Raw genomic sequence first — 72,089 nt, forward strand, 5'->3', positions numbered from 1 at the left:
AGCTGAGAAAATCAACAACAACAGTTGTCTAATTAATCCCTAGAGATCATGTTTGACATGGGTATTGCAGAAATGTAGGATTGTAAACCGTGACTAGCGCTTTTCAATTTGGAGTTTCCGAATGGGGAATAACTAGGAAATAACGAGTAAATGTGAATCCAAGAAGGCTTTTACAAATTCTCCTCTAGATGTGCTTTACGATCACTTTGTCTAACAGTGTACATTCTTTGACATAATCACGGCAAACTTGCCCCGTTCTTGTCCAAAGTCGACTGCATCACATCAGCTACCGAGAAATTCCCGGATATAACAAATCCCTGATATAGCAAAGTTATTCTGCCCCTTCAGTTTTGTTTGCTTGTTTGTTTGTAGCACAATATGACACGAACTTGGATGTTATAATGTTATTTTCATGGTACCCAAGGCCTGAAGTTAGTTCCATGCTCTGCATGTTATCATGTTCAACAGTCTGGTGATGCAATTGTACTTTACAATGTCCGGGGATTCGCTGGCACAGCATATTTGGCGCAAAGGTTGCGTCCCTTCTGTTTGACATTTATACAGTGGACTCCCGTTATAACGAAGTCCTCGGGACTAGCAGTTTTCTTTCATTATATCGAAATTTTGTTATAAACGAACAAATAATAAAAATACATAGAGCCGATAATGTTGCAGCCTGAATTTTTATTTCCTTGTAACCGGAATTTCGTTATAACCGTGTTATAACTACAGTGCATTGTATCAAACATCCTTCTGCGACAAAAGGGCAGCGAGTATTTTAAGCTCTGCCTAGAATCCTCCCATGTGTTTCATGTATCGCTTCATTTTTTTTTTTTCATTGTTATTTTACACAAAATAATTGCATCACCCTCTACCAAATAATGATTTTAAACTTTTGATTCGTGTGTGCATGATGATACAGGAACCAAGAAATGATCTCAAATCGAATCCTATCACTTTTATGCCTCCGCCACGAAGTGGTGTCGGAGGCCTTATGTTTTCGGGTTGTCTGTCCTTCCGTTCGTCCGTCCGTAATCAATTTTGTGGACTGCGTAGCGTAACTAAAAAACCTTTTGAGGTATCCCAATGAAACTTGGCATGTATGTGTATGAGGGGGTGAAGTTGTACCTAACAACTTTTGGGTGTACATGCTTAAGGTCAAAAGTCAAAAGTTCAAGGTCAAATGCTCAAAATTTCTCTATTTCCCCCATATCTATGCAATACCTGAAGACATTTTCTTGAAACTTAGTATATGTATATACATGTACTCCCTAATTGATATTCTCTGGTGAGCGTTTCGGGTCTTGAGGTCAAAGGTCAAGTGAAAATGTTAAAATTTCACTTATTTCTCCACATCTTGGAAATGGTTCAAGGTATCTTCATGGCACATATATAGTATGTATGCATGTACTGACTGGCAGTGATTATCTAAGGAATTTAGGGGTCAGTGGTCAAAGGTCAAGGTCAACTCTTCAAAATTTGACTATTTCCCTCATATTTATGCAGTGCCTGCAGGATCTTTTTTCTTAAACTTGATACATGTATTACCCGATAGATATTCTCTGGGAATTTTTTTTTTTTTTTTTTTTTTTTTTTGCCAAACAGGTCACAGGTCAAAAGGTCAGAGATCAAGTGAAAGTGCTGAACTTTACTTCCTCCTCCATATCTCAGAAGTGGCTCAAGTTGTCTTGAAACTTAACACATATTTACATGTGTTCTGCCTGACAGTGATTTTCCTATGAATTTTAGGGTCATAGGGTCAAAGGCCAGGTAAAATGGTAACAATTTACTATTCAATATAGAAATTGCACTTTTTCTCCATACCTTGAAAATTACTTAATGCATAAACTCATAAAAGGGTCAGAGTCAAGTAAAAAGTCCTCAAATCCCCAAATCCCCCAATACATAGGCCTACTCTCCCATTCATCCAATTAAAACTAGGTCAAGGAAGGTAAATATTGAACACATTTGTGACAAACATGTCATTTTGATATTTTGCCAATTATGTGAAACTGTCAAACACACTTTGTCCACATGTACTATAGACCTATTAGGAGAATTATGCATTACGGCGGAGGCATACAAGTTGCCGCCGCGACATTTCTCGTTAATTGTAAAACACCTTTCTATCGCGCGGAAACAGCCAAGTTAACAATGGTATGGATCGCGAGTGTTTACCGTGTCCAGAGACTATTAATGGAGCGAGCCATAAGCAAACAACTTGACCTGTCACTTGAAAGGCGATATGTGATACGCTCCTAGTTCGGCAAGCAGTGTTTAAAACACATCTTGACAGTTGCCAGATAATCATATTACCTCCTTACCGGAACTTCGAACACGATAATAGTACCTGCTTTTCTAACAAAACACCAATTAACAATGAACAGTTTGTGGTCGTAGGCAGTGCTGTCCCATCAAAAAAATTGTATATGAGAACTAACATGCAATCTCTTTCGGGCAAATGAATTTCCCTGCGCACATCAGGGTCCCATTTCATTTTTTTTTAAAGAAAAAAAAAGTTGATATGATAGCAACTCTTTGCTGGAATGGCAATTGTCATGGTAACAACAAAAATCCAGCTTCCTGATTGGCCGTTGCTATGGGAAGTTGCCTTTCCAGCAAGAGTGACTATCAAATCAACTTTTTAAGAACTGCCGCCCAGATTGAACGCACCCGTATACCGCTGTCTACACTTTTCAACATGCCGTCAATTCTTCGTTTGAGGCGAGTCCCCAACTGGGTTTACCCAAAGTGGGGTGCGTATATTTGTCGTTTGGGAGTTGGGAGTCGAAGTACTTGTCCATTGCAAATAAACTTTCTGCTCAGGCGTGACAAACCTGAAGGCCAAGCCAGGGTTTGATGACTCCAGCAGCTGTCGTATTACGTAAGAGCATGATAAGGATATCTGCCTGTGGCAGACCATTCAAAGTGAACTCAATTTTCTCTATCCTTTTTAAAGTTTTCAATTTTATATTCTATTGAGAAATTCTATGGTCATCCATTTTACATTTCGAACGAAAAAAATTGACCCGTAAATAACGAAAATGCAGGAATAAGAAGGAGAGCATTGCCAGTTTGCCGGTGCTGACAATGTGCTATTTGGCAGTGAGTTACAACGGGGAGGTGAGACTACTCCCTGGTTACAATCAGCCTGCTGACTGGATCGTTGAGAAAGCAGCTGTCGTATTACGTAAGAGCATGATAAGTATATCTGCCTGTGGCAGACCATTCAAAGTGAACTCAATTTTCTCTATCCTTTCTAAAGTTTTTAATTTTATATTCTATTGAGAAATTCTATGGTCATCCATTTTACATTTCGAACGAAAAAAATCGACCCGTAAATAACGAAAATACAGGAATAAGAAGGAGAGCATTGCCAGTTTGCCGGTGCTGACAATGTGCTATTTGGCAGTGAGTTACAACGGGGAGGTGAGACTACCTCCCTGGTTACAATCAGCCTGCTGACTGGATCATTGAGAAAGAGAGAGAGAGGGAGAGAGAGAGAGAGAGAGAGAGGGAGAGAGAGAGGGGGAGAGAGGGAGGGAGAGGGGGAGAGATGGGGGAGGGAGAAGGGGAGAGCAAAATGGAATGACAATAGTTCCGGTCACTACAGTACAGGCATGCTCTGTCTGCATACGCTGAATGTCTACACTCACACACACACACGTACACACACACACGCACCATGGAGCTACATTAGTTTGCAGGCACAAACCCTTGTTGGTCGTATAGGAGTCTGCATGCGCCAAGACTAATACACGCACCGCTACACTGCAGCAATTGGGAGAAGCTACAACACAGGGCCTATGGGACAGTGCCGAAGTGGTGCATATAGTAGTCTTGACGCAGACTCCTTTACGATCAACAAGGGTTTGTGCCTGCAAACTAGAGCTACATGGCCCATGCCAAAACCAAAACAATCTCCTCCTCTCGCGGTGCCCCCCCCCCCCCCTCCTGTGGCGCTGTGGCGATGACTGATGCTTAGATTAGGCCAGGGTCAAGAAACAGGTGTTTTATATCTTTGACTTTAAGTCATTGATTGCCAAGATATGCACTGGCATTATTTACTGGGGTGTAGCCTCTTCAAACGAGAGATTTGCGTCATGAGGTGACAGTCTGTGGGTGCAGTTCCAAAATTCAGCCAGCCAATCACAATCAGAGGTTTGTGTCTGGCACATCACGTGAAAAGCTTCGGATGATTAAAGCTGCCACTTTATTTCGACGTCACTCACTGAATTACTTTAGTAAGTACAAGCGGAGGTGATAGTTTTCTCGTCCAAGAAAGGTAAGAAGATTTTTTTTTTTCATAGATGTTGACACTTTTTGTGCTTCTGATGGAATTTACTCGCAATTTACTCTAAAGTAGAAAACATATTATTTTGCAGTTGTAAGCATACCCGATACTTGAAATGGTGAACACAAAGGGCGGAAATTCAGCAGAACTTAGCAAAGTTTTGTCCCAGTACTCTACAAAAGTGCTCCCATAGCACTATTTTATTTTAAACTGTCGCATTAATTCTTATAACTTTCCAATGTGTGAGTACCTAACAGAATAATGTTTTGCTTTCGTTTTGGTTGAAGAAAAAAAAAATCAAGTTTTCTGGAAAAGATATGGCCGTATATGTATACATCAGTCTTATGAATGTTGTGTGATTTTCATACTTTAAAGAGATGCAAGGAAGTCTATCGAAGTTGTCGATGTGAGACCTACAAGGTCTATTCGCCAGTTTAGAAATAAATTAGTAATGGAGGAGATATCTGATGGTGTTGTTTACCTCTAGGTCTTTTTGTTCAGATTCAACACTTGCACAGGGCTCGCTTTACAGAATGCTCATTCGTGTGTACTTTGTGGCCGTGGCACTGGCCATCATGATTGGAGGGTCGTTTGGAGGTAAGTTCAACTTCAACAAACCTTTCTACTAAACGAATGATTTGAATCCATTTAGCCAATATTGTAAATGCGCGTCACATGAGTGCCTTCAGCATGAAACGAGATCACATGCCCGTCGAATGATGCTTTTGTTATGTCTGTTTATTTTTCTTATTTTGTACGGAGGAAAATGTGCAGTATTTCTAAATGAAATGAACACAATGTGGAAATGAAACAGAGTACTAAAAATGTGCAGAACAACATTGAATTGAATATGTTCAATATTCAATATTGAACAATTGAATTACTGAATTAAAAAGAAATTATGTAAAAGTATGTAAATCTGTATTTTGATATGAAAAAGCATAAACTTCAAACGCCAATCATTTTTTGATTTCATCATATTTCACAGTTCCTGTCCGTATGAACTAAAGTATTTTGTTCTGTTATTCATTTACAAGCCTTGTGTTATTTATCTACTATGCATCACTGCACCTACTTTTTGTATTTTTCTAAGCTTTCGATTGCTTCGATTGTTTCGATTGTTCGATGTTGATACTCTTTTGTCCAGTATTGATGTGTATTGTATTTTGTTGTGAAATGTGAAAACTAGATGTTTAAGTTCATTCAATTCTCCAAAGCAACAACGACAAAGAACAACTTTGAATATCTATCGCAAAGACAATCGTACTGTTAAATTAACTTCTATCCTCCAAAACTTTGGTTGCTTTTCGAATCATTTTTCTTCTTCTTCTTCTTGTTTCTCTTTTCTTCTTTTTTTTCACTACAGTGTCATAGACATCTCGTAACCAATTCCTTTTTGTTCCTACAATATCGTTTTTTCCCTCCTGCATTATTATTTGGAAGTGTAAAACACTCCTTCCCTATCTTTCTTTAAATATATATTGTATATCCATAATACTCCTATGCCGCTGTAACAACACTCACCCTCCCTCTCCTCAACTCATGTATATAATACAAAATATATATATATATATATATATATATATATATATATATGTGTGTGTGTGGGTGTGTGTGTGTGTGTGTGTGTGTGTGAATGTGTGTGTGTTTGTGTCTGTCTGTCTGTCTGTCTATGTATTCATCTACTGCGTTCCGCGTGTTATCTATCTCTTTCTCGATTATTAATCTGATGATTTCACCATGTCTTGCCTGACACACAGGCCGACAGACTCAATTAAAAGACCTCCTCTTGAGTCTGTACGACAAGGAGAACCTGCCTTCATATGACTCGGTGAACAACGTCTCTTTTGCTCTAACCCTCCAGTTTATCACAAATGTGGTGAGTTTTGTTAACAAGGATTTATAAAATGGGTTCAAGAATGTAGCCAATTGGAAGCGCTGAAATGAGTCACGTGTGCGTGCATTATTTTCTTCAGGTAAGCACTAAGAAGAGTCTCTCTTCCACCTCCCTGGTTGACGTACGTCACAATGTTTTACACTAGCAATGCGCACTCAATCAGTTGTTACAAGTGCGTCACGCGCTACTATACGCGCTGTCAATCCTGTAAACAACTTCTAGTTCGGGCCGCGGGCTGCCACAACAGCCGGCGGCCTTTCTTGTGCATAACAGTACGTGGCGTACGTATACTCTTATACGTACGTACAGTACTAGGTGAGTGTGCGAGATTTCCGAGTGCGACGTGCGTAAATGTTTGGGACGAACATCTTCGGACATCTTGACTTTTGAGCGAGTGCTACATGTAGCTGACTGGTATTGACCCACAAAGGTACGTGAATAATGCTGTTAGTTTTCGACCCATTTTATAAAACTAATGATGCACAGGATTATTTCGTGGCGTTAGTGAAGGTGCGGCTCACTCTCGAGTATTGACAACGGTTGCAAACATGCACTCGGCGCACACTAACACACTCTATCCTGTGCATCATTAGTATAATATTATAGGCGTATCGTGATAGATTGATCGATTGACAGATATAATAGACTACATTATGTTATATATAGTAGTATGTGATACATACGTATACTGTATACATGTATATATATTTATATGTATATATATATGTTATATATCTGTGATATATACATAAACATATATATAAATGTATACTATATATATATATATATAGACAGATAGAGAGAGATATAGATACACTGCAAAAAGACCGGTGTTAAATAGTGAACACCGAGCTGGTGTTAAATTTTCGGTGCTCATTTATGGTGTTAAATTAACACCTCCGGGTGTCATTTCCAAATTTTAAACTGTTTTTTGAAGAGTTTCTTAGTAACTGCACTTCTTGTTGATTTTTAATTTAAACAAGACGATAAAGAATTTTGCATTAAAATACTAGATTTTTGAAAAAATGTGAAAATAAATTTACACCAAAGTAACACCAGCTGGTGTGGTCTCTTATTGAAGCTGGACGGGTGTTAAACCATTGATATTAACACCAACAAATATCAAATCAACACCATGTGGTGTCATTTTTGAATTAACACCAGTACAGTGTCAAAATAACACCAGGTACAGTGTCAAGGTCAGGTGAACACTTTTCAACACCATCACAGTGCATTTTTAATACCTGTGGGTGTGGTCCTTTATTGAAGTTTGATCGGTGTTAGATTTAACATCCGTGGTGTTAAATCTAACACCGACGTTTTTGCAGTGTAGATATACAGATAGATAGATAGACGGATAGTATATAGATGAATAGATAGATTGAGAGAGAGAGAGAGTGTGTGTGTGTGCGTTTGTGCGTTCGAGTTGAAACAATACGTGAAGTTATTTACTATTAAGTTTTTATGTAATATCATAAGCTATATAAAATCTACATCATACATGCATATTATGATATGCTCAAGTTTTCACTGACTTTGCGCTTGCCTGTGTAAATAATGCAGGGTGTGGCAAATTGTTGGTACGATTCCCGTATTACTATAATAGTCTTGACAAAAGACCACAACAAGAAACTAAAACTCAATAAAGCAATAATGATTTCCGCATTGAAAGAGGTGCACGTAAAACAGGCAGAACATGAAAAAAAAGGAAGAAGAGGAAGAAGATAAAGACGTATGGCGGAGATTCGTAAAACGAAAAGGAGTATATTCTGGAAGAATGAAAAATGATGCTTTTGGTGTTATCCTATGATCGCAACTTTTAAAATCAAAGCTTTAAAAGCAAACCATTACTATGAGTCCAGACAGCTGATTTGGCGTTTAATGGGATGGCTAGTATTCTCTAAAAAAAGTCGAGTGAAAATAATTACCCTTTAAGGAGTGAATACAAAAAAGAGTGAATTAAGAGTGAAATTGGAGTGAATTGTGAATGAAAATGTTAATTTTCACTCATTTTGGAGTGACCTCAGGGATCACTCGAAGATTTTGGAGTGATCCCTGAGGTCACTCTAAACGAGTGAAAATGAACATTTCACTCAAAATTCACTCCAATATTACTCTTAATTCACTCCTTTTTTTTGTATTCATTCACTCCTTAAAGAGTGAATATTTTCACTCGATTTTTTAGAGAGTAACTGATCAGTGGGAATCATTGGGAATGCTAGGGGATGATTGTTCCAATCCTTGTGGGATTCATTTAAGAGTACGATATAATATTGTTGTGTGAAAATTATTTGCTTCAGATTGGCCTCGTATTCAAGTAATGTATACAATCTAATGTTTCCAGGTTAGTATGCCTGTACAGTGACGGGCCGATCGTTAACGGAACGTTAATTTTCACACAACGATAGATATATTATAACGCACTCTTAACTGAATCCCACAAGGATTGGAACAATCATCCCCCAGCATTCCCCCTGATTCCCACTGATCAGTTACTAGCCATCCCCTTTAAACCTAAATGCTGTGGAAATGTTTGCCAGGTAAAGTGGGTGCATGTAGATGGCAATAGTCTCTCCATCGTCACAGAAAACGATAGAAACTTCTGTTTCTTTATCATTTTCTGTACCGAATGAATTCTGGCGCATATTATCACTATCGAAGACTTGTTTTACTTCGATGGTACATATCAATCTCCAGTTCAGGTTTCACATTCATATTCCATCACATTTGCATATTAAGTGAGTGTATATACAAAAACATAGGGCTGACAAGCAAAACAACACTATATTCGTTAGCAAGTAATTGAACAAGCATAAGATATCTTAGATCGCTTTACAGCTAGGGGGGGGGTCTATGTAAAACTGTGAATATGAAAGAGATTCACCTTACACGAACCTCTTTCATATCATAAACATAGATGATTCCTTTTGCCACCAACATTTGCAGGATTTGTTCGGGAATTCAATGGAAGTGTCCGCTTATCAGCAAATGGTAAGTAAACAGTAAAACACAGTCCTTTTTGTTTGTTTGTTTGTTTGATTGATTGATTTTTTATATCCTCTAGAATTCAATATCAGTAGCAACTCACTTGATGCCAACATTCAACCCGCGGTCTCGTATGTCGAAGATTCATCAAAATAGTGACTTATACGATGTTGAGCATTTTAAGCAAGTAAGAACACATTTCTGGAGATATATAATTTTTTCACTTAGAGAGTTATTTTAGAACAATCACAATACTTCTTGTGAAATCCACGGGGGGGGGGGATCATAAAGCTGTTCTTAAAATCAAGGACGACTTAAGAACGACTGGATTACGTTCTGATGAGCCATACCTATCAGAACTGATCACCAGTCATTCTTAAGAAGTTCGTAACTTTAAGAACAGCTTTATGAAATACCCCCCCTCCCTCATTCAGATCCATCAGTAAGGTCTCATCTTTCTCCCCATTTTTCGTGGCCATGTCTTCAAGTCGTGGGATGATTCACGTCTGGCTTGGAATCCTGAGGATTTCAACGTCTCCGAGGTGGATATTCCCGTCAAGAAACTATGGATTCCCGACATCGTGGTGTCAAACAGGTTCGTGAAAGCGAACACCAAGAGCATGGAAACTTTTTGACACCTCTTGCCGTCACTTTCATTGACATTGAAAGAGGAATAATGTTATCAATTTGTAAGACTTAGAAAACATCCTTTCTTATTTCTATAGCAAGACAAATTGAACTAGTTTTTCAGATTCCGCACGGGGGGGGGGGGGGGGGATGTACCACAACGGCATCCTTGTTGCCCCCTCAACTATGTCGACTGTCTTATGTACAGTGCACTCCCGTTATAAAGAACACATTTGTAACGAAATTATCGTTACAACAAAGTAGAAATCCTGGTCCCAAATAAAATTATAATCATAGTCTGTATGAACTAAAATTGTTAGCTATAACGAAATGCCGATATAACGAAAGTAAACCGTCGTTACCGGGGACTTCGTTATAACGGGGGTGCGCTGCATGACTGTATATTTTACATATTAATGAAATTAATGTATATAGTTTTCGCGAAAAGACATGTTTATCATTATCTCAACTATATAACAATGTCTCCAGTTTGACAAGTTTGAGCTGCATGGTCCTATATATGTAACAAGATTCCCTAATACAGTGCATATAAAATGAAGCTATATGAAAGAACTGGAGATGGAAGTACTGGGGATGCGAAATGCTTCGAACGGAACTATAAAATATATATGTTTGGTCAATAATTCACTTTCTAGAAACCATTCTTGCTCAAAATCAGATTAAATCAGAATAGATTATTGCAATTTAACAAACTTCGATAGGGGATGCAGGCTTATACTTTTGATTTCATTCTGTCAAGAAATCTAGCGAAATTTTGTGTTTTGGTCATTTATTTTGGTAGAATAGAGACGCCAGGACATGATTCCAGTGAATTCGGGTGATGTGCGCTATTCCGAAGGTTAGGTCATCCGAAAATGAAATAAGTTTCGTTTGTTCGAAAATAAGCAGGGATAAGGCTCGTTAATTCGAAAATGAAAAGAAGGTGCGTACTAACGAGCCTCCGGAATTACGAACCTCATTTCGTTTTCGGAATAACGAACATTCGGAACAACAAACCTTTTTCGTTTTTGGATAAGCGAACCTCCAGAATAACGAAGTGTAACCTCGGTATGCATTGTGGTTGTAATATATCACTGTTTCGTGAAATCAGCGTGAAAGTTTGTAGGAGTTAGTTGTTCGATTATTTTTCAACTATTTTCTACAGCTTGGGTTCTAAAGACTTAATACCTGACCTGAACGCACGAGTCTATTACACTGGACATGTGAGCATCTTCCCTGCCTCTATCCTCAAGACTACCTGTGTGTTTGATATCTCCATGTACCCTTACGACATGCAGGTATGGCGGAATCATCTCGTTCTTTGAATAACCGACACTTTAGATAGTTTTCATTGCGAAATGTATTCAGGTTAGTCAAATTCTGGTTTTAAACTGATTTATATGATGCACATGATAATAATTATTATTATTATTATCATTATTATGCACATAATTATTAAGAGGAACGAAACGTAAATAGACACGTGGATTGATGGATGCAGCAATACTAGTATTTATGTTAGCACACATCAATGAAAGTTTGAAGAAAATCGGACAATAAATTCATTGAAAGGTTACGAACTCTTAAAGTTTTGGATCCATCATCGCTGGATGAGAAGACTATTCAGACATCATTTTCTAACGTCATGCATGGAAACAACACAAAGTGTAAAAAGAATATAACTTAATTTCATATTTGTTAAAAGGTAAGCATTCCCTTGACTTGTTCCTGACATAAAAATGCTAAGGGTAATGATATTCCCTCTGCTCTCTAAACAGCTTAAAGAGGTACACAAATAAAGGGCTCTTCCAGAATGCTAGAAAGGAATAGAATATGTCAAATTGTCTTTGTTTTCTTAAAACCGTTTTTTCAGAAGTGACGTTACGAAATACTGTAGTCTTCTCATTCGGTGATGGTGGCACCTTAACTTTAAAATTCGTAACTTTTCAATGGCCTGTCCAGTTTTCTTCAAACTGTCACTGATGTGTTCTACTAATTACATTGCTGCATTCACTCAATCCAAATGTATATTTTGGTTTCATTCCCCTAAACTCAATTTACAACAGAAAATATGTGCCTGTCTGTATATAATGTGTGTTTCATTATTTTCGTCTGAGGAATATTAATGACTGAAGTTTGCCCATTCATAACAGAAGTTTACCGATTCGTGACACGCCATTTTTATATAAGACGTACATGGGTAATTAAAGCATCATAGCGTTGGTGCCAAGCATGATCGATATTCCAAAAATTAAATCACAATAATCTAATCAATCTAGAGATAATTATCAGAAATGTTACATTCCCATGCAGTGTCCCTGTAACAAGTAGTAATGCTTAGACTGAAAGGCTGGCCACATAATCATTATCTGCATTATATTTCTGAATCATAAACACAGATTTTTTTTTCTTTCGTCACTTCAATATCCAGAAATGCACCTTGACATGGCTATCCTGGACGCAGAGTACATACACCATCCGTCTGTCCCCTCTCTTTGACCATGTAGACGTCGCAAGCTACCTTCCGAACCCTACTTGGGAACTCGTCCGTGCTCCCGTCACGGTACGTCAGCAACTGTACGAGTGCTGCCCGGAAGAGTACGAAATGCTCGACTGCACGATCGTCATCAGACGCAGAAATGCCAGCGCCCTCGTTGGACCAGCCGTCATCAACGTCTGGCTCATCGTTGCCGTCTTCCTCATGACACCGGCGGCTTACGGAAAGCGAATCGTCTTCGCCGGGCTTGTGTCCGTCGCCCTGGTCGTGCAGGCAATGGCTCTCAGCGGAGAAGTGCCGGCTTACATGACCACGAGACTCGGACGGTATCTGCTGGCTGGTATGGTGCTCTCTGCCATCATCATCGTCATCAACGCCCTCCTGTTCGCCTGCAATGCCAGTACTAGTAGTCCCGCATCTCGGAGCCATGTCCGTGAACATCTAGTTCTACAGGAGAAGGTTCGTTTCACCTTATAATTTTGAACTTCGTCGTATTCTAAACTCGTGACCATTTGATCCGTCAACAAAAAAGTGTCACTCTTCTATTAAACCACCAAATAACAGCGTACATCTGCATACTGGGGGGGGGGGGGGAAGGGTGTTTCAATATAGTCAGCGCTGACAACTTGTCAGTCCTGACTATTTCAGTAAAATCATTGGTTTTGATTGGTTGAGACGCTCTTGTCACTGACTGTTATACTATGGTAATTGTCAGTGACTGACAACTTGTCAGCGCTGACAACTTTCGTGAAACGGTGCCCAGGAGTCATTTCTTCTATAGATGGCTGAAAGCATTAATGAATCTTATCTGAATCACATCTTCAACAAGGGTAATACAATGTATTTCCACAAGCAGAATAGGAAATTGATGTGTGCTGGTATGAAGATACAATGTATCTGCAGATTCAGCATGATAATCATCGTTTGAATTTAGGGGCATACATACCACGTAGAAGTTGGTCGACTTTACTGAAGAAGAATCGAAATATCCAATTCATGAAGAAAATTACAACACGAAAAGTAATAATGACTGCATGCAACGTATAATCAATTTAATTGAACACAAAAGTAACCATTCTTCTGATGTAGAACATGACATATTTCAGAATTTCTCTGTCTCTTCGTGTCATCAAGTTCTGCTCTGTAAGTGTCCAAATCCAAGTCCAAATCTCCTATCTACTCTGACAAAGTAGAATCACAAACTGCAACATTCGCATGCGCTCAATAGTGCTGCTACAAAATCGCGATTTGTTACTCATGCACATAATAGCAGTGTCTATAGGGTGCCGAGGAAAAGTAACTGCTTACTTTGTTCGGTAACTCAGTCGGCAGCAGCAGCGAAATGTATAGGTCCTATAGCAATATGATATTTTAATTTAGAGTACATCCGAGGAAGTTCTGCAACAAAATGTTTATGATGAGGTATTTGAATATGATTACAGCTGTGAGACTTCGTTCGAGATGCCCATCATTGGTACTGAAATAAGAAGCATTTTAATGTTGTTGTTTTCTCTGTCTGTCTGTCTGTCCGTCTGTCTGTCTGTCTCTCACAGGACGAGACACCTGCAAGCGACGACAGACGGCGTCGCACTTGTCTGTTTGTCGACATCGGACTCCTGGTCGTGACGATGCTGCTTCTGGCTGTGATCACTGCAGCTCTTTTCATCTAAACTATCTGAACAACGACGTCAGTGAAACTGTACATAATCATAATCAAGCACTGGAATATCGCGTTAAGTTCAGCAGCCGCATTGCTTGTTGATGTAAATTCTAGGGATTGATTTGGTAGAATTATGTCAGTATTATTTCCTCGATAAACAGATTCGCCATTCATTTTATACCAGTATTAGACATTTTGCTGAAGCAGATTTCAATCTTACTGCATGTAGACAAAAGAGATTTTTCCACTTTAAATTTATACTATACTCATTATACAATGTGATTAAAAGTATATTCTAAGATTTGCAATGTGTTGATATATGTACAGGGTATCATCTTTCCTAACAATTTTGTGGGTTTAACAGGAGCAAATGATTCAAGAGGAACTTGAGAAGGCATCACTTTGATTTGCTCTTTCAATTTCAAATCAGCTATTTTGTGAACAAGCAAGAATTGGATTGTATCGTGTTTCGAAATTTCGATGTCCGTGTATTGTAAAGGTAACAGCCGTCACAGTTGTATTGTTTTCGGATTAATGTCCTCTTTGAGAACTTAGCCTGCAGATAGGCAGTTTGACACAATATAGTTCTTTGACCTTTTAGAATCTCCCAGTGGCGTATCTAGGGGGGGGGGGGGGGGCAAGGGGGGCACGTGCCATGGGCGCCACTCCTTGGGGGCGCAAAAAACGGGGGGGGGGGGGGAAGAAGAAGAAGAAGAAAAAAAAAAAAAGAAGAAGAAGAAAAAAAAAAAGACTCGCCCGGACCGGGGAGGGGGGGGGGGGGGAGGGAGAAGGGGGCAGAAAACCAAATCAAAGAAGATAAAAACAAAACATGATGACGCGAACAAATAACAATGTTTATTGTGTTTACACAAGAATTCCGAATTCCATGTTTTGTAAGCTGAAATACAAAAAAATTCGGCTCGCTCGCTGCGCTCGTTCGCCACAAATCAATTAAAAAAAGATAATGTCAAAACCTCAAAGACATTGTTTGACATGGGTATTGCAGACATGTAGGATTATAAACTCTGACTAGCACTCTCCAATTTGGGAGTTTCCGAATGGGGAATAACTAGAAAATAACGAGCAAATGTGAATCCAAGAAAGCTTTGACAGATTGTCTTCTAGATGTGCTTCACGACCTGTCTGACGTGACTGAACTTGCAGTGTACATTCTTTGATCATAATCGCGGCAAACTTGCCCCATTCTTGTCCAATGTCAACGGTATTACGTCAGCTACCGAGAAATTCCCGGATATAACGAATCCCTGATATAGAAAAGTGATTCTGCCCCTTTCTGTTTTTCTTTGCTTGTTGCACAATATTGGTATAACACGAACCTGGATGTTATAATGTTATTTTCCTCTGCATGCTATCATGTTCAACAGTCTGGTGATGCAATTGTACTTTACAATGTCTGGGGATTCGCTGGCACAGCATATTTGGTGCAAAGGTTGCGTCCCTTCTGTTTGATATTACAGTGGACTCCCGTTATAACGAAGTTCTCGGGACCGGCAGTTGTCTTTCATTATATCGAAATTTCGTTATAACTGAACAAATAATAGAAATACATAGAGCCAATAATATTGCGGCCTTAATTTTTATTTCATTGAAACTAGAATTTCGTTATAACTGTTTGTTATAATTGGAGTGCACTGTATCAAACATTCTTCTGCGACACAAGGGCAGCGAGCACTTTAAGCTCTGTCTAGAGTCTTCCCGTGTGTTTCATGTATTGCTTCAGATTTTCTTTCATTGTTATTTTACACAAAAGAATTGCATCACCCACTGTACCAAATGATGACTTTAAACTTTTGATTCGTGTGTGCATGATGTATACAGGAACCACGAAATTTAGAGTATTTTATAAAGTCCTTAGTTTGTTGGTATAAATCGTTATCTATAAGGCCGTCACTATATCTAGATTAGAATTGTAAGATTTGATAAGAAAAAATGACATGAATTCCATGTTTTGTAAGCTGAAATACAAAAATTTCGGCTCGCTCGCTGCGCTCGCTCGCCAAAATTCATCAAAATTTATTTCATTTAAATCACCCTCAAAAGACCCCTCTTAGGTGCTTGAAAAAGCATATCATGTGGACCTTTTTTTAAAGTCCCTACCGGGATGGGGTTGGGGTTGAACACTTTTTCAGAAATTAGGGGCGCACTTTTCGCGCTTGCCCCGGGCGCCGTTTTCCCTAGATACGCCACTGGAATCTCCTCATGTATAATTATCAGTACAAGATAAATCATGTAACTTTCAGCCGTTTCAACTTGACAATGAAATCATTAAAGAGAGAAAAATTGAATTCAAAACTAATATGTCTCTGAGTTCGCAATCCTTTAGAAGAATTATCACAGCTAGTACATTTTTTTTTTTCTAATCTGTTGATTTCGTGGCAGGGAAAGGGTCGGTGATTAAGCCTTTTAGTTCCAGGCATCGGTATAGCAAGGGAGGGGCGATGGGGCGGTCGCCGTCCTATGATTGAGAAGGCGAAAAAAAAAAGGGGGGAGGGAATTGCGTGTGCGTGTGGTTAGGTCGCCGCCTTTCAACCTTTTCCAAAGTAAGATTAATTTGTATAATGATATGAATTCATGTGTATTATACGAGGAAAATACCGCGGAGTTCTTGTTAGTGGATAAGTACCGGACGTGCATTCCTCCTTTTTCTTCTCTGCAACAGATACTTTTCCTTTTTCTCTTCAGTAGATTTTGTTGTTGTTGTTGCTGTTGACGTCGTTGTCGTCGTTGTTGTCGTAGTTGGTAAGAAATATGTCGGCATTTTGTCATTCTATCTTAAGCGCATATTACGAGCCGAGATGTGCGGTAAATGCGATGTTGCGGAGCTAGAGAGAGCCGGCTAGCCGACAGAGACCGTACGGAGCAGCGCGTGATGATGTCACAATAAGTGCTTTGTGACATCATATCAAAAAATAGTGTAGGTCCCTACTACATGTATTTGGAAAATGTCATAAAAAGTGAAGTCATTTAAAACAAAAACAAAACAAAACAAAAACAAGAAGTTGGCTATCATGGAGAGTCAAACATCCGGGGTATTTTGACGGATTCCTTCTTTATAGAAACGAGGAAAATGAATCAAATCAAACATAGGCCTACATCAACACAAATTATCAACGTGACTGATAGCGCCTACATAACGAACTCGACTCCGCAAACGCGGTAAGTGAAGTGCCCACAATCAATACTGTCGAGTGTACTTATTTGACTCGAATAGAGCTCGTACCGTGTTACAGTTACACCTCTCCACAAAGGCACTGGTTGTTCTCGATCTTGCTATATAGTTGAGCACAAACATATCAGAATGATCAGGTTACTAGAAATATGGTGGTAGCAAAGATGATAGAGCGGCGTTCTATCATCTTACGGGAGATTTCAATTCAATTTGAACATAATACATACAGTGGCGTATCTAGGGAAAACGGCGCCCGGGGCAAGCGCGAAAATTGCGCCCCTAATTTCTGAAAAAGACTAGTGTTCAACCCCAACCCCATCCCGGTAGAAACTTTAAGCAAAGTTCACATGATATGCTTTTCAAGCCCTTAAAAGGGGTCTTTTGAGGGTGATTTAAATGTAATGAATTTTTTTATCAATTTTTTTGTATTTCAGCTGACAAAACATGGAATTCTTGTCATTTTTGCTTATCAAATCGTACAATTCTAATCAAGATAGTGACGGCCTTATAGATAACGATTTATCTATACCAACAAACTGAGTACTTTAAAAAATATTCTAAACCAGAGGGGCATTTCATGAAGCATTTTGTCCGACAACTTGTCGCACAAAATTAGTACTTTCAGCCAATCAGAAGCAAGGATTTCAGTAGCTTTTAACAGTTTGTCAGACGAAATATCTGACAAATTGCTTCATGAAATGCCCCCCCCCCCCCCATGTACGCGCGAGTGAGCCGAAATTTGTATATTTCCGCGTCATCATCACGTTTTGTACTTATCTCCTTTTTAATTTTGATAAATTTTGGCGAGTGAGAGCAGCGAGCGAGCCGAAAATTTTTGTATTTCAGCTTACAAAACATGGAACTCTTGTCATTTTTTGCTTATCAAATCTTACAATTCTAATCAAGATACAATGTATAGTGACGGCCTTATAGATAACTATTTTTACCAACAAACTGAAGACTTGAAAAAATACTCTGAATTAGTACGAGCGAGTGAGCAGAAATTTGTATATTTCCGCATCATCATCACGTTTTGTTCTTATCTCCTTTTTATTTTGATAAATTTTGGCGAGCGAGCGCAGCGAGCGAGCCGAAAATTTTTGTATTTCAGCTGACAAAACATGGAACTCTTATCATTTTTTGCTTATCAAATCTTACAATTCTAATCAAGACACAATGTATAGTGACGGCCTTATAGATAACGATTTTTACCAACAAACTAAGGAATTGAAGAAATACTCTAAATTAGTACGAGCGAGTGAGGCGAAATTTGTATATTTCCGCGTCATCATCATCACGTTTTGTTCTTATCTTGTTTGATTTTTTGATAAATTTTGGCGAGCGAGCGCAGCGAGCGAGCCGAAAATTTTGTATTTCAGCTTACAAAACATGGAACTCTTGTCATTTTTTGCTTATCAAATCTTACAATTCTAATCAAGACACAATGTATAGTGACGGCCTTATTTTTTGGCGCCCCCCCCCCCCCTCCCCGTATGTTCGGAACCGTTGGCGCCTTCTTTTGATCCAATTGGCGATCGCTTCAGAACGAAAGAAATTGCAGTCGCTGCTCAGTGAAACATTTTGTCTGCTAAATATAAAATGACATGTGTGAACACAATAGACATTGTCATTTTGTTGGCTTCATCATCAAATTTTGTTCTTACCTTCTTCTTCTATATAAAATTTAGAGAGCGAGCGCAGCGAGCGAGCCGAAAATTGTATTTCAGCTTACATAGAATTCTAGTGTGAACACAATAAACATTGTCATTTTGTCCGAGTCATCGTTATGTTTTGTTTTATCTTTTTTTGATTTGGTTTTCTGCCCCCCCCCCCCCCCATCCGGTGAGTTTCTTCTTCTTCTTCTTCTTCTTCTTCTTTTCTTTTTTTTTTCTTTTTTTTTCTTCTTCTTCGTTTTTTTTTTTGCGCCCCCAAGGAGTGGCGCCCGGGGCACGTGCCCCCCTTGCCCCCCCTAGATACGCCACTGAATACATATATCGTATATAGTCTAGGAAGGATATCTTTGGTGGTAACTCAGTACGATGAACAAGCAACAATTTCAAATGCGCGAAACGACTATGCGCATCATATCTTTTTGTTCGTGTGTGTGTGTGTGTGTGTGTGTGTGTGTGTGTGTGTGTGTGTGTTGTGTGTGCGTGTGGTTGCTGTATTTTTATTCCACTTCTTCATCAATTTGAACGCAACGATCAGCAGTCGGGAGCTGTTGAAGGATTCGGTGATGACAGGCCGCATTTCATTACAGAGGACATATACGTACGCGATCGGAAGTATACCATGTTCTACGTCACGATGATAGCAGCTCAATTTTTAATGAAGTATGAACACCCTGTGGTTAATTGTGGTACCTTTCTTGAATTCCATGTAGGCCCTACTTGATTTGTTGGTTGATTGTTCGTTCAGACCCTGATGGGAAGACTCCTGCATTTTACGAAAATGCAGGAAAAAAAATAGAAGAATATCAACCTTTAAAGGACAAGTTCACCTTCATAAACATAAGGATTGAGAGAATGTAGCAATATTAGTAGAACACATCATTGAAAGTTTGAGGAAAATCAGGCAATCCGTTCAAAAGTTTTGAATTTTTGTAGTTTTTGTGCAGTACCCCGCTGGATGAGAAGACTACTGCAGTGTATGAATAACTTAGATGTCACATGCGTACAACAATATAAGGAAAATATAAAGAGAATTTCACAAAATTCCATCTTTTGAAAAAAGTACACATTCCCCTGACTCGTTACCGACAAATGTTATGGGTAATATTATTTCCCCTGCCTTTAGAAAGAGGCAAGTCAAGTGCTCTTTTATTATGCGAAAAAAGTGAAAATATGTTGAATTTTCTTTTACATTTTCTTTATACTGTTGTACGCATATGACTCACAAGCTGGAGTAGTCTCCTCATCCAGCGGTTCCAACACAAAAATTTAAAAAATTCATAACTTCTGCATCGATTGTCCAATTTTCCTCAAACTTTCACTGATGTGTTCTACTAATATTGTTGCATTTTCTCAATCCTTATGTTTATGAAGGTGAACTTGTCCTTTAACATTCTTTAAATACGGGGGAGACTTACACTCAATTTGAACATATACTCTGAGCGTTAACACTTTAAAGATATCGCAGTCTAGTAACGAAATTGATACAGAGTACACTGGTACAGAACTCCGCAATTCGCTCGCAACGAAGCGCGCATGTAACTGGGTACCTCCTGCACTTTCTAACACCATCACTATCTTCTATCAATCAATGTACATGACCCTTCATATACAATTTTAATAAAGTTACTTGCCTTGGACAAAGAAAAAACCAAACAAACAAACCCAAGAACCGGCCTTAAACCCACTCTGCACATACGAGATAATATCTTGTAATGTATGTGTGCGAAGTTGCATTTGGTATTCAGTTTTCACCTACAAAAATATAATTCGATCAAGGAATGTGACATCAAAAGACCCACACGACAGCAAAGTGATAATATTGACTCTTCGTGAGAGATTTTTAATACATAATACAATCATCATTTTACACACAAGTTCTTGAAATATCAAAGTATACATACATGTACAATTCACTCATTTCCTTCCTTTGCTTCCATTTAATTCAAGCAGCATATCATAGAATTGTTCATCCTCTTTGACATGTAATATAATCATAACATCCCATGCATAGCATTGTTGATAAATATTATATTCACACCGCCATGGAATGGTGAGTTGTAGTAACAAAACCATTTATTTAGACATTGTCTGATATAGACCCTCGGCAGAAGTTATACTTACATCTGGTTGACTTACGCGGTGACAAATACATGTGAAAGGTGAAAACATTCCAGATTCTCCTGTCCTTAAATTGTTGCTTTGAACCAGAGCAATTACTATGTATTAACTTTGTCATATCATTATTTCCATAATAAACATCCTTCCAACAATAATCACTTTAGCTTTGCGAGGTCAAAATATTTTACATTGGGTCAATTTCGTCCATATACGAAAAACAAATTAATTATGTACCTGTACACAAGAGGCCATTGCAAATCTCCTTAAATCTGTTAGCAAATCTATACAAACAGTAAACTATTTCAGACCGATTGATTTTTTTAATCCATAAATGAAAATCAGAAGAAAACACCACAAACATCGCGAATACTGGTGGTACTTTCTTAATTCAAATTCTTTCAGCTGCGAATGACAAAGAAATAACAATTAATCTGCCTGAGAAGAAAGGCAGCAATGATTTCAGACTACTATTAATAAATAATACACTTAATCTGGACAAAAAAGAAGAACATACGATTGGTTGATTACTTCTTCGCAGATATATACAATCCAGAAAATGTAAAACGTGGGACTTTCTTTCAGCTTCATATACAATCTGATGGGTTAACAAAGATGTGCTCTACAGTGGAACAACTATTCACGATTGGATTGCCAACAACTAAATGAAAGAAAGCAAAAAATTTTACCTATGAACTGACAATGTCTGCTTAAGTGTTTATGTGTTTAAATTTTAATCATGTTATGTACAACTATTTATCTGAGGACAGGTTGTGTTAGTGAAGTAAATTTCAGTATAACATGAAAAATGAAAGCTATAACATTTATATCAATTTTCACAAACTACAGATACATGTATATTTGTGCAGGGATAATGGAAGAACGTGGTCAGTTTGTTTCAATTCGATGTCACCAAGTTGCTGCCAGTTGCTCTGTAGTTTCTCCAAAGTTGCCACCAGTCGGCTCCAAGACTTTGTCACAGAACTGGCTAAGTTTTGGGTCACACTTTCTCTTCACTATTAAACAATTCTTTTACTTAAAGGGACATTCCAGGCGATTTTTCATAATTTCACATCATGTAGTACATAAATCAACAACTCCATGTATAGATTTGAGGAATTTATTGTGGTTCTTCAGCGGAGAAACAATACTTTGAAATCTCTCAAACAAATTACACAGAACAAGGATGATGACGTAGGAAGTTCACATATTTCAGAAATGTAGCAGTGTAATTCCATTACAATACCGCTTGCTTGCGATTCACCTTTTTATAATCTATGCATGCCTTCTTCTTTTGTTCTGCTTCCTTGAGCCCCAACTCATGCATTCTTATGGTGACTCTGCCATGTCATCATCCTTGTTCATTGCAATTTGTTCTAAATTTTGAAAATATTCTTATTCTTCATCCCAATTATCACAAATTCTGAAACTCTGTCCTCAGTATAACTAATTTTTAGTTGTTCAAATGTAAAAATCTGAAAATCATCCGGAGGTCTCCTTTAATACTATTACTGCACAAGATGTCTATCAAAGTGACGGCGGTCTATGGAATGATCACACCAATTCTAGGCAAGAGTTCTAGCGTGAATGTGACGGTCACAGACAGGCTGATGAAAAAGTGAACCTACAACCTGGCAATTGTCGCCAATTGATACCACAGCAAAGGGCTAGAAACCATGATGACACCTTCAATCATGACTAAAAAAGAACAAGGAACAAACGCATCGTTATTCATTCTTCCTGTAGCACCTCATGAGCAGGAGCAGAATGAAAATCACTTGAAGCTGAAAATTGCCAAACAATGAGCAAGAATTCACTCAGAATTAAGTGGCTCATAAGATTTCCAGGAAGCATTCAGGAATTAAAGTATGAGACAACTGCAATCCACCTAGTATTGATTCCTCCAATATATGCATGTGAGCTACACTAATTCCACTATCCCTAAAGCTTTTGTTTGATACTGAGTATATCCTCATAGACTAGTCTCAGATGTTCTTGCAGTCTTTTAAACAAATTCAGTGATCCAATAATGAATATACATAGTGGAAGTCAGTTTTCACTTCAGAACTCCTAGATAAGTAAGATCTCATTGAATAATAAATCAGGTCACTTTTAAAATAAAATTAAAAATAAATGTGACCTGCCTTTACCCAATCAGAAGCAAGCGAAACAAACTTATGTTTATTATGATGCTTAATTTCAATCCTTGATTTTCTTGCTGTGGAGCCTAAAGAATCATTCTGGCAAGATAATAACAAAGTACTTTCAACATTGAAACATAGGACGGAACACTATTTTGTGTATTTCAAAGGTAAAATCAGTTGAAATAAGTGCAAATTGACTCGCTTCAAAATCTTATACTAGGTTGTGTACAGAAAGTGTTAAATATTCTGCTTAATAGCACACCTTTGTCAGTTTTACCCTATAGGAGGTGTACAGGTGTATGAAGTCTGGTTAGTTGAAGAAACAAAGTCAGTAGTAATTCAACTATTCAAAAACAAAACTTCTCTCACATACAGCATTTTGCCTACAGATGTAGAAAGGCAAATTTTCTGTGTGTATATCAAGTGGAATACAGTCCATACTGCTCCACTCCCACAGAAAAGTAAAACTTATAAAATTCTCAACAGCAAGTCATATGCATAGTATCCCTACAATAATTACATCAAAACTGAATGTGAGTTAAATCCTTTGTAAAGGGTTTATCATAGTGCAATAACATAGAGGAGCATTCTTCAATGTCACTGGTTCTTCCATACTAATTGCTCAAATGTGCCTTAGTAGTTAATAAGCAGAACATTGTCTTCTACAGAGAGACAATACTAAATTGATAATCAACAAGACTTGAAGTTGTATGTTAGTAGCACATGAAGTTCATTTACTATCTAAATATACAACATATACTTCACAGCTTTCACTGCATGCGAAATAGTGGGCTACAAAGCACTTCTATATCGTTTCCCTATCATGCTTCCTTATTACTGGAAGACAACCCTTATTTGAAGGCATGCAGCTTGCTTTGGAAATTTTGCGATAATACCTGTATGATCATACAAGAGATGACACTGCTGCCACATTTCAAGAGCTCCTATGAAATTCTTGTCAATGCTGATAACCTGTAAGAATCAATAAAGTTCCTGGCTTTTGGAAGTACATGTACTGCTTGCCAGAAATATTCGTTGGATATTGCAAGTTCAACCTTGCTCCTGTACAGACAATCTCAGTAGATTCGAAAGAGGTAAGTCTTAGTTAGACAGAAGAAATGCAGCAATATGTTGTTTGTTTCTATTCCATTGTTTCAGTGAGATCACATGGCAGAGGAGCCAAATGTTTAAATCTTGCAAACCAAAATAAACACATAGATATTCAATGTGCGATATTACACAACTATTCGCACATCAGCAGAGACTCCAACTCTCCCGCTTCTGACGGGAGATCTCCCGCCGAAAGCCCATTTTTGCAAAATCTCCTTTTCTCCCGCTTGAGGTTTAATTTCTCCCAACCTGGCTCTGTGTCTCCAGCTTGAAATGATTTCTTACTACGTGTCATCATATGTTGAAAAATAAGCGTTCAGATAGCATGAGAGAGCATCTAGAACCCTAGAGCTTCCAGGGTCCTTAAGCAGGCCCTGGACCCCGGCTGCAAGGAACTTTGCGCACATCAAGTTGGAGTCTCCCATTCGCTAGGGATTTCAGTTGGGAGAATCTCCAGATCAGAAGGTGCGTGGGTTTGGAGTCTCTGCATCAGATGTCCCAATTTCTTAACTGTCATTTTTAGTTTATGATGGTTTGATTTGTTTTGTAAAGCACTGAACTTTTCAGGGAAAGCATAACTTCACACATTTCCGAGGCACCTACTAAACCACACATACACTGTATTTTTGTATTTATCTTCCCAAAATGTTCAATGGAGAAACATAAGTATTGTTGAAAAGCAGTAATATTCTAAGTGAGATACTGCTTGAAATCTGTGAGACTACAAATTGTATGGCTAATGATAGCTGTTGGACATACAGTAGAGTTCAATATGATGAAGCAATAGTGCTTAAATTGGACAGACTGAGTCTAGTCACTGATAACTGTCAAGAAAACAGCTTGCACATAAGTGAACTCATTCAGACACTCAAATTCCACAAAAATTCACTTTTCTAGCATAATGAAACAGCACTTGACTAACCGCTTTCAGAAAGCAGGGGAGTAAGTGTTACCCTTAACATATTAGTATCAAGTTGATGGAATGTGTAATTTTCATGAAAAATTAATTTTTGTGGAATTCCCTTTACATTTTCTTTACATTGTTGTCCACACATGATGCCATAACTTCTAGTAGTCTCCTCATCCAGCGGTTCCAACACCAAAACTTGAGAAATTCATAACTTTGCATTGATTGTCCGATTTTCCTCAAACTTTCACTGATGTGTTTTACTAATGTTGCTGCTTTCACTCAATCCACATTTCTCTTTGGGTTTGGGTACCCTTTAAGCAAATGCACTCTGACAGATTTAACAGCACAACTCTTGCTGCCAGCATGGTAATGTGAAATTTGAAGGGTATAGATAGACAACTACATAAATACGACATTACATCCCCTGACATTGTCCTGGAAACATGAGCAACAGGGTTTTCTTTTCATCATGGGAATGTGTACAGACTGGTATTAGGTAACTTATCACACAGAGGAAACTTGGAGAAGACAAGATTGGTTTCCAGTCTTCAGTTTCCATGACAGCCATCAGGGGAATACTAGGCAGAATTTGGGAAAGGTATCACTTCAATTTACAATGTACGTGTCCAACAGTCCACTGCACACAAAATGACATCTGTAGTGTCTGCCAAATCACACACTGTATAGGCCATATAGTTAGCGAGACTAATTTTTCGTACATTGGGACTTCATGAAATTTTATGATTAGTTAAATTTGCGATTGTGGAATACAGGACTGAACGAAGAAATATATGTGTTCACATCACATCACATTCATGTTGGGGATCAGAATCAAAATTTTACATTTGCGAATAGCACCTGACTCGCAATACATGTATTCACGAAAATGAAAACCTCGTGAAATATTCAGCGTATAGTAAGTGCCTGTGGCACTCTTTGGGTTGTGGGAAGAACGGCCCACTAGACTTGTGGAGGACAAACTAGCAGCAGATCTCTGTGGACATTAGTAAGAGGAGTCTTTTGACATCAAATCTTTGCCAGCTACTGGTGGGCAAGACAAAACAATGGGGTTCTACTGGGGTACAACCAAACATGGTTCCCAATATCAATACCTTTCTTGCAAATACAGGTGGTTATGACAAAGCTAAATATCCCTCCTGGGCCTGAACCAGAAGTTCTAAAAAGTCCTAATGTGTGTTCCTCGCCAACAGTGAATGTCACACACCAGTGAGGCTCTATGGATTACTTCAAGACTAGCTTTTCCATGCAAATGCTTCCTAAACCAGCGCTGGACAAGACACAGCAGTGGGAGCCTTGGAGTTATGAACAAAATTTCTCTAAGTCCAGGCTCTCCCGCATAGTGGTGGAGAGGACGTAGCTGTAGGGCCCTAGGGGTGACGTCAGAGGCCTCTGGTGGCCATCCAGTGTAACAGCTGAAATGCAGCAGCAGTGGTCCATGGATTATGAGAAGAGCCTCTCAATGTCGATGTCCTCTTGGCTGGTGGCTGTCGTAGTGGCGGCCTGGGACACAGCCTGGGGGACAGTCTGAGGGACAGACCGGGGCATAGCCTGAGGTGCGACCTGGGATGCAGCGTGGGATGCTGTGTCTGGAGGCAGCTTGTGGGCTCGCTGCAGGTGGGTCTTGAGGTTTCCTACAGAAGAAATATGATATCATCAGTCATTACTCTAAAAAATTATCATAATTTAATCAAAAACTGCAGTGAAACCAGAAATTTCTGTGTGCATGAAACATTTGAGAATTTCACAAGGAGCCAAGATTCATGAAAGTAAAATGTCTGTGAAAGTATTCGTCCACACAATGCAGTGAGAGTCAGTGGCGATTCGTGAGTTTCATGCTGCAAAAAAGGCTGTCCGCTCCAATTTACGAAAGTCTCATGCCATGAATGTTTCTGGTTTTTACACTACAACTCCGTCTTAACCTTAACTAGGCTGGGGGGGGGGGGCCTCCGAGGCCCCCCCCCCTCGACGTTTCGCGCGATGTATCGCTATCGCAAGAGGCTATCGCCGCGACGTTTCATGGCTTTTTTCTTTCGACTCTCCCGCATCTTTTGACACCAAATTTGCGATGCCCGGGTGCGCGGTTGCGAAGTTGCGAATAAATATGCACGTGCATGTCAGACCAAAAATTGCTCAAAAACGTGAATTTGTGTACAATTTCAATGTAAACTGTGTTTACAGGCAAATTTCATGAAAGCATGATTATTTTGGGGGTTTATTGATTAAAATCAATTAATAACGCATTTTCTTGTTCGGAACAATGTCACGGACAAATTTCATCGAAAAAACACTGGAAAACATAAAGTCGAAAAAACAAGGAAATACATAAGAAATTAAAAAACAATAAAATACTTAGGAAATTTTTTCTGATTGTGCAATTTTTTCACTTACATTTGCTAAGGACACTAAAGAGAATATTTACACCAAAAATGTGCCTGTTTTGAGCTTTATTTCGTGATTTACACCAAATTCTGATTTCATGCATCATTATGCATAAATTAGCATAATTTAGTGTAAATGATAATTTTTGAAAAAAATTAACTTCATGGTACTTTAGATTACATCATAGGCAATGCGTGTGCCAATTTTCGTCGCGATCACGCGGTCGACGGCCGAGATCCTGAGGGGGGGGGGGGCCGGGGGCCTTGGAGGCCCCCGCCTCTATCATTTACCTAAATAGCCCAGCCTAGTTAGGGTTCATTATGGCAACATTTTATATCTGTGTAATGACTGAAATGGGGAATCTCCCCATTTTTACCTTTCTTGTGTCAGAGAAGTGAAAAAGCTGCAAGTTTAACAAGGGTATTGTGAGCAAGTTTCTTTCACTGACATGATCTTTAGATATTAGAGCTTTCTGGTGCACACATTACATAACTTACATAACAAGCAAATCAAAGGATCTTGGGCAGATAAGAATGAGAAGTCCAGGGCCCCATTTCATAAAAGATGATAGGATAGCAACTCTTGCTGGAATGGCAACTTCCCAAAGCAACAGCCCATCAGGAAGCTAGATTTTTGTCATTACCATGGCAATTGCCATTCCAGAAGGAGTTGCTATCATATCAACTTTTTTAATGAAATGGGGCCCAGGTAGTGATGAGAAAGATATTAGAATAAGAGCCGAGTACACAGGGGGGCAATGTGTGGGAGGTGGATACAGTGGACTACCATTATAACGAAATCCTCGGGACTGGCAGTTTTATTTCATTAAATCAAAATTTCGTGAAAACCAAAAAGATAAGCAACACAAACACATAGAGTGGATAATGTTACGGCCTGAATTTTTACTTTGTTGTAACCTGAATTTCGTTATAACCATGTTCGTTATTGTAGTATCCTGAAGTTTATTCATACTCACTCATGTGTAATTGCTGTATAGCGCCATCTACTGGCGGGAAATAACAGACCTGTACTGCTGATTGCTATAGATGCATGTCATTCTGGCTGCACTGTGCAGCTAGCTACCACTTGTATAACAACATTGTATAAGTACCACACCGTTCATGGGGAACCCTGTGTATACAGAGACGAATAAATAAATGGCTGTAGAACAGAGATCAATGAATCTTAGTTATCTGTGAGTCTACGTCGTTTATGAGAATACGTCAGTTATAACGGGAGTGCACTGTAATGGGAAAGTGATGCAAGTGACTGATGAATGGGAAAGTGATGCTGTACATAGCAGATAGGAAGCAATCAATTACAATACTCACCTTTCTGTGAGAAGGACAGTTCGCAGTACTGACATCTGTGGGGGCGCTCTTTGGTGTGGACGTTCATGTGGATCTGCAGAGAGTTCTTCTGGCTGAAGCCCCTGTTGCATTCTGGGCAGCAAAATGGCTTCTCACCTGGAAAATGAGTCAAAGAGACAGGAAAATGAAGTTTATTCATGCAAAGGAAAACAAAGCACGGGCACATGGAGAGAAAAAGGGCCTATCAAGGATGACAGAAACTCAAAGGCATTATTTGCCATTTGCAGATGAAACAGAAACTTAATTTTCATGCTTCAAAATACCCCTGTAGTTCTTAAATGTGAGTAAGAGATAGAAACAACCAATGTCAAAAGGTTAATCAGTATAATCAATGTTAAGTATTGCTACAAAGTGTGAACAACAGTTATAATAAAATTGTTTTTAGAATAAACCACATCAACAGTAATGGTCTATTGAGAAAAATAGTGATATCTCCTTATATTCTAGGCTTTATTACAAAATCTTTATATGGTAGGATGTTTTGTGATATAACTGACCAACACATATGCATCAAATGTGATTACTCAAACATTTTTAAAATCACTGCTCCAACTGGTAAACAGTACCTCTAAACTCACAGCCAAATTGGAAGTGGTTGGATTTGGAATACCATTGGTCACTCACCAGTGTGTGTCCGCATGTGTCTGCTGAGCTGGCTGGGCTTGGCGAAGGCCTTGTGGCAGGTGGGACAGACATGGCCAGGATTGGCCTTCTTGTCGGCCTTGGAGCGGAGGCTACTGTCATGGGTGGTCATGTGGTCCTTGAGGTGTCCGGGTCGCTTGAAGGATTTGCCGCAGATCTCGCAGGTGTGTGGCCGCAAAGACTTGTGCTTCTCCTGCTGGTGTTGGCTTAGCTGCTGCATCTTGGTGAACACCTGAGAGGGTGCCAAGGTAAAAACATTACATAATATCATTGTCATTATTGAACACAACGAAAGACACGATTCATCAAGCTGTCTTTTTGATAGCTTCCAGTGCTTACATTACTTAAGAGTCACTACAGTTTGTATCAATTAACAGGAATGTTTCCTGTATCTGATTTACATTATATTGTACGAGAGAAACCTTTTTTTCAATTCAGATTTCATCATAAATAGTTATCTCATTTGTGCATTTGTGGCCAACATTTTCATTTTTTTCATTTTTTTAAAAACAAATAATCAGTTAACATTTTTTTTACCAAGTGTATTTTGTTACGTCCATTTAATAATATCAGTTGACAGTACATTACGAGTGTTGTGTACACTGTGTGTGTGTGTGTGTGTGTGTGTGTGCTGTAATAAGCAGAGGGGTAACTGCAGTTTTTCTTTGTATTATGTTTTGTTTTTGTTTATGTGAACGTGAATTTTGTGATATGAAATTAAACGAAATTTGAATAAAGAATTAAAAAAAATCCTGCACTTTTTAAAGTCATCTTGAACCACTAAATGCCAATTAGAAAAGCAAACTCTTCAGGTGTACTCTAACAACTTCATGTTTTCAACATTTTTCACTACAAACTGTCAAAGTGCTAATCATAGCTATTCTTTGCAAATGTCTTAAAAATGTTGCTGTTTGAAATATGGGAAATAAGCTGTTTAGTTGCCAGTGCTAATTCAAGTTATTGATAAAATGATAGGGTCATTACCTCATTGCAGCCTTCAACAGTGCATGGATACAGGGAACCGATTGCTGCTGCAGCTGCTGCCGCTGACATGGTGGGCTTATCCCTTGAGACCATCTCCCTTCCCGCTGCTCCTGTTGTATCTTCCTCATCATCATCATCATCCTCTTCACTATCATCATCCTCATCTTCATCATCTTCCTCGTCCTCATCATCTTCCTCTTCTTCCTCACTCTCCTGTTCAATTTGGTTCTGTCCAGAGTCCTTTGAGACAATCTGTATGGGCACTGATTCCTTCTGCAGGACTTCCATAGGAACAGGGTCTGTTGCTGTGGGTACAGATGTCTGCATGTGTTCACCTGAAGCCAGATGAGCAAGATCAACCACATTCACTGTGACAGTTTCCTGGGCATCTCCACCACTCACAAAATTGCCTGCAGAGATAGTTACTTGCTCCTGGGTCTGGCTTGCCACTGGCCCTACTTCCACACCACCTTGGATGTTTGGCTGCTGAAGGATGATGCCAGGCTGATCCAGACGAAGTTGATCCCCAGACAAGGACAGCTGGAAGGCTGCCCCTAGATTGGAAGTATCTGTGGTTGAGGTGGTTGCCTCAGCTTCAACAAAGTGTGTACCACGGTCACTCGTTTGGATAGTGTACATCTGGTTGCGCATCATAGGGTCACCCGTTGACACATTCTGATTAAGTGAGTCTTGAATTGCTATTTGGATGTCTGATGTTTGAAGGTATGGGACAACTCGGTTTGGGGGTGCACCGGTCTGTTGAGGAGCTAACCCAACACTACCAGTCAATAGACCACCTTGATTCTGAACGGCTGGAATGATACCCTGAAGTCCCGAATTTTGCATTAGGATCTGTGGCTGGTTTTGGCTGGGATTCCCAGCAGAGGTAGTTTGCACCTGAATAGTCTGCTGTTGGTTGCCAGGACCTGTATCAATCCTGATCATCTGTGGGACTTGTTGGAGAGTCGACGGATCCATCTGCACCAAGAGTCCAGTCTGTGGGTCGATCCCTTGTATTCCCTGAGGCATGGTTATTTCCTGACCATTGACAACTGCAGCCAAATCAGACTGGGAAAGTTGTAGACTGGCTTGACCCAAACTGAGGTCTCCTGTCTGGAGTGTGATGGCATTCGGTTGTTGCAGCTGCTGCAACTGCTGAAGAAGGCTTGGATCTATCTGGACGGTGATGTTATTGGCATCCAGTCCTTGAATCTGTACATTCTGTCCAATGTTGGATCCAGTCAACTGGAGTTCTAGACCAGTTAAGACTGCTGATGAGTTGACATCGTTCCCAGTGGCGTCTGGGTTGCCAATGGTAATGGGCAAAGCTTGTTGCTGGTTGGTTATTGCTTGCATGACGGGCTGTTCAGCAGCAACGGGCACTTGTGAAACTTGGAGGACTTGTGGCACTGCCTCAGAATGTGAGGTTTCAATGACAACTTGTTCAGAGTTGGCATTTTCCTTGTCACTGGCCACCTTGTCGTTAACCTTTCTCTTCCTTGTACTCGCAGGCTTGAAGTGGTTCTCCATGTGTTGCTTTCTGGAGCCAGATGTTCGGAATCGCTCATCACAGTATGAGCACTTGAATGGCTTGGCACCTGTGTGCAACCGCATATGCACTTTTAAGCTACCTACAGTGGCAAAAGTAGTTTTACATATGTGACAAGTTTCTGGTTTCCCTCCTTTGTGTGTTCTGAGATGGCAAACAAGAGTGGACTTCACAGCAAATGTCCTGCCACATTCACTGCATTTGAATGGCTTTTCCCCTGTATGAGTTCTGATGTGTCGTACAAGGTCACAAGGTTTCTTGAAGCTCTTTGAGCAATGCTCACATTTATTGGCAAACTGTGGTCGTCTTTGCAGTTCATCTTCCTTGGACAGAACTTCACTCACCCTATTCTTATCATTCACCATCTGCACAAGTATTCGCTCTGAAACGGATGCATTACGCGCTAAAGGTTTCTTTGCTATCTGTTGTGCCTCCTCTTCATTAAACCTGATGACATTCCGTGGGCGCTTTCCCTCCTCCAACTGCTGGTCTGCATCATCACTCTCACAGGCATGCTCTTTCATGTGGCGCTTCAGGTCTAGAGGTTTGCGGAATGCCTCACCACACTGACTACATCGATGAGGACGTAGATCAGTGTGAATATTCATGTGGCGAACAAGGGATCCATTGGTTGTAAAGGAAGTATCACACAAGTTACACTTGAAGGCTTTGACACCTGTGTGTACCCTCATATGATTTTTCAGCACAGTAGCAGAAATGAACGACCTTCCACATGTCATGCACTTGCACGGTTTCTCTCCAGTGTGGGTTCTAATATGCTGCTTAAGGTGGCTAGACTTCTTGAAGGTCTTTTCACAGAAATTGCAGCGATACGTCCGCTTCTCTGCATCGGTCACACTGTATCCTGACCCTGTGCTGGTTTGTATTCGGTTGGTGACATCTATTGTATTCAGGTCCTCCTGTACAGGTTGGATTTGGCTCGGCTGGGAGAAGAGAGATGCTGACTGTCCAGTGATGGCCTCCAGCTGCTGCTGGATTTGCTGGGTCTGAAGACTGATCTGATTCTCAGCTGGAATGTCTGCCTGACTGTTGGTGATGCTGTCAAGGGTCTGCTGCCCAAAAGGATGTGCATAATTCTGCCCCAGGCCTGTCTGCGAGAGAGCATCTGAAGTAAGTCCATCTGTTATTAGGTTCCCCTGTGTCAGGTTGCCCTGTGATAAGGCTTGTGATGCCAAGTTTGCCTCAGTGAGAGTTGTTGTAGCACCAAGAGCATCCTGGGTCACAGTGAGCTGGCCCTGTGCCATGGCAAGAATGGAGCTAGAAGCTTGCTCCAATGTAAGCTGTTCTGCAAGGTTGCTGGCTTGCTCTGTAATGGACTGGATTTCCTGTACGTGGTTGGCCTGCTCAGCAGACTCTTGTTGCTTGGCCTGCATGGCAAGTTCCCGCTTATGCATCTTCATGTGTTTCTTGCAGTTCACCGAGGTCTTGAAGGTCTTCTGACAATATGGACACATGAACGGTCGCACATCTGTGTGTGTGGACATGTGGCGCTTTAAGCTCCCATTGGTTGTGAACATGCTGTCACAAATAAGGCACTTGTATGATTTGATACCAATATGAGTTCTCTCATGTGCCTTGAGCACCCCTGAAGAGATGAATGACCTCATGCAAGTCATGCACTGGTACGGTCTCTCACCGGTGTGTGATCGTACATGCTGTTTGAGGTGACTGGATTTCTTGAAGCATTTTTGACAGTACGAACAGCGGTACGGCCTGTCTGATGATGTCCCTACTGGTTGGAGTCCATCTGCCAAGTAGTTGCTGTACATCGAGCTGTTTCTTGGTGGCTGTTGAATGAGACCAGTGTCAGTGATGAGGATGGGTTCTTGAAGGGGAATGTCTGGAAGATCACTGTCTGAATCTTGTTTGGAACGATTCTGAGACATCCGCGCTCTCTTCTCCATGGGCTCCTTGAAATGAGATGCCATGTGAACCTTTCGCTGTCCTGAAGTTCTGAATTTCTTTTCACAGTGCTGGCATTCAAAAGGTTTGGCCCCCGTGTGCAATCTCAGATGAATTTTCAAACTTCCGTGGGTTGAAAACATCTTGTGGCACACATTACACTTGTACTCTTTGATTCCAGCATGTGTCTTCATGTGGCTCATCAGTGTGCTCTTCACAGTGAATGTCTTGTCACACTGTGTACAACTGTAGGGTTTCTCATTTGTGTGTATCCGAATGTGTCGTACCAGATCACTGGGTTTCTTGAAAGTTTTTGTGCAGTAATTGCACGTGTGCACACGCACACCAGCGGGAACATTCTTCTTAATTTCCACCTTCCGCTGAAGAACCTCAGACACAAATGTGAACAACTGGCCGAGTTGAGGGTTGGCAGGGGTGGCTGCCTCAGTAGGAGGTGCCTTGGGTGCCTCTGGAGCAGTGGCAGCCACCCCACTGTTCTCCAAGGCTTGCTGCAGAATATCAGTGTTGATTGCATTCCCCAACATCAGTTCCTGGATCTGCTCCAGAGTGTCCCCTTCGCCGGCGTTCTGTTCAAGCATTGAGATTAATTGTTCCAGGGCACTGGCTAAGGCTGGTGTGTCGACACTGCTGTCCAAACAGTCAGCCCCTTCCTGGATGGCTGAGAGAGCAGCTTTGAGGGATAGCAGCGGATTTGATACCTCGTCGTTGTTGTGGAAGCGACTAATGTGTGCATTCACACTGCTCATCTTTCGGAAGTAGCAGGGACATTGTGGACACTCGTATCGCTGCTCCAATTCACTATTGATCTCATGCACACGAACAATGTGCGCTCTCAGGTTGCCTCGCTGAGCAAACTTCTGGCCACAGAACTCACAAGAATAGGGTTTGGTCCCTGTGTGCTTTGTCATGTGAACTTGGAGAGCTCCATTCTGGTTGAAGGCCTTGTCACAGTGGGGACATTTGTATGGCTTTTCACCTGGGAGGGAAACAACCATGTATTTAACATGTGAGGGCAATATTCAACAATTTTGTCCACTGAATGGTGGTAGAGTCATCAGGCTACTTAGAACAACTCTGACAATTCACATGTTACCAATTAATAACACACAAGATTTACCAAGTTGTAATACTGAAACTGACAAGAGGCAATACAAGAAATAAAAAAAACATAGTCTTGATAACATGGTAGCCAAAAAAATTGTTACAGCTGGTTGAAAAGCAAGGCAAAAGATGAAGTTACATGTTTACGATCAAGTCTAAGCACAAAGGAAACTCTTTAAAAAATTGTTTACCACTACATTGTACGACCAATGAACAAGTTTCAAAGGGATACATAAACCTACATATGTTGTTTTAATGTCACACACTTACTACGATTTAACCCTACATATTGGGGGACCAAAGATCTCAGCCATTGATCACGCGATCATGGTGACATGGTGAATTATGCTAATCTATGCAATGCATTTTATGTGCATCAGATTCTAAGATCAAAATCCCTAAATAAAGCTTCAAATGGGCCAATTTTTTGTCAAAATATTCTTTGTAGTGCAGTGTAATATAAATTTATGCGAAAACAAAAATTGCAGTATCACAATGAATTTCTTATGCATTTTTATTTCTTACATACAGTTTCTTTGTTTTCTATTCCTGTTTTCATTGTTTCTTATTATCTAGAATAGTAAATGATAAAGTGACGTTATCTGAGAAAAACCAAGGAAAAAATTCATCTGACAACACTTCGTGTACATTGTACACACAAAAGTCATTGGAAACTGCCATATTCTATGACATTGGTCATGATATGTTTCAGCAAGCATACCCCTGATTTTCATAAAAAGAGTCTCGATGGAAACAAAGAAACAAAGAAAAAGTGTGAAAGATGTTACAGCAAAAAGTCATTAAATTTCAGAAAGAAAAAAAAAACACACTTCAAAATTATTGCAAAAAATGTCAAGGGACTTGAAATGTCATTCATCCCCCTCCATTTTCCAGCTGGGAAGATGGCTGAATAGCTCACATTCAACTACACTAGCTGGTCTTTCAACTACACTAGCTGGATGTGAGGTGGGACCACTTCAACAGGTTATGCACCTTGCTCTTCGTGCTGAATGAGCAAAGCGGGATTTTTATGTGCATGAGTTGTGACTCGCTCACACCTCTATTTCATGTCCTTTCCCAGGAACAGAGTTTTGCCTCTTACTAGAAGGGATGGCATGATTACACACAACATTGCTCAGTTAGACTGGGGAATCGAACCCACGTCCTTTGGATCTGGAGGCAGACGCGATACCGACCGAGCCAAATCACTGCCCTCACCTGTGTGAATGCGAACATGCCTCTCGAGCTGACTGGGCTTGGAGAAGAGCTTGTTGCAGAACTGGCACTTGTGTTGGAAGCGTGAACGGTCTAGGTTCCGACGCACAAATTTCCTGTGCATCAATGCCGATCTGAACAGGGAGAAACGGGACACATTCAAAATTGCAAGTACAAAGGCACAGCTTTGATGCAAGTGCTTATGTAGCGCCCTGGTTGTGGTATCAGCACTTGTGTTACACAGAAATCCTATTATACGGGAACTGGTAGTTATAGATAACAAACTTTCTACAATACACCAATCAACATGTAAATATGACGGAATATTAGGACATCTGTAAAATGGAAAAAAAAAGTCTAGTGGGCCAAATGACATCAATACGGGGGAGTCTAGCCATATGGCATTTGCAGTGATTGGTTACAGGCTTTATGTTATCATTGGTTTCATTGATAAAATTCAGTGTAAAGAATGTCTAGAATTCTCAAATTAACTATATACCAAATGTTACATGTTTACCAGCAGCTTTTATGTTACTGCTATTGTACTCTATTCTCATTGCCTCACAAAATAGGGTTGGGAGTACTGATTTGATGGAGGCTTATCCATAAAAATATGACAAAAGGCAGAATGGTCAACAAAATTACAACAGTAGAGAGAGCACAAAAGATAAAAGGAAGAGAGGGAAAGAGAGAGACAGAGAGAGAATTTTTAGACTTTGAAGGTTTAGACCAGTTTTGAATCTATGACCAAGAGACAGCAACTGCAGGGAATAATTTTCAAACTCAAATTTGATTAGCAATTTCAGCTGATGAAAAATATCTTCAATGATATCCTGTACACTTCTATGTAAGAAAACTGCTACACAAAAGTTAGACTGTGTAGCAGTGGTGTAAAAATGCATAGCAAATTGCGATGCGATACCAGGAAAACTATTCCCTGAACTGTATCAACGTTTTCTCACCTGAATTTAGGTCGGTGCTTCTGTCTCATGTGCTCTTTTAGCATGTAGTGCATGGGGAACTTTTGGGTGCACACCTTACAGTGGTGCTCCTTTGGTTCCGTCGCCTCCACCGCATGTTCCAGGAGATGATCATCTAGCAATCTCTGCACAAAGACAAAAATAAATAAATAAATAAATAAAAAAATAAAACATGAATGATCAAAATGAATACATAAAACCAGAAATGCTTCATCATCACCATTGTGAGATAATGATTGAAACTTACTGTCAATCACAGCAGTGGTTGACAGTCCTTTGAGAATTTTGAAAATTTGGATTGAGAATTAATTATATGGATCTCCCTAGTATATAACATCATTTCCAAGTAGTTCCAGTTTTACACAACGATGAATTGTGTTACCAAATATAGTATTCAAACTTAATGCCATAGGATAACAACATTACACTTCAAGACAGATAGACATGCGGACTGAGTCATCCAAACAACAGCTCTGTCACAGGTATGCGGAAGAAATCCTGACAAATGAAATGGATTCAGGTAACAGCAGCACAAATGAAAAGCAAACTCAAACTCTGTAACGATAATAAAAAAAAAAAAAAAGAATAAGTCTGAAATAAACAGTCACCAAACTGCTTTCAAAAACCACCATGATGCATTAACAAATGCAGGAAGGACTGATCAATATGAAAACAGCACTGGCACACATACAATTAGGCAGATGACCACAAACTCACCAAGTTATTAATGACACAAAGTCATGATGTGAAAGCATAAGCTTTCCTTCACAGTGCGTACGGAAGAGTTTGTCCTCCTTGAGTTAAAAATTATCCTTTACGCTAATAAAAAGGAAAAAAAGAAACATTTTTACGACTATAGATGCTCACAATCTACACGCTAAACACAGTCTGTCCAGATGGATACAAACTAAACCTTGTTGAGAGATCCTGAAGTATTCTAGCGACAGAAAATCCTCAACCTGAAATCATGTTGCCTTAATACCACAACATACGCAGACTCCTACAAAGATGACTCTCCCCTGCAGCTCATTAGCACTTCAGTCATAAGAGTCTTCTGTGCCAAGTTCTTATGAAAACATTCTCTTTGGAGAGTTGTGAGTGCAAGTACGCTGTACATGTACATCTTGTAAATGAACACTCCAGCTTCCCATTTCTGTGTAAACAAGAAAAGCTGGCGTCACTTCCAGGGAAGAGAAAGCCGTGACAAGCAGTACTGTAAACTTAGCAGAACTACTAGAATATCTTCACAGGATGTTTCTTCAGTTTGATATGTTGGAGTCAGTCGTATTGGACCAAAAAAAAAAAAAAAAAAAAAAAAAGTATGGGACATTATGCTTGTAGAGAGGTTATTTTGACTGAAAGCAGTGGTGGAAGTGTAAGAGATAAATGAAAATTCGAGCTAAATAAACAGTCAAAATATATTATCTCATAAAATGTTTCATGGCCATTTGCATTTGTGAGTAATTTGATACACTGCCATATTATCCTCTATCGTGTGATGATGAAATCACCAGAGCTGTACAGTAATAGACTTGTTTCACATTACACCAAGATATTTTGGGTTTTTTAACCGCAGATTTTCATTTTTTCTCTGTGGCAGTTATACACTGTATCCCTTGAAAGAAGACTTTTAAGACTTTCCTGACAGTCTACAATGTATGCCTATTGGCCCAAGATATTCTTGGAAAAATCATAAGGCTGCTCTTTAAAAGTTATTAAAACGAGGATAGGGATCTGAGAGACATCATGACACTATAGTCATGTGACCTGGACAGCTACAAGTAGTTTTGACAGAGGATATATATTTTTTTTTTGGACATTCATGCTGTCATGCTTCTTTTGCAATGTTGATGCTTCCAACTGCCAGCAAGATTTCACTAATCAGTTGCTTAATATTCTACACACTGTATCACTTCTTGAAATCAATACAGTTGCATTTCAGGTACCAACAGTATGGTCCCAATGCTGCCCAGAACGAAATATCAGTTTCAAGCCAGGTTCAAAAATTTCCTTCTCACTAGTATTTTTATAAAGTCATGCTTTGACCTTGATGTGGGCTATCAAACAGATGAATGTGATTGGTACTTTCAATGAAAAAAAGATGAAGAAAGAAAAGAAAGAGTGATTAAACAAATAACACCAGAGTGCAAAAGGTACAGCATAAAATCTATCAGCTTGATTCAACACATCTCTGATTGTTGCTAATCTATAAATACACCTTAGGCAGGCAGGTAATATCTACTACTAGTATGTGATTTTACACAGCTGATGATTGTTGATAATTTATGATAATGAACAATGAGATTCTAGTGACCAGCTATTTCATTGATCACTGTAAGACCCCCTTTTTCTAAAAATGGGTGAATTTGATCACGAATTTACTGCTAAGATTGCTCTCAGCAGACAGAAAGAAATGAAAACAATTCCAAACTTCTTTAATCTAAACCTACTTAAAATTATAAAAATATGAAACAACAGTTGTTTACAAAAGTCAGAGGAGATGACAGTAATAAGTGTGTAATTAAAACCCTTTCATGATCACATTCTGAGCTGACACTTTAGATGCGGTCATCGCAGCACTGGATTCCAAACTACGCAGCCTGGATAGGAATATAGATCCGAAACTATAATCTGTACAATGTGTGCTGTATGAGACTGCTTCAAGTGGAGGACACTAAAGTTACCGGTAGGCTTTTTGGTCAAGACCTGATTATGTGTCCCAAGTACTCTGTACTGGTGTATCAATACATGAGTGGTAGTTGCCTGCTGGTATACAGTACATATACTGCACGTATGTACAATTAAGGCGCACTAGATGCTGCATAACATGCATTGTTGTTCTACAGAATGTCGTTGCTTCTTTGATTTTAAGCATTCCTGTAATACATTGTACATGGCATGTATCTTGTGAGTATTAACGTTTTGCAAATTGAAACTTAAAAGACAATTCTGTGAGTGCCTAAATTTGCGATCAAGAACCACGATGACTGAATGAGACATTTTTTGTGTTTTTTTATTTAGTATTTTCTCTTTGACAGGGTAAAACTTTCCTTCTTTGGATTGCCATATATATAGTACAGCACACTTGCGTTCCTCACGGAAATAGTTTCATTGGTTGTTAAGTTTGCAGATCATCAGTCGATTTCATGAAAATAAAAAACATCCACTAGACATACACGCATTGAATACAGCAATTGTACACCACACAAACTTTGCTCCACGTGACTTCACAGGAAACTTGGAATGATCCAAAATCATCCTCCCCAGTAAAAACTAAAATGGAATCAGACCACATGGGAATGTCAACAGAGTCAGAGAGTGCCAAAGTTGTATCTGACCGCATAATCTGCATCATGGCATCCAAAGAGCACCTCAGCATTGGTGCATACCTGGGACTACCATGAAGTCATCTCTAATTTCCTTCCTTGTTTGTTTCCTGAAATCTCATCCTGATCTAAACATGATTATTTACCTCACTCTCATTTATAAGTGGGGAAAGTCATATCATATCTACATATTGACATATCCCTTGATTCTCAGTATGCAGCATGCAACGGCAATATGATATTTACAGAATAACCATTTAAACTGGAGAATGCATTTTTCACAAAAACCTTAACCCATTGAGGATGAGTCCTGAGTACAGACTCGAGCAGAGGTTTATGGGAAATGTGTGTTGTAGCAAAAGCAGCCCATCCTCAGTGGGTTGATATATATTTGAAATGATGTAGACTGTAATGTCCAAGTATCATAAAATATTATCTATATATAGTTAAATCTAATGGTTGAATGGATAGGAGCCCATTGAAAATTTGACCCTGACCTTTAAACCTGCCCTTTATCAACTTTGACTATAAATGTCTCATGCACTGTCATTTGTTCTGTCAAATTTGAAGTACAATTATATGTTTCAGATGCATACCAAGTTTGAAGCACTGTCATTCACATCTTCATGTGTTACATCTTTATAGAGAGTAAAGTTCAAGAATTTGTTTGTATAATTTATACTCTAAACTTTACTGTCACCAAATCATGCTCAAATAATGGCCTGTCTCGCTACACTCCCTAGTAAAACAATTTTTATCGAAATTGTCCCTAGTAAGTATTCTAGTGCTTCTTTCAATAATACAATCTGAGCTGTAACCCTTGACCTGTGACCTTCCAAAAACATACTGCCAAATTCTGTTCAGTGAATTTTCCATCCTAGGTATCAGAGTTTACTAACTGTTTCACATATCATTGATAAGGGGAAAAATGTATGGATATGGATGGAAAATCTTAATGGCTGACAGAAAAATGACCAAGTGGGCCTGTTGATCTGAGCAACCTGGCTCCTTGGGCATAAAAATCATTAGGTACACTTATGTACATATTTGAGTTATTTTGTGGATTACCAGCATTTTCATCTCAAGGAGGAGAGTTACTCACCTGCAGACCAAACTCATCACCACACTCAGGGCAGATGAGGACCTCTTCCTTCATATGCAGCATGATGTGGGATTTGAGGCTAGCCACCCGCGAGAACCGCTTGTGGCACTCGGGACACTCCAGGTTCCCAACATTGTGGATGGCACGGTGCAGCGTCAGGTTGTACTCCACGTTGAAGGAGAGCTCGCAGTGCTCGCAGCGGTGCGGCTTGTCGTTCTCGTGGCTGCGCTGGTGCCGCTTGAAGTCCTTCCAGCGTGAGTACTCCTTGGCGCACTGGGTCACGTCGCACTTGAAGGGCCCCTTCCCAGGGCTACCCAGAGGGGCCAGGCCACTGCTTCCTGCCTCATCCTCATTACCTGTGTGCAAATGAACAGATGATACATTTGGTGTTAATTTGTGTTTTGGTATTAATTTGTTCATCAATTTAATTGGGGTTTTTTTTTTTTGGGGGGGGGGGGTTTCGGGGAAGATTATTGATTTCATGTGTACTTGTAATGCAATTCTTTCTTCTCCATCTCTCTTTTATGATCTCCTTCCTAAACTGCTTCATAGAGGCTTTTTGCAATTTGCGGTACAGAAAATATTATCATTATCATTTTTTTGTCACTTTCGTAAGACTGCAATATCATTTAGTGGCCACTAGGGAATGCTCCAGAGAAATGTTCCACCAAATGCTTATTCTGAGCATTTTCGGAAAATTATACATTAATTACAGGGTATTATACTGAGAGGCATCAGTTGCTGCTTTTCGCGAATTTCGCAAGTCAGGTGCTATTTGCAAAATTAAAGACAAGCGAAAATAATGACTCTGATCCCGATATAAATGTGATGCGCATACATTTCTCCATGCAATACAAAATCTATACTCCACGATCGCAGATTTAACCAATCGCGAAATCATCGGGAAGTCCCGTTTCGCAAAAATTTAGACTCACTAAATATATGGCGTGTACAGTAACATATCCATTTTACCCGCCCGTATTAAAGGGGAAATATATTCATAATACATATGGATTGAGTGAATGCAGCAATATTTATAGCACAACACATCAGTGATGTTCGAGGAAAATCGTTTTATAATCTATTTAAAAGATATTAATTTTAAAGTTTCGATGCCTAAATCGCTGAATGAGAAGACTATACAATTTGTGACGTCACTGCAGGACAACAATACTGGGGGAAAAAAGATGATTCAACATATTTATGTTCATTTTTCAGCACAGTGAAAAGCACTTGACTTTTCCCCTTTCAGAAAGCAGGGGGAATGACATTACCTGTAACATATGTCAGTAAAAGGTTGAGGGAATGTGTGCAAATCTTTTTTCTTTTTTTTTTGTGGAATTCTATCTAAGTTATATTTTCCTTTAAATTTCATTGATATTTTCTAAATACACATTTTATTCTTAGAAAGAGAGTCCGATTTCGCTTGATACCAAATATATTCTTTTTTTTTCTAATTATTCAGCAGACTTTCCCTTTGGACATAGCTGTCAGTAAGCAAATACTGTTCAAAGTGAAAATTCCTGAACGAAACAAAATAAAACAAACTACCCAGTTAGAACTACTTTAAGGTGCATGAAACCCATGAAAATGTTAACATGGTCCCCAATATTTTGTATAGATATTGATTATGTAGCTATGATGTGAATCAAAAACTAAAAAGAAAAACAGTCACAGATACAGAGAGTCAAGATCTCCTCTCTGGACTTCAATTTATTCATTTTGCATGAATTGCAAACATATTCCACTGAATATGATATCAAATATCTCTATTGAGTATGACAGCAAAACTAATCATGCCATTCATAAGACACTAGTCTCTATAATGTTGAATCTCTGGATCTCTACAAAACATGCATCTATTCTTTGCAACATGATGTCATACTAACTGCCATAAAGCATGTTTTCTTGAACTGCTCTCACTTCCTATAGTTTTATCATCTTTTTTTATGTCAGGCCAGAGGTATCATCCATCTATCTATCAATTCTAATCAAAGAACAGTTGATTGTTGAAAGAGAGAAGAAAAGTTACAAACTGTGACTACCTTTGGTTTCTTAATTGTCAAGTCAATACAATGAAGAGTTGATACAATAATGCATGTAACAGAAATTTCAATCTGTTAGATTACAGAATACCACAAGTACCGAAACTGTCCAGTGCTCCCATGTAACCCTCTTAAAAATCACTGAACACTATAAAAAGAGGCTGCATCTAGTCAAAGTGTAGGACCTATGTGCAAGATCAGTGTGTATACATACATGTGTGATATGACCATGTGTAATGCTTTGTACATACCGGCATACAATGTGTGATATGTGTGTACAAAGTTTGTATAGTACAAAATATGTACAATGTACAGCAATGTGTCCATGGAAGTGGTGTGTGTGTTTATTTCTTTACTTGGCTAATATGGGATAATTTCTGTATTGTCAATAGCTCATTCTGCATTTTTTACCTCCCCTGATAGTGTAATATATTACCTCTGTGAAGACGTGTTTCTGTCAGTGTTGGTTTGTCTGTTTGCAAAATAACTCAACAAGTTCAAGAATTGATGAAACTTACCATTACAGTACATTAGTACTGCTAATACAGCAGGAAGAGTTGATAATGACACAAGGAACAGATCATGGATTAAATTTTGGTAGTGATCCAGGAATTTTAATGAATTTTTGAAGGGTTTTTATCTTTTGACAAATAGGCAGGGTCCTACATAAGCACTTGCCTGATTGCCCGGGGCAGGTGAAAATCAAATTCGGGCAAGTGTTTTTGAACAATGAGAACAAATGCTTGCCTGAATTGGGCAAGCAAAAATTTGAAGGCATCTTTTTTTCACTTATTCCCCCAACAAACCCACAAAGTAAACCATACAGAAGCCCAAAGATGATGGCTGTTCAGTGATGCAACGCACTTTATATTTTTATTTCAGCAACTTTCCAATATTTACAATATGTATGTGAAGAAGCCCCTATATGCAATGCAACGGCAACACTTGATTGGACAGAGTCTGTTACTCCATTGTGTTTAAGCGTATGAATCAATGAGAGCCATGTATTCAAATGATTCTGTTTTATTGAGCCCTTGACTTACACATGATTGTCTATATTATTTCCTTATATTTTAGACTTTCTTTTTGGGCAAGTAAAATCAATGTTCGAGAAGTGTTTTGCAGCAAGTTATGTAGCACCCTGAAATAGGGTCAATGAACTTGGGAGTTCAAGCTGCACGCATACGTGCACTCACTGATGAGTAAGAAGCACAAGGCTTTATCATTGGGAAGTTGGGCGATTTTCAGGATGCATCTACAATGAGTGGAAATGAGCTGCAGCTTGGCAGAGGTCTGCACTCTCCGAATGCTTTTCTAGTTTAATTTACTACCAATCAGGGGCGGATCCAGGAATTCCGTAAAGAGAGGGCGCCTTTACAAAATTAAAGGGGGCGCGTGCCCTCCCCCCACCCCCCCCCCCCCCCACTTTCTTTCTTTTTAAATTTCTTTTGTTTCAGCAAGAATTAAAGGGGGCACACGCCCGGTGCGCCACCGCCTACATCACTGCCAATGGTACTTCAATTCAATTGGTAGAAGTTGACATTGTTAGCAACATCTTCTAAAGGTCTTTAACAGGGCATCATGACAGCTATCTCTGACTATTAGGGTGAATTGACATTAGACAAATCAAAAAGGCTGCTCAGTTCAGACCTTGAGTCAGCTTTTCCATAATCCCTGCTATTAATTTAAATGCAGAGCCAGACAAAATACATTTTCCCAGTTACATTTGAATTACATTTTGGAAATATTTTGTGTCTTACATTGTAGACCTACATGTACATTGCAAAATACACATTATTTTTTCCCCTAAAAAAGTTGAATTCAGCTACCATGAAACTGTCACCATGCTGCAACACTTGAGATTCTCTTTACTACAAATTTTCATCATCTCCTGTTCAAAGTGGTTTGAAGAGCTCTGTCCTTTAAAAAAAAAAGGATCTTGCCTGAGGAAACTGTTTGTAAATAGGCACAGAGCAATAAAATATTATGACATCATGGGCCCGTTGCATAAAAGTTACAATTATGGTAACTTTGCCATCCAATGGTAACTACCATGTTAAGATGTAACTACCATGGCAACAATACTCAACATATAAATCCATATAAATGCAATTATTATTATTATTATTATTATTATTATTAACAGCCAATCAAAATCAAGAATTCCACGGAAGTTACCATTAGATGGCGAAGTTATCATGATAGTAACTTTTATACAACGGGCCCAAGATCTTTATAGTTGATGATTAAAAGAAGCCATAATACAAAATGGATCACATCTTCTGTTCATCTGTCAGGAAACCATCAAAGAGGAGAGTTGCAGTTGATGCACATGATGTACCATACACACACACACGTTACACACACACACAAATGCATCTAAAGATTAAATGTGTTTTCAACTGTACAGAACATATCACATATTCACTGGATGTACACTGTAGTTGTACTTGTAGGAGAATTTAAAAAGCAAAGTGTGAACCCTTGTATTATAAAAGATCCTTCTGCGCCTTTTTTTTTCTCTCTCTCTCCTTCTCTTTCTCTCTAAAATCTCTTAGTTTGAATAATACTGATGGCATGCACCACACACACACACACACACACACACACATACATACACACAAATACATCTAAAGATTAAGTGTGTTTTCAACTGTACAGAACATATTACATACCATTCACTGGATGTACACTGTACACGTGTAGGAGAATTTAGAAAAGCAAAGTGTGAACCCTTGTATTATAAAAGATCCTTCTGCGCCTTTTTTTTTTTTTTCTCTCTCTCTCTCTCCTTCTCTCTAAAATTTCTTAGTTTGAACAATACTGATGGCATGTTAGGTTTAAACTTCTCACATGTTTGGCTTTTATAATCAGTTAGGTATTCTATTTCTTATAAATGCCATCAAAAGTATAGGGTCATAGTTACTGTACCTTGGTACCCGTACTATACAAAACAGACAATGCTTAACATGTTCACTGAATGTATCACCTAAATTTATGCTATGAATGAATTTCATACAGTACCAGTACTACAAAAAATTGTACATGTATACACGTAGATGGACACACTTTCAAGAGTTCTTAATTCCAACAGTGTAAACTCAGTATCGTTGGTGCTACCAAATTATTTCTGAATGCCTAAATATTCATCTGAAGATGCTCAACAGCACACGACTCACCCAATATATAGAACAGCTCCCACACTTAATTATACATGCAATCACACAGCAAGGAATAGGACCTGCAATTGTATAAGGGGGTGTTTCACAATGAATTTATGAAATGTTGATCTTAACATTTATATTTCAACTTACAATGATGGTATGCCTTGTGTGTTTTAAATAATATTACAACTTCCAAACGAAATAAATGCAAACAATGGAAACCTTTTTTTTTTTTTCCATGTACAGAGTTAGCCATTTGGGCCTAATGTAACAAATAAAGGACAAATACATAACATATGTAACATACATTTTCTGTTAAGTTTGATAAAAATTTGAAGAGGATTCTGAAAACATCTAAATAAGGAATGTTCAGCAAAACCAATCACATACCAGTATCACAATTTTTAATAAGTAGATCTACTTGATCTTAATTCTTTAAATCAACTTAAATTCTTGGTGAAATACCCACAAGGTGACACACTCCAAGGTGGCATTAATGATTTAATAATTCTAATACAACCTCTTCTTCAAAATTGTTAATGTTTAATAAGCTTTGCTTTGCCTTTTATTATTGATTCTAAATTTCAAAAGGTCCCTTTGCTTATGGGAACGTCATCAAAATATGGATGTGAATTGATAGCACCCAATTATGAATATTAACATTACAATTAATATTTAAGATCATAATTTCTAAATGTCAGATTAAACGTGGTGGAGTTTGAGGACAAGTGAACAACCCATCCCCCTGGATCGGGAGGTCGGCCACGGGGGCCTGCACCTGTAATGTCGCGTCCGACCCCGGAGCGGTAGATTGCAGCAGGTAAAATGCATGCTGTAGCACTAACTCGGCACGGGAACCGAAAAACCGGTCAAAACGCCGTCTGTGTTTTTCATGGCGCGCTCTCGCTTCCCGTCCCTTCTCGCTTCTATTGCCATGAATATCCTCGCAATATTCATTGGCAAGACTTACATAACCGGGTTGTTACATGCAACAAAATATACCAAATGACTGCTTAGTAAACATTCTCTCTCTTGCCTTCCTTGTTTTCAAAATACGAGCGGAAATTTGTTTACAAGAAGTGGATATATTTCGTATCACTCCGCCAGCTTTGGTCACAAGAACATGTAGGAAATCTCCATAGCACCTTGCCTATGCCATTTACCGTTCGTGACCCGTGTAGTTAGTAGCAAGGCTGCCGTGTTATTCACACGGAACTACATACTTGGCTGTAGCATCTACATTGAACAAAATGCGCTGCGGTTTTGCTGAAATTCGGGTGCTCTCCTGCAACGGAGGTGTAGAATATACGAATTGCTAGATAATCGAAAAATCATCTTGTTGTTTTTAAGTCATGAAACTCACCTCCCAGGTCTATAGGTCGGTATCGGGGTCGAACAAATCGTCTTCGGGGCATAGTCTTCGTAAATAAATCGTAACCGTTGAAAATGGCGAAAGCAGTTCTCTGTAAGTGTAACGTTAGTGGTATGCATGCTATCCCATATCGCCCAGCGATAGCTAGCAGGTAGAGCGGACCCTTTGGCCTAGCGAGGGCGATCCGACGTAAAGCTTGGCGGCGGCGGAGCCAGAGACCCCTTGCATGTTATGACGTCATGATAAAATAGAACCCGGATGGATGCCGTTGCGACTTACTGAGGAACGAACTGCAAGTTCCTGATTTTGTTTTGTTCCACGATGTTTAAATATGAATATTTTCGGAAATTGTATAGTCTTTAGAGTTTTTTTTTAAATGAAGTAGTCCTATTGTTTGGAACCACAATTTTGATGTCAACTTCAAACAAGTCTACCGGTATTTGCCAACTCGCAAATATTTTTCATTATTTTCTTTTTTAAACATGAAATAAAGCTGGTACACAAGTCATGACTGTATCGTTCGCCTCGAACACTAGTAATTGAGTTTCTACAACTAAACCTTGAAAAACTTGGGAAGGGCTATCATGAAATCAGAGCTACCAAGACTCACGTAGAATGCGTGAGACATACGTCTCCCGATCTCACGCATGGCACCCATTTTTCTCACGCATCGGGTGAAGTGTGCAACTTGGGCCTTTTCCAGGTAATAAAGAGCACAGCTCGAAGGATTAAAGTGATAGTTGGAATTGAAGGTATATTTCCCTTTTGTCTTTTAAAATAAGTAAAAAAAAAAATGCACCAGATCGCACCATTATAAGAGCTAAAAATTGAAAAAGCTCCTTGCCGTGCATGGGTCACTTCGCTCCCTCGGTCGCGCGCGCATGCGCCAAGACGCCGAGTCATGAAAATCTCGCTCATATAATTTTTGGGAACTTGGCATCTCTGAATCATTAACACAAAAAACAGGGCTATTTTTCCTAAAATCTTGTGACGTGATGGCATCACCTCTGTGCTAAAGAATGAAGTTGCAATTAGCATCACTATCCGAAATCACAAGCGAAGTTTTATATAAAACAGAGATACCAATTTATACAGTTTCAACTGGCTGTGAGTATAGCTGCCAATGAGCGACGCAACTGGATGGGGAAGGGTAGGGGGGGGGGGGGGGGCAGGCACATGGTTTCTGCAGAGAGTTTTTCCATTATTTAGGCATTAGAGATTGTGCAATTGGGTGCGTACGAGTTTGAGTGTATAATACTATGGGTCGCTGGAGCGTGGTGACTCACGCCGTATATGACGCGTCATAACTAGACATGAAGTGCCTATAAACACGTTTAATGTCCGACTTTTATTCATTCCATTTATTTCATTTCCAACAACGCAAAACATTTACATACACAATATATCAACATAATGTAGTAACAAGGGAAAACACGTGAAATCAACAATACTATACGCATCACATAAGCAGATGAAATAATTGAAATTAAAGTTGCAGGAAATTGAGGAGGCGTGCTAAAAAGCCAATCCTGTATTTTGCAGTCTCCTCGTATATAGACAAAATAGCTTTCACATGAGAACTTCTCCATGTCTGCTCGATATTACCCTATTGATAGGCACGGGCTGCGAAACCGGCGTTAGCTGGGGTTGGGTGGGAGAGGTGGCAATGTAACTCTTGCAAAATCCAGGGATGCCAAGTTCAAAAAATCTTTATGAGTGAGATTTTCATGACTCGGCATCGCTCGGCATCTCGGCGCGCGAATGTGCCAGCGAGCGAGGGTGTGGGAGGGGTTTTTCCCCCCTTTGGCCTCCCACGGTAGGGAGCTTTTTCAATTTTTAGCTCTTAATGGTGCTAACAGGTGCATACTGAAGTGACCATTTTTTACTTATTTTGAAAGACAAAAGGGAAATGTACCTTCAATTGCAACTTTCACTTTAATCTTTTGAGCTATGCTCATTATTATAGGCCAAAGTTGCAGACTTCGCCCGATGCGTGATAAAAATGGGTGCCATGCGTGAGATCGTGAGACGGCCCCTAAATGCTTGAGTCTCACGCAGAATGCGTGAGACTTGGTAGCTCTGAAAATCGTTGGCCAGCATATGCACACCAGTGCTATGAGAAGTCACGATAGGAAGACCAAACGACATAATTTCAATTACATGTTATTCTGAAACCACTCGGCTATATTGATTCAGTAATTGTGAAGTAAGTATAGATGCTTTCCTTTACGCCACTGATATTACGTTTCTAATATATTTTATTTGTTGCACTCTAGCATCATTGTGTTCTTCAATCGAATATTGTGAGACTAAAAACCTTGCCACAAGCAAGAAAGTCGAGTTCCAATCAATCGCAAATAGCTATTGCAAACTTTTAATTGCAATATGATCAATTGCAACTTGCAAAGTGCCGTTGCAAGAAGGGAGCGTGCAATTAGTTGCAATTTTGCGATTGATTGCAACTTTCTTGCAACTCCCTCTAAATTTAACAAGACTTGAATCATATTGTTGCTAATATAGGGCCTATGGCCTATATTATCACGCACGATTTTTGTCTTCCGGTCTGATTTCGACATCATTTTTATGTGAAACAATTCATAAGCATTATTTTGTTCGGAATTGAATACAATAGATTGGTAATAAAAAAAGATATACCGCATCTTCATGCAGGTTAATACCAAACAACTATTATTGAAAAAAAAAAATCTGCGTTGAGGTAAAACATTTCACCCGTGCCGACGATTAACAAGATTGATATTTTGGTCCCTCTCTTCCCCAGGACCCAATAGACATCGATAAAATTAAGAGGCCAGCTGATAGCCAAACAAAACATTAGTTAAAATTGTATGGGGGGGGGGGGGGTTAATGCATGCCAGAAAGATGGCTGAGGGTCCTCGCTCCCTTCCCTGCATGTTGTACAACAATGTTGTAAAAGGACAAAGTAGTAACACCACGGGTGCCACGGGTATTTTACGCACCTGCGCTGGTATACCAACTAGTTTTGAAGCGCGCCATCATACGGTCAGTCTCGATGGGAAATCACCAAATCAGAAATTTTTATAGAAACCCGCATTGGCAGAAGTCATACTTGGTTGATTTTTATACTGTCTCATTTGTTTGTCCATTAAAACCTTCTATATTTAGATTTTTGGTCGATAATCCAGCAACTACAACTCCTCCCACCCACCCCCCAAAAAGAAATCGATGCAAGACTTTAATGAGGCAAGTATATCGATGCATATCTAACATTTTTCCATTGAGAAAATAAATATGAAAATAAATTAAATTGAAATGTAATGAAATGACACCTGAAGAGTTTCAAGGGAGCTTTTATAGGAAAGATCTAATGTGTTCAGAGCACATGGGAGACTTATATGGGGTGACGACATACATAACTGTGCATGAGGTGGTTTCTTCTATTAAGTCACTGTTTCAAAACTGTTTCTAAAGGAAATGTGAGTCCAATGTAATATGATGAAACATCTACCGTTGTGTTCGCCTGATTTTACTCTGCTTAACAGAGCACACTTGAACACGATGTGAATTTGAACTAAAAGATTACAACCAATGAGGTTAGTGGTACAAACATTAATGGTACCACTCATTTTTTTTTTTTTTGTATACCCGCACGCCTCCCATTTTATTCTGTTCTACTTCTATGTATGCCTATATTAATGTGTGTGTTGGGAGGGGGGGGGGTTGAGAAAGGAGGGTTCTTCGTTCGCTTGAACAGTGAAATAGGTAGGGGCCTATATCAGTCTAGTGTCCTAAAACAGTTAAAAGTCATTTCAAAAGACATACATCCAATGGTCACTAATTTTTATCGCTTGTTTCGAATATGCCCGGAGCCGACTTATGATAGTATATTTTGCATTCGCCACTATGTTTAAAAAAACACTTTGAAGATTACGTAAAAACATACTTAGGCACTTATAAGACATTTGCATGTAATGTTGTGGTGGTAGTGCGTATACACTATAATAATAGTATCATTATTGTTATCATCGTTAGATCATTATTAGTGTCCGTATTAGTTGTCATTATCATAATTTTTCTATATACATGAGACTGGGTTTCCCGATTGTAAACACATTCTTAACACGTGACATCAACACATGACCAGTCTTGAGCCATCGCAATTAACAATGTCGAATTTGTGTTTGCTCCAATAGGCCTATATAATATCCTCAGGTTCAGTAATAATCAAACACCAATATATCATGCGAGCAGTGATGCAGTGCGTGACGTACTTTGAAGTATAAGGGACTGCACTATAGCGATATAGCGAAGAGTATAATGTAGTGCAATGACGAAGTGAGTGTATTATAGTGTATTGGCGGAGCAAAGTGTAACAAAGTGAAATGTAACGGAGTGCACACTGGCGAAGCGAAGTGTACAAAGCGAAGTGAACTTGAGCGTTTTAAGGTAACAAAGGGAACGATACATTAATTCATTTCAATTGTTGATGCTAAATAACGGGAGTTGAGCATTGACGTTAAAGAGATCTATATGACGCCAATACAATGTACTGTATTATTATGTTTCCACTGTACCAGCGCAGGGTCATGCCCGCGAGTTCAACATTACAACACGGGTCTGTTTCGTGGGCCTTGTTTGCTTAGTGTCGCAGTCATGGGCAGAATGACTTGTGGGCTGTATAACTCGTGGGCTGTATGACTCATGGACTGTATGACTCGTGGGCTGTATGATTCGTGGGTACCGAACTTGTGACGCGCACCTCTCTCTACCATTGTGAACAACAGCAACAACAATAACAAAGCAGACAAATTCATAATCAGTGGCGGATCCAGGAGGAGCGCAACGGCCGCTTCCTTTATTTTTGTTAAAACAAAAGAAATGAAAAAAATGGAGGGGGCGCGTGCGCCCCCTTTAATTTTGAAAAAAGGCTCCCCCTCCCCTTTACGGAATTCCTTGGATCCGACCCTGATAATATTGAGAAGGTATACTCAGTACATTTTTTTAATATCGTTTTTCCATCAACGTGTCCATGAAGAGCTTTCATAGATCAAAACTTTTTTCGATGCCCCTAATTGGTTAAAAAAAAAATAATAATAACAAATTTTATTCAGGAACCATGGACCGAGTGGCATCAGATCACCTCAGATATGTTCCTCTCTTTTCGGTCGTAAACTTTTAATATTAAAAACCCTGTTGTTGTGTGTAGCAAATATATTATCTTATACGCTGAACACATATAGAAAACAAAGTTATATCACTTAATCCTGAACGGGATATCAAAATTGAAATAAACAAATAGATCTATAACGTTGAGTGTCCACTCGTCCTTGTGCAATTATGATAAAGAGGACAAATATATGCTCAACATTTTATTTTGTTTATAAGAGATACACTTTTTGTTTCGATTGCTGTATGTCTCAAAGTATATACGGAGTCATGCGTGTGTTATTCCCCTATACCATGCAGTATAGAACCTACTGGGCGTTATACTGTTTAGACAGGGAGGTTGGAGATGAAGAGATTTCACCTCTAGTGATATACTCAATAACCAACAATGGTGCGTGGCATATTTCTGACCATGTGATACCGAGGTACAATGCAGTTGAAGAATAGATATCACCAGAGCATGTTCTGTCTTATTCTATAAAAAAAAGAGAAAAACTCCGCGGAGAACGCATGATTTCACACCAGTTTTATTCTGCCATGAAATTATTTTGAAAGAGATCGCGACAGGACATTGTTGTCTACGGACCCCTGATGGAGGTCGTGCATGAGTGAACGGGGATTCTATTACTAGAGCAAGGAAGCCAAAGGGAGTTGAATAAGGGGAAATCCATACTGAGCGTTTAGGAATTAAGCACGAAGCTTATAATATGAAAGAAGGATTTTTCATATGTTAGTAGGGCTCATATTTTACAGGTTGTATGTGTTTGTGTTGATTTTTTCTTGTTCCCTCACGAGATTCCACCGATCATGGACGTTTTCTATCTATGTATTTACGAAGATCCTCTTCATCTTCAAATCAGGGCCTATGTCCGCAAGTGCTCAGTTTAGCTCCATGGTTTAAGGAGTAATAAACTTATTATAACAGGTGTGAAATCAAAATACTTTTTAAAGAATCTGGTCTGTTTCAGGATGGTGGAAGTGGGGGCGGGGAGGGAGGCTGGAACCCCCTAAATTTTTTGGCTGGTAAAAACCCCCACACACATTATTCACTGAGTCGATCTCAGAACAGGATACCAGCTGCCAACTCAAGACTTGACTATTCATTTGCATCACTGATAAAATATGCATGATTATTTAATAACTGATCCAGACGCATGATCCAAAACCTCAGTAAAAAAGGTTTTGAATGGCCAGTTTTTAATTGTTTGAATATAAAAGCCTGATAATTTGAACAATACCAGGACACTTCAGGAGTAACAGGAAATGTTCATATTTAGCAGGTATAATGGCAAAATGCAATGATGTAGTGGTTCGTGATAGTGACTTGGCCATTTTTCGAGTAAACCCCCACCCCCGTGACATTCCGAGGGCTCCTGGGACAACAGACTCGTCCTGTCGAAGCGCGGGGGGGGGGGGGGGGGGGGTGCCATTGATCATTTTGACCCAACAAACGAGACCCCTGCAAATGACGAGAAAATGGGGAAGTCGCTGCTCAGTGAGCAGTGGCGGACCGGGGTTATTACATTTCATTTTATTTCGTTTATTTCCACTTTCATAATTGGTTTACAAAATTTGCAATAAAAAACAGACAGACAGACAGACAAACAAACAAACAAACAAACAAACAGACAAACAAACAAAAATGCAGTGTCAAATATGATTGCGGCGGAATCATGAGAAGCACAAAGTACGGTTATTATAAATACACTGTATCATGATGTAAATGATATGTATAACCATTTATTCCTTTAATTCCTTCGGTAGCGACAAAACAAAACTATACGTTTACGTGACAGTCAGCATTGGTAAAGCCCCCGTTCCACTATGCCGTTCTCGCTACGATTTGACAATTTTCTCAGGTCGGGAAGGATCGGGTAAAACCTGAGCCGATCTGGACACAGTACGATGTTAGAACGCTCTAAGTACGCTGCAGTTACGACTACCAAGTGCTTGCTACGCTCTTACTACGATGATCGGGAATTAGACATAGCGATCTCTGCCGCTGCCGGTACGCTTTAGAACGATGTAGCTACGCTGTTAGTGCGATGTTGCCGATGTTATCCGATCAATGCACGCTGTATCTACGCTCTGAACGATCTATACGATCTTATCACGCTCTTACCCCGTTCAGAGAGCTGAAAAGTGCCCGATGTGCCCCGATGTACCCCGATTCGACTGTGGGTCAGCAGTCAGTCAACTTATTAGCATGCAGAACCGAAGAAATATACTGTGGACCTCGAAGATTCATTCTTCTTTTTTTACTTTTGATTTTCAAAGTTGTTGTTGCTTCGTTATTCTCACTTCTCTTTCTTCATCAGTGAGCCCGTGCTTCTGTGCCTCCAGTGCCCGGGTTATGACCCACCATTTCCCTCTCCTCTCCCCTCCCCCCCCCCCCCCCCTTGTCCACCTCGGACTTACTACCTTCTTCACTACTATATCTTTCTATCCTCTCATCAATTTTTTCCTTACAAGAGAGCCGCCATGTGTTTGTTAATGTGCGTCCGTGTGTGTGCATGTATGTGTGTATTACTCTGTCTGTCTTTTTTTTACTACCGCTTAGGGAAATTTGTTGCTGTTGTTTTTTGCAATTATGTATATTTCTCTATGAGGGGACTGCATTCTGATACTACAAGCTCTGCTTTTTAGCAGTCCCCTCCATTTCCAGCAATATTTTGTATGCATTTACCACAGTGACGTAACTGTTATTTGTATCTCTGTTGATGATTTGCCTGTATCTCTTTTACAATGTTATTCTGTTCATCGCATTGTGGTACTGATTTCATGACGTCCGTGTATATGAGTGTTTCTTTGTATTTTTTATTATTTGTTTGTTGGAAGACGTGAAGTGAAATAAATCAACTTGAACTTGAACTTGAAGAGCCTCCTCAACTCACGGTTCTTTTGCAGCAATGCATTGTATAAACAAAGACGTGCTGATTTTTCGAAGGATTTTTCTTGATGTCCTTGCTTTTATAGTCCGTCTTCCTCCAGTTGTAGATGATTTCATATTCTTCAAAATTCTGCTATGTCCTCTTCCTCCTCTTTCAGCATCACGTGCAGTCTCTCTTTCTTCGCCTTGTGGGTAGCTGCTTCGCTGCTTTCTTCTCTTCTTTTTCTTCATCTCTTCTTCTTCTTCGAAAATTACAGCTAAAATTGCTTCCCGTTCTTGTGCCGATGTTACTACGCTCAGAAAGACCTTGTTACGCTCTTCCCGCTGCGTTTACGTCGTCATTACGCTCTCCCCGCTGCGTTTACGCTGTCACTACGCTCTCCCCGCTTGCCGTACGATTAAAAATATGTCAATTTTGATCGGGGAGATCGGGAAGAAATTTTGAACCGGTTCAAAATTTCTTCCCGATCTGAAAAACTGCCCGCTCCAACCCCGACCTCCACACGCTGCTGCTACGATGCTTCCGATCCCCGTACGCTTTTGCCGCTCTCTCCCGATCTGCTAGATCGGGACAGATCGGGGTCCAAATCGTGATAGTGGAACGGGGGCTTAATGCTGGCTCAAACAGTACATTTACTTGAATCATCGACCACCGGTTTTCAATATAAATAAACTACTCTGTAGTACCTCGGCAGAGAGACAAAATACTAGTACGTGTAATGTGTGTAGGCATGTGACCGCCAAAACTATTGCCCACACCCACATCATTCGACCAATGGAGTGTCTGCAATAAGTCGAGCCCTCTCTGATCTCTTACGTCAGCATACGCGAGCAATCAATCAACTCACGAGCTAGTACATTCTTCCCACACGCAAAGTACTTGCACACGTTGCAGCAAACTGACCGTAGCAGTGCAGAGACACAGACGAAATTCAAAGTGTACGATTTTTACAGAATTCAGAAGTGTAACACTCGGAGAAAACAAAGTCTGGCCATCTTCAGCGTGAGTGTTTATCGGTAAGTGAATTCTAAGTGCAGTTTACAGTCTAGTGATCTTCAGAAACGTCCGTAATCATGGTAATGCCCTGCTGCACTCATAATCGGTTAAACGCCGGCCGGCTTTTGTATTGGTAAACGCGGCCGCACGAGGCTTCGGACATGGTGACAATGCAGTCCTGCGTAGTAAAAGGCGCTGCAAAATGTCAACAAGATCCGTTGTAGGTTGCGGCCGCCCGCCCTGCCCTGATGGTGGCCGACTGTGCAGTGCATGCGTATGGTAGAGTGGTAAATGCAATGTAGGCGTAACTTATCTTTTCATTGTTGGATCACATGTTTAGCGTAGCCAGACTGCATACCACATAAATTCTAAACCTGAATGCACTGCTAACACTAACAGTAAACACAGCCCTGCTGTCCATGTCTGTACTTTGTTGAGCTCTACACAGCACACAGCACTGACCCCTAGGCCTGTTGCCTTAGGGCCTACCCTTGGTACCAACTACCATAGCACCATACTACCGAGTAGGGCCTATCATACCATAGACAGAAAGATCCGTCTGTCCGGAGGACTCTTTTTATATTTTGCCATTTAACGCTGTCCTCCGTAGACAGACGGAAGGTTGCAGTACCCATTGCTGTGTGGATGTTCTTAACCACTGTCTCTATGGAAAATTGGGTGAGGTGGTACCTCACCCTTCTCGATTGCGTCTAATTCACGGACCTAGGTCGGCAAATTTAAGCTTGTATAGTGAAATTAGCTCTTTAAGAATACATTAAACTCACCAGATTAATGAATAATTCAAAATTTTAGTAGAATTTTCAATGTAAAACACAGCCTGTCGGGTCGTCACGTTCAAACTGCAGAAACATACACTATGAATCTATTAGCCAATCACATGCGAGGTAGTTTCTACGTGTTTGTTTTACTAAAACACCTACCTCGCATGTGATTGGCTTACAGATTCAAAATGGCGACTTACAGCTTGCGAATGGCGATGTTGCGATATCGATAAAATGTCTGCGTTATAACCGAGTTTATGTGAGTATTTCGATTGCACAATTGAGAAATTTATCCCAAATATTGCTGCATAATGTGTCATGTCATGTCAAACTTGTTTGAATGTAAAAAAGCTGTCTGAAATTTGGTTTATCGTAACGTTTGATCTGTGCGCGACTGCTCCACACAGGAGCCGCAATCATTGACTTCGGTCTGTATACGGAGGGGATCCGTGAAGCCAGACGCAGTCTCCGCGGAACATTCCCCGACGGACAGATACAGACCGATCTTTCGGTCAAATCATACCAGTGCCCCGTTGCACAAAAGTTGCTAATTATTGTAGTAAATTTGCCATCCAACCAACTACCATGGTAACAATACTCAACAGCCAATCAAAATCGAGGATTCCATGGTAGCTACCATTTGGATGGCAAAGTTACCACAATAGTATACAAATAATGAATGTTTATGAGTGCAATGGACAGAATATTTCAAGAGGTGAAAGATGAAATGATCCATTCAACGAGGCGCAGCCAAGGTGAATGGATCAAACACTTCATCTTTCACCGAATGAAATATTCTGTCCATTGCAAGAATGAAAAACATTTATTATTTGTTTTATATAACACCTAAAATAGATCCTTGTCATTTGATGTTTTAGTAATTTAGAAACAAGAGAGAATCTGAGATCGCGAGAGTGCTCACTGAGCGCTTTACGTTATTCTAGTGCGCTGGAGCATACATACACTGCGAATGCAAGCGTTTTACACACATAGTGTGTCGGGCTCTCAGGAAGCGTGCAATGGAGCAAATCGAATTGCTCCAAAATTGCACGGTGAATGGAGTCACAATTGCACGGATGATGACGTCATCGTGAAATGCAGAGCTACCAAGTCTCACGCATTCTGCGTGAGACTCGAAAGCATTTAGGGTCCGTCTCACGATCTCACGCATGGCGCCCATTATTCTCACGCATCGGGCGAAGTCTGCAACTTGGGCCTATAATAATTTGATAATGAGCATAGCTCAAAGGATTAAAGTAATAGTTGCAATTGAAGGTATATAATTCCCTTTTGTCTTTCAAAATAAGTGAAAAATATAGTCACTTACAGAAGGTATGCACCTGATCGCACCATTAAGAGCTAAAATTTGAAAAAGCTCCCTAACGGGCCGTGGGAGGGGGTGAAAACCCCTCCCACACCCTCGCTCACGCGCACATTCGCGCGCCGAGATTCCGAGTCATGAAAATCTCACTCATAAAAATTTTTTTAACTTGGCATCCCTGGAAATGGGCCGAATGATCAATGTCAAACAACCAATCAAATGACAAGGATCTCTTCAGACGTTATATAATAACTTTTATGCAACGGGCCCAGCACTGCACTGGCCATATACTGTAACCTGGTAGACTACCCTAGGTCCCTAACTCAACTCAAGCCCTGTTTTAACAGACCTTAAGTTAGTCTATAACTTAAACTTATAGAATCTATTAAACCCCAACAATGTCAGGACAACGTCCAGAAAACAAAATTCCTCGCCTCGAGCAATGAATGAAAACTGAACCCGGGTGAAGGAGAGAGCAAGGGGTAGGCCCTGCCATTTTAACAGATACTGAGCCTTCTCTCCGTAGATTTCCATAACAACCTACAGTACCTCAGTAGTACCTGTTCATGCGCATAGGAGGTGTGGTTACAATCCATGCATGTGATTGGTGCAAGGTATGTCATTCTGTTTGGACTAGATCTACTGTGCAAGCGTGTTGAGTGTACCACTCTATCAAAGAAATGATACCGCAACAGCGTTTTAACAGAAGGGTTGTTGAGGGGAAATGTGGGGGTATAAATGTCTGGTAATTACGCATACCCTAGCTGGCTAGGGTAGAACTTTAAATAGAAGGAGACAAGTTATGGCAAAAACATCTGGGCAACAATTTGCAGAGAACATTTTAACAGGCAAGGTAAAAAATGATTGCCAGGACGTTATAGGGAGCTTTGTCGATTTTTAGCTTTTAGTGGAGCGATCTAGTGCATACTTAAGTGACCATTTTTTACTTATTTTGAGAGACAAAAGGGAAATATACTTATCAGTTGCAACTATCACTTTAATCCTTTTAGCTATATGTCCCGATGAGTGAGAAGAATGGGTGCCATGCGTGAAATCGTGAGACGGACCATAAATGCGTGAGGAAAGTAGACACTTTGTAGCTCTGTCGGTGATTTCATAGAAATACGTTCCTCTTTCATATCACAAAAATGAATTGTACCTTAGTGAGTACTTTCGCCTCCTACCGGTGGCTTCTTCAGACTGCATTGTAGATGGCGGTATGATGCTGGATGTGAGAGAATGACAAGTGTCATTCTATGTGCAATGTATCTGATAGTTTGTACTTTTCATATCAATACTTTCTGTGCTTGAGTTGTGAGTGGCACAGAAAAGGTTAAGTATAGTCCATATATGTAAATATAATGCTGGTGTGTGTATGTGTGATTGGATGATATGCCAATTTTTTGAAGTAATCATAATTTGATGAGAACTCAGAGTAGTTTATTTGTAATTATCTTTCATAAAAACACCTATTTTCAGTTCTAAATAGCTTGGAGCTTTTAAGTCAAAAGCTATCAAGCCTTGGAACTACTGTTTTTTGTTTGTTTGTTTGTTGTTTGTTTGAATGAGTGCCCAGCCATGTAGTGGAAAAAAGGGGGTGTGCCTGCCTAAGAAAGAGAGAGATTATGCCCCCCCCCCCCCCCAGTGCACGGATACATTGTATGAATATGACTGAGTCTTGGCAAAAGTTCTCCCAGGGCTCTCAGTGGGTATCACTTCCATTGAAACCTAACTTTTTCTTGATTTCTGTCTACACTACTGTTGCCATGCGGTGTAAACTTTGTATTACGTGTAGCTTCTCACATAAATGCAGAGCCTCTGTAAGTGAATGAATGAAAATTAATGTACATTGAAAGACATACATAATATACAGTACATCTTCTTTTTTTTTTAGTGGCAGATCCAGAGGGGCGCACTGGATGCACGCCCCCTCTTTAAATTTTATGAAAGCAATAGAAATTTTAAAAGAAATGGGGGGGGGGGGGGGCTCCTATAAAGGTGAGAAAAAAATTATGACACCTAGAAAGACTAAATGTGCACACGCATGCCTCCTCGTATTTAATAATAAAGGCAGAATTTGATAAGTTTACTTTTTTTTTGCAAGGTGGTTGAGTTCTCCTTATCATTATGATTAAGATCTTCAGCAGTTAATAGAAATATCAGTCACTATAGAATTAGATAACAATTCTTGTGGCAGATTCATCCTAAAGACAACTGATGCTTTGTAAACGAAGCTCTTGTAATGAAATCTCAGAGTTAAATCAGAAATGTGATGTCAGGTTACATCAATGTACTTGTATATGTACAGTTGTATGTACCATACACACATAGTTTAAAGTGATTTTATGATTGTGAGTGCGTGGGTACTGACATGTCTATACAATACACTGTATAGTAAGTCTACATTTGTACTACTAGTACTCATCAACTGCCTTTGCGCAATGCCTTTCTTGCGTATAAAGTCAAAAGTATATGAGATGGGGTGCAGTACGCTCAAATATTCGAACCCTGATATAAATCAAAAGAAATAGAGGAGGAACAGGTAAATAACGTGAGGAAACAGGAGGGGAAAGAATTGAAGATAGAAGATGTGATCCCGGGATATGAATCTGCGGTACTTTCTGCCACAGTGACATGAAATTAAGATGAAACTGAGGGATATTTTCTGACATACAAGGTCTTTAATCAAAAAGTGGTCGATTAGTAGTACATTAACATGTACAATGGTAGGTCCAACCATACATCCTGCACTACGAAATTATGTTTCATTTTGTCCTGTTCTGTAATGAAAGAAGTGAACTCTGTTTCTGCTCTGCATTCCTCATCCTTGTACATGTATATCATACAATGTGTGTTTCTATTTTGTTTTTGGCTATTTTATTAAAACTCACATCTTCATTATGTGAACTGAATTTATACTCCACAATGTGTGGCATAAGAAATATACTTAAATATAATTCTCAGCCGATGATGGGGAGCCGCTGTAACAGAAGCACTGGTAAGTGATGCAAAGTCAATGTACAGTAACAAGCTTTTAAATCATTGCTGTACTCGCTGCTTTTAGTGGAAACCAGAAATTACTTTATCAGGACTTTTCTTCTTGTTTTGTTTTTCTTTTGCTGTTCACTGTCATTATCCCTCATTAATGTCTAGAAATGCTAGATAAATCCATACATAATCACAGACTTTTCATGTTCTACCCTAATCCCTGCCTAAATTTGTTGATTGCACAGTCTGAACGTTATCCATTGAATTGACAGAGACTCCTTTCTCACATTGAAGCCAGTTTTCACAAAATCTCTTACACTCCCACTTGAGTTTGAATTTCTCCTGCTTGAAATTTACTTTTTTCCTGCCCAACTTTATTTCATCAAATGTCAAAAGATAACTGAGATTCCCAAGCCACTTGGGACCTAGCACTTTGGGCTTTTAAGCGTGTTGTGTGCACATAATCTCATGCGTATGTTCACACGATCATAGTCTCCAGTTTGTTAGGGGTGCAGAAGGGAGAATTTCCAGTGTAAGAGATGCCTGGGAATCTCTGCATTGTTGGACATGTACTTATAGTTTGGAGGTGCGACGCCATTCAGGGGTGCAAATTCGATGTTCCATAATAGGCCATTCAGGGTCTATTTCTAGGGCATTTGGATGCAGATGATTAGCGCGTTTGTCTGAGAGTGGTCCCCTGCGGATGCTGCACAATAGGGTGGCATTATGCAAGGCAGTCAAATCACGTGGTACTTCTACTCATGCATGCAGTATTGCACAGAGCTGTGTGTCAGCATGGAAAGTCACTGTCCCCATGTGAGGTTCATTCTCTCCCTCTACATTTACATGTGCAGGGGCGGATCCAGGAATTCCGTAAAGAGGGGGTGCCTTTACAAAATGAAAGGGGGGGGGGGGGGGGCGCATGCACCCCTCCCCATTTTTTTATATATCTTATAATCTTTTGTTTTAACAATAAAAAAATAAATAAGGGGGGGGGGTGAGTGCCCAGTGTGCTCCCCCTGGATCCGCCACTGCATGTGTGTGCTTGTGTGTGTGTGTGTGTGTGTGTGTGTGACAGAGAGAAAACGACCGATGTTGGAATACGTGTAGATGGAAAGGATATGAAAACTGAATTATGTCATACAGCAATTTTTTTTGTAACAAAAAGTATGATTTATACACAGTAGGTGAAGGTTAAAGGGAGCCTTCACTATATACCCACATTGATATTGTTCAAAGAATGGTGGAACGTCAGGATGAGGAAAAGGCAATAGAGATTAAAAGACATTTGCAAGTTGCACAAACATTTGATATTCAAAGTAGGAGGGTAAAATATGGGTGAAAATGATTTTAAACAAGAACATGAAAACAAATACAAGAATTCCTGGCTAGGTTTTATAGTGTGTTTGTTTTCACTCTAATGAGATGAGGAATGCACAGTTAAGTTACCAGTGCCTGTTACAATTGTACATGTATCTGGCATTGGCAGAGTCATATACAATGTACAGTAATTGTTGTGTAGGTTTCTTGCTTTGACCCATTCCATACTGAATTTTGAAATCACCATCGACTTAATACACAGGTCGCCAGGTTCTCAAATGGAACGGGTTTAATACGAAATGTATTGTGAACTTTGACAATGAATAAATTGCAAAGGAAGATAATGAATAAAGGCCTGTTCCAGTGATGCACTTGCCCAAACAATGAGAAAACTGCTTCTTTTTCTTTATTTGCAGTTTTGTATGTAGGTGTTGTATGTCTACTTGTTGCCTTGGATTTCAATAAATTGTTCTTCAAGAACTATGCATGGTTAAGCGTAATGCTCACAAGTTGGGTTTTCATGTGCCCATTGGTGATTTACTGTATGTGGGCAAATGTATTACTTGAAGCACTGCTAAAATGAGACAGGACTCCTTACCCCTGTGACATGATATTGGCAACATGTATGGAGAGTGAGAAAAACAACAAAATAATACTGCTCAGTCTTTACGGCTCATGTTACAAATAGAACAGGATGTGACAGTACATTAGCCATATACATACAACATGTACTGGTAGGCAAATTATATCCCACAACAAGTTATGTTTACTGTGTGCAATGTAAAATATTAAACTAGTGAGGAGTATAAGATACATTGTTAGCTTTATGGTCAGATCAGGTTGCAGTCAAGATTTTGATGAGAAGCTGGAATGGTGTAGATTAAAGTCACTTCTAGCATTAATGTTGCATGAAGCCTGTAGAAGGGTACCAGCAATGTAGGCCTACTAGGTCACAGGTTCAGGCGGTTACATGTCAGCATGCAGTCGCGCTGCCAGAGTGCCACGATTACAGATTTTAACGAGCTGGGGCTGTTGGCTCTACTTATAAGCCCTGCATACAATGTACATAGTGTAAGCAGGGCTGGATTGCACTGGATTGTTGCTGAAATTTGTACTCATACCATACATGGTCAACCAGGGAGATGGGAAGAATTGTGATAAAAAAAAATCATCATTTCTAACATAGAATGATACCAAATTTCTGTTTTCATAACAAGTTGAAGCAAGAGTAAAGTTCTTCAATTGTTTTTGTTTCCTAGAAACATAAACATAATTGATGACATATCACACATACAAAGTAAAATTTGGAAGTGCATACTAATTATGCCTCAGTAAACCCAGTGACCTTTTTCTTCATTCACAAGGGCTTTAAAGACAGGTTTAAGATGGTGTGATATTTCTTATTTTGTGATCGTACTGATAGTTCATGTTCCTTTATTTCCTTTATTATCAGGAGCGGATCCAGGAATTCTGTAAAGAGGAAGCGCCTTTACAAAATTAAAGGGGGTGCATGCACCTCACTCCTACCCCCACCCCCTTGCATTCTTTCTTTTTATTTATTTTGTTTTAACAAAAATAAAGGCCGGGGGAGCGCCCAGTGTGCCACTGCCTGGATCTGCCACTGATTAGTAATGATAATAATAATATAAAATATTTATTTAGCGCTTAAAGTACAACATGTTTCTAAGCCCTTTACAATGCTACACAACCAAACATACAAATCAGCTTAGAATAACAAATAATTTACCACAAATGCATACAGGGCCTACATAATCATTAATTCTGCTCTAAAAATAAATGAGTCTTAAGTTTCTTTTTGAAGATGTCAACGGAGGTGGAGGTCTGAATGTGAGTAGGGAGAGTGTTCCAAAGGAGGGGGGCACAAACGGAAAGAGCACGGTCACCATAACGATTGTGGGTGCGAGGGCCAAGTTTAAGTTGGGTTGCAGATGATGATCTTAGGTCCATGTGTGTATCCGGTCTGGGTTTCGATGAGATCAGGTCAGTTAGATATATGGGTGAACGGTTATGGATGATGTTGTAGGTGATGAGAAGAATCTTGAACTTTTTAGTACTGGGTAACATACAGTAATTTGACAGCAAAATCTGTTGTAACCAAGTTACTATTAAAGATGGTGATATCGCATTTAGCCTTTACGCTAATGAACCATTATTGTTATTTTTTTTAACTGTGAAGTGTTTTATTGCTAATATGCATTTTTTTTTCAACAGATCAAGCATATCTAAGAAGATCTCAGCATTGGTTTGCAAGCCTTACTCCAGAAGAAAGAGAGAGAGAGCCAAGTAGCCCACTGTAGAAAATCTAAGAAGTATTTGCTGCACTGTTGAAGGTAAGACATACTTTGAATAGTTTTATCACAAAATGGGGTACCAGTATATTCCGTTTTCAAACACTTTGATGTAAGTCCTTCATCAGATTAAGCAAAATAAAACTCCTCCACTAATACTTCCCATGTTGCATTTTAACAGGTAATATTCTTTTTAGAAGTTATGATGAAGTATATTCCATATTTTCTCTTTTTTTGTTGCAGACTTACAATTGTAATCTCAAATATCTCAAAGTGACAGAAATAGATTGATCTTATTGTTCGATCAAACACCTAATTTCTACATCTATAGTTCAAAATGTACATGTACCTCTGTATACTGTAAACATTGTTAACACAGCATTGATGTTTGATGGTGATTAATGATTCATGAAACATTCTTAGTTCTGGAGGAGTGTTATTTCACTGTCTATTGAAATTTATTACGATCAGTTGAAATGCTGGAAGGATATACATGTAAGTACAGCTGTATGTTTGTTGTTTGTGATTTGTAGTGTAAATCAGCATATATTAATCAATATCATATGAGCTCCCTCGTGGAGACGTAATGAGCTCCTTTATGGAGACAATATGAGCTCCCTTGTGGAGACTTAATGAGCTCCTTTGTGGAGACGATATGAGCTCCCTCGTGGAGACAGTATGAGCTCCCTTGTGGAGACTTGGTATATTCTTGTTTATATCTCTGTAAGATTTATAATGTTTGTTTTTTGTTAAGTGCTGTCTGGGGCAAATTATTTGTATAGGGCCCCATTTTCTCTCTTCTTTCGTTCTTTAAAAAAACAACAACGACAGCATACCTACATGTATGTGTGGATTATTCATGGCAGATGCATGGGCATTCAGGTACATGTGTTTGCAACATTAGTCCCACAAAAGAAAATGAAAACTCTTAACCTCTGGAACAAACTCTCTGCTCACATTTATGTCTCCAAATGCTGAACTACTTGAGAGTAGACTCTTTGTGTATTTCGTATGATAACATACTATGATTATAGTCATTGAATACAGAGAGAGATATGAACAGAGATATATAGACAGTAGATTTGATTAAGATTAATAGATCTATATGAATAGGAATAATGTCACGTTTTGTGTACATGGTAGGAGTGTTTCACTGGGCATAAGACAAAGTAAAGTTTGGATGCGCTGTGAGCTGAAACCATGTCTATTAGTGCAGAATCTACAGGATAGTCTACACTGTGTGCCATAATTCTTCAGGTCAAAGAATTCTCCGTGTACAGTGTAATGTCTTGGCTCCCTTTAGCTGGAATGGAGACTGATGCTCCGCTTTTGTTTTCATTCATGCCCAGATCCTCGGATAGAGCATTCATCTCTTGATAATACATTTGTATTTTAGTCTCAGGCCCTTGCTATCCGCCCTCACAGCGGAGGCATTAATACATGTACAAAAGAGGAGAAAAAAATTGATTTAAAAGAGCTACAAAACATTACAAACAATGAAAGGAATGTTTGTTTTTTTGAGCAGGGCTGTATGTTCATTCTCTACTCTCTGTAACAGCTAGACCAAGCAGTTGCTGGTAAAAAAAAAAATATCCTCAAAGGTTAAAGGGTGAAATTGCAGCAATGTGTTGAATATCATCAACTTGGTTAATATTATTTCTGTATTGTGTGTGTGTGTGTGTGTGTGTGTTCATTTGTTTGTTTTTTTACTAATGTGACATATGACTTCAGGATAGATCTGATAAAAAAAAAATATTGTATGCTGTCAGTTTTTGGCACAATTCCTCCTCCCTCCTTTTTGTGCATCAAAGCAACATGCGGGGGGGGGGGATGTTCTCTTATGGTCCTACAATTCAACTTGCATTTCCACAAATGTACAGTGTCACATGATGGCTTCCTGGAGACTTCCAATATGAGCTCCCTCGTGGAGACTTTGTGAGCTCCCTTGTGGAGACATCATATGGCATATCTAATATTCTTATTTGATACCTAATATGATCTTTGATTTATGTCAGTATTGTCTGGGGCAAATTATTTGCTGTATAGGGCCCCATTTTTTTTCTTTCTTCTTTCTTTATTTAAAACAGACACACACTTGATGGTTTGTGTTTAGGCTCATCTGATTATCTTGTGTACAATATATTCTCTCCCTCTCTCTCCTTCTCTTTTTCTCTCACTTTATTTTTTATGCAAACACTTTCTATGACATATTATGGTTGAATACCTACAATTAATGTACATTATCGTTAAATGTACATTAATGTACATACTGCATATGTGCTGCTCATTTTTGCTTGCCCAGTAGCAAATTACATGTACACTAAGTACTGTATGGTTGTGCGAGACGTGGAATTGTTAAGCGCTTTGTTTCAGAAGTGCCGTCACATGTTTCACTTTTTGTATGGTACAGTATGTATACACACCATTCATGAATAAAAGACTATCTTCAGTTTTCCAAAGCCACTAGAATATTTAACTTTTACAATGGGTCCATGAAATATTCATCCTTTTTCAAACAGAGTGATTCAAATTTACATCATTTTGCTTCATGATATTCTCACCCAGGATGTCACACTGTAGGCCTACTGTTTCCCAAAGCTCTTGCTGTGTTTATGATCCTATTTCCGTTTGGCTATTTTACTATTGTAACCTTAGAACCAGATTAATAAAACCATGCATAGCAAGCAGTACGGGTACCCAGCAAGTCTGCAAGAAAAAAAAAATTGCTCTGCACATTTCCATTGCAAAGCCATGCTGGATTTTTAGAATGTACATTTTTCATTTTCAGTTTTTGTAAATTTTTATTTATATCCCCCTCTAAAATATTAATTGTATACTTGAGAGTATAACTGTAACATGGGTAGGGCTACTTAGAATGGCAATCATGGATGACGGCATTACAATGTATGATCAGAAGTTATGTACATAAAAAAAATGTATTGTTATAGTTTTGATACTGAGAGTCACAAAACGAATGAGAATGCAGATATAGATTTAATGTAAAACATCTACTGTCTATTACATATTTTCTGTGGGATCGCCTTTGCTGTTCATATTTTTTTTGTTTTGGTTTCTTTAGTGGGTTGTATCTTTTTCAATTGTTTTGGTCTTCATATATTTTATCAAAGCCCTGCGGCATCTGCAACAGAGACCTGAGGCAATAGCTATGTGATACTGGCACCCAGCAAGTATTTCGGAAGTATTTTAGTTTCATTGCAAGAGAGAACTTTCACTCCCTGAAATGTCAAGAGAGAGGGTATAGTATTAGGATGCTGGGTGTGATGTAAAGGAGCGTATGTGTTGTTGAATTTTGTCATTTGGCTCTTGTCAACAAGGTTTGTGTGACAGAATTATATTTTTTTGGTTTGAAGTCATTGTTGCTTTCATTCAGCATATTTTCAATGTTTCGCATGATCAGTGAAACATGCATTGTATAGATTTGTATTATGTCATGATTTTTTTATCACCTGTTGTTAGTGTACTGCAAATACCCACATACATTGTAACTAATCTGGTGGGACACAGGCACAAGTTACTGTGAACACAGAAATATTTGTGGTACATGAATTTTAACCTGTTGAGGACGAGTCCCGAGTATACTCAGGCAGGTGTCTAGGGAAAATGAAAAATTAATTGTGTGAAGATATTGACATAATTTGTAAAATTGCTTTGAACAACTTGATCGTCAATGCAGCATTTAACATACCATAAAAATAGAAATTTCTGCGCGATTGGTTTTTTGCGCTCAGCTGAGTAAGAGGAATTTTGCAGACTATTACATGAGCACTTCAAAGAGTTCACCACATTGCACGGTACTGGACAAGCAAACCCCCCAAAACCAAATATAATAAAACAGCAGTACAGTGCGCATAAGATTTGTGTATGTTTTTGTTTGTGCTGGTTTCATCTCGCATGAAATCTGTGAAAATATCCACACTGCAAAAAAATATGCACTTCTACAGTATCGTAATTAAGGTGTCAAGCTTCTATGACCATAGTTCAGGTAGACTACAAGGGGCAGCATTCTCTAATGCATGATAAACAGGTTCCTATCTTGTCTTGAAGGTCTAAGGGAACATGTCCAGCAGGCACAACGGCCACTCCAAGAAGGCGCGATGGGTGGTGAGCGCCTCCAATGCATCTCTGCGAACCATCAACCCCATCAGAGGAATTGTGGATGGAATGAAGCTGGAGCCGAACCCCGAGAAAGATATCATTGCACTTTCCATCGGTGAGTGATGCTCCCATTGAAGCCATGGGGCATTACACTCTACATTTACAGTTACAGCATTTCAGATGCTGCATGAGAAGAAACTTATATTTCGGATGAGACTGCCTTTGTATATCTTCTAAAATCGTAAGAAAGGTAGTACCAAACACATCTTAAATGCCAATAAACGTTAAGATTTCATACCCCATCTAGGACCCCGTTTACAGCGCGAGGCTCGGCCGCGGCTCGGCCACGGCAGATTCTTGGTACCTTGACCCAATGATTGTCAAGTTAGATTCAGTTTTGTAAATGTGGCATGTTTTGTGGTATAGAAATTTTTGCAAATATATTTTCATATATATTTCCAGGAGATATCAAATTACATACAGAAATAGTCTCAGCTGCAAAATTAGAAAAGAGTAAAGTCCACTTAAACTTGAAAAAAAAAATGATATTCCTACAAAAATTGTCCACTCTGACAGTAAATTGCAAAGGTGCGTATTTGAGCTCGGATCTTCGCTGTTGGTTTTGATTAGCTGTATCAAGTGGGCTAAATTTTGCACACTTTAGACAAGTGGAAACAAACATTTTTACAATGTTGTCATGTGTGCCTATGGGGTGCCTCATACATCTCATGACCTTGGCTTTCATTGTTAGTTTTGTTTTGACAGATTGTGGATACACAGGGGAATTTTGTCATAGTCATGTACGGTATTAGTATTACTTTCCATCCGGGTTTGGTTACGTCAGACAACATTTCCCATTTTGTTTGTTTACGCAGCAGTTGTATGAATTCTGGATGTTCACGCCTTCCTGAATTCACGTAATTAGTCAAGAAGGGAGCCATACCATGATACCAGGAACTGATGCAGTAGGAAGTTTGCTACAAAGTCCAAGGCAATGTCTTGTATTTCTTGTTTAGGGGATATTCATTCGTTGTTTTCAGAATGAGTTCATATGTGATTATGATTTGCTGCACAATGATTTGATATTCATGTTGCCCGTTTGTAGCAAAGAGACAATTTCTGAACTTGGGATGCAGTTGAATGCAACATTAAAAGCATAATTTACCATTTGCAGATGAAACAGAAACCCAGCATTCGTGCTTTAGTGATAGGTTAGCATAAGTGATAGAATCAACCAATGCAAAAATTTGAACCAGTATAATCGATGTTAAGTATTGTTAAATACACAAAATGTTAATAATGTCTATAGTAGAAATGTTTCCAGATGAAACCATTTACAGTTATGGTTTCATGAGAAAAATAGTGATATCTCCTTAAATATTTTAGGCTTTATAGCAAAAATTTTACATGGTAGGATGTTTTGTGATACAACTGACTTACACATATATGCATCAAAAGTGATATCTTTAACATTTTTTTTTTAAATCACTGTTCCTAAATGTAAACAGGACCTTTAAAGCTACTGTAAATGATATTTGCATCAACAGACACTGACCAATAAACAGCTGTGTTCAATAGCATAGGCAGTCACATAGACACTATGCGGAGCTGTTCATGGATTGCTCTGTGTTTTCCACCATGCAGGCGATCCAACAAAGTTTGGTAACCTGGAGCCCAGTGATGTAGTGGTCGACGCTGTGAGCGCATCGCTGAAGTCGGGAAAGAATAATGGCTACAGTCCGTCAGTCGGTAAGCCAAGAGACGAATGTTAAGGGGAATCTACCAGTAGTACATGTGTGGCTTCAGTGAGATATTAATAGCCCTATTGTGACATCATGTCACTTGTCCGTTGATGATGGCACATGGATTTCACCAAAATCTTAAAAATTCATAACTACTGTATACGCTATATATTTCGCGGGGGT

At 39.3% G+C, this 72,089-nt stretch overlaps 3 protein-coding genes across 3 annotated transcripts in view; 2 read left to right on the forward strand and 1 right to left on the reverse strand.

Moving 5' to 3' along the window:
• The first annotated feature begins 4,261 nt into the window (after nt 1–4,261).
• LOC139735465 (neuronal acetylcholine receptor subunit alpha-2-like) lies at nt 4,262–13,970 on the forward strand. Its single transcript, XM_071646221.1, has 8 exons — nt 4,262–4,285; nt 4,782–4,891; nt 6,055–6,173; nt 9,138–9,182; nt 9,665–9,771; nt 10,969–11,101; nt 12,235–12,759; nt 13,854–13,970. The coding sequence occupies exons 2-8, from the start codon at nt 4,828–4,830 to the stop codon at nt 13,968–13,970; spliced, it is 1,110 nt and encodes a 369-aa protein (XP_071502322.1). The 5' UTR covers nt 4,262–4,285; nt 4,782–4,827.
• A 12,532-nt stretch (nt 13,971–26,502) lies between these two features.
• LOC139735455 (zinc finger protein 236-like) lies at nt 26,503–48,379 on the reverse strand. The gene is made up of 8 exons (XM_071646211.1): nt 48,288–48,379; nt 41,716–42,071; nt 37,270–37,412; nt 36,311–36,441; nt 30,499–34,967; nt 29,497–29,746; nt 28,834–28,968; nt 26,503–26,754 (listed from the first exon to the last, which is right to left on the reverse strand). The coding sequence occupies exons 1-8, from the start codon at nt 48,337–48,339 to the stop codon at nt 26,564–26,566; spliced, it is 5,727 nt and encodes a 1,908-aa protein (XP_071502312.1). The 5' UTR covers nt 48,340–48,379; the 3' UTR covers nt 26,503–26,563.
• Nucleotides 48,380–57,215: 8,836 nt separating this feature from the next.
• Nucleotides 57,216–72,089, forward strand: part of LOC139735492 (tyrosine aminotransferase-like) — a 26,284-nt gene continuing 11,410 nt past the window's right edge. Inside the window, exons 1-4 of the mRNA XM_071646247.1 lie at nt 57,216–57,348; nt 65,972–66,090; nt 70,114–70,279; nt 71,809–71,913. Coding sequence (XP_071502348.1) covers nt 70,126–70,279; nt 71,809–71,913 — 259 coding nt within the window. The 5' untranslated portion in view covers nt 57,216–57,348; nt 65,972–66,090; nt 70,114–70,125. The remainder of the gene's footprint in view (nt 57,349–65,971; nt 66,091–70,113; nt 70,280–71,808; nt 71,914–72,089) is intronic.

The sequence above is a fragment of the Diadema antillarum genome, unplaced genomic scaffold, assembly GCF_040938485.1.
Source record: "Diadema antillarum isolate AM-2024a unplaced genomic scaffold, OU_Dant_1.0 seq00000581_RagTag, whole genome shotgun sequence".
Taxonomy (NCBI): Eukaryota; Metazoa; Echinodermata; class Echinoidea; order Diadematoida; family Diadematidae; genus Diadema; species Diadema antillarum.

Bases quoted from the DNA above. Each gene is read 5' to 3' on its own strand.
- LOC139735465 (XM_071646221.1), top strand. From the start codon at position 4,828: ATGCTCATTCGTGTGTACTTTGTGGCCGTGGCACTGGCCATCATGATT. The intron at 4,892-6,054 runs GTAAGTTCAACT...CCTGACACACAG, and splicing joins GATTGGAGGGTCGTTTGGAG to GCCGACAGACTCAATTAAAA. The intron at 9,772-10,968 runs GTTCGTGAAAGC...TATTTTCTACAG, and splicing joins GACATCGTGGTGTCAAACAG to CTTGGGTTCTAAAGACTTAA.
- LOC139735455 (XM_071646211.1), bottom strand. From the start codon at position 48,339: ATGCCCCGAAGACGATTTGTTCGACCCCGATACCGACCTATAGACCTG. The intron at 29,747-30,498 runs GTAATGACCCTA...GCACCCTCTCAG, and splicing joins CTGTTGAAGGCTGCAATGAG to GTGTTCACCAAGATGCAGCA. The intron at 26,755-28,833 runs GTGAGTATTGTA...TTTCTTCTGTAG, and splicing joins ACTGTCCTTCTCACAGAAAG to GAAACCTCAAGACCCACCTG.